Below are 72089 nucleotides of genomic sequence, written 5' to 3' on the forward strand. Positions count from 1 at the left end.
ACCACAGAAAACTCAAGAACAGTCGGTCGACGTGGCCATGAACATCGACTTATTATGTTTTTTGGGGTCTTAACCAAATCAACAATCAACTTTATAACTATTGTTCTACAACATTACTGTAAGTGGTCTTAGCAAACAAGTGAACTAAGCTATAATTCTGAACAAAAACGTCTCTATTAAGAGGCAAAATGGCGAATTGCATAAGTGGTAAAATGAACAACGAAGACAAATATTTGGATATTCAAATGCTGAAGCATGGTAATGAATGTGCATCATACAAATTTCTAGTTGAGAAACAGGTTGATGGTAGACTGGTAGGATAAAAAAGGCACTTTATGTCATATACAAGAAGGACGATGCCAATACAATTGTTATTTTCTCTTCTTCCGACTTATTATATAGATGTAATCTTAACCCCAAAAGAAATTAATTATTATCAAGCTTAATCAGATAATAAAAAAATTCTAATGGAGGCATTCAAGCGACCAAAGAAAGTTACATTTTCTAAAATGGGATTGGTTTTTTTTTTTTTTGCTAGAAAAATTAACTTCACTAAGACAGAAAGAATTACAATTGTTCAGTGCGAAAGTTTTGCTTAAGACCAAACCATTCACCATTGATCCTAGAAGTTCTATAGTATTTGACTGCCACATCTGCCAGCTGTGTAAAACTTCTATTTAGAAATTCAAATATGATAGAACTAAAGGAATCCATAAGTGACTTACAATTATCTAAAATAGAATTGTTAAACCAACTTAATTGGTTATTATATAAATTCAAATAATCTAAAACTACTTTTTCGTCACTAATTATGCAGACGTCGATCTTTCCTTGCTCTTTTTCCCACAGTACTGCTTCTAATACAACAAGGCTTTCAGCTTCTACGGCGCTTCTATTTAGACCTGAGATGATCTTGCACCCGAGGTAGTTCACTGCAACATTATTCATGATCAATACAATTCCAGAAAGATTGATATATTTATCAAAAGAAGCACCACAATAAACTATAGTACAGTTATCGAATAAATTACTAGTGACAACATTATAGTCCAAACTGACTGGTTGTATAGGAAGAGAATCTATTTCAGTAATAGGATTTTTGAGATATTGCATAATGTCATTCACTAATTTAAGCGCCATTCTAGCAGTAGAATGATGATTGAGAGGTTTATTCTGAAAAACGAAGGAGCACCTATCTCTTCAGATACACCATGCAATAGTAAAGACATCCACAACTTTATCTTTCATAGAAAAATTAGAAAGCCACTTGGAAACCCAATCAGACATAGATAAATTCAAATTAACATAATAAGCAATTTGGTCTTTGTAAGGAGTAAGTGACCACACTTCCCTGGAAAATGGACAATGTAAGATGATGTATTCAGCAGTCTCAAGAGTGTCAGAGTTGCAACTACTACAGTTCTTGTCAAGACCATTGCTAAACTTAAAGAGATTAGTCTTAGAAGGTAAAATACCCTCATGACACTTCCAAATGAATATTTGAACCTTTAGGAGGATTTATACGTTTCCAAAGTGACTTATATATGAGATTAACTAAGCTAGGATTTTGGATGTACTGGATTTACCCTGAGATGACCTTGTAAGCAGATTAGACTGAGAACTGGCCATTCTTAGTATAGGATGATTAGACGAGCCCGTCGTGTCCTACAAAATGAATTCTAGTATTAAGGATGGACTGAGCATTAGGTGGGGTAAAATAAGCATTTACTAGATCAGGTTTTCAGCTCCTAGTATTTTGGTCTATGAATTCAGACACTAGAAAATTAGGATTAGGAGCACACACATACAAAGGTTCAACTGGGTTTGGAAACCAGTTGTCCCTGAAAGCAAGCATATCAAGACCATTTCTTACTTCTCCAAAATAGTGTTGATCAATGAAATCTAGACCATAACATATACTCTTCCAAACCCATGTTGAGTCTCGTTTTTTATTGTAAAGGAAAGCTCTACCATGTTTGAAATATTTGGATCTAACGATAACAATACATAAATTAGTAGGAGAGTGTAGAATTTTCCATGCAGTCTTACTCAAAAGAGACAGATTCATATGCTCAAAATATTTAAAGCCGAGACCACCTTGAAATTTATGAGAACAAATGGAATTGGTTTATTACAAGCGAAGAAAATTGAGGTTTAGGCTCGAGGTTTTAAGAACGTCTCAACAAAGCCTTAATTGCTAAACTGACATAGTAGTTTTTACATGACTCTCTGAGGTTCACCGTTGAAAGAAGAGTATCATGGATATTTCATTTTAGTAAGCAAAAAAGCTACAAAAATTCTCTAACACTTGAGCTGCCATGTTAGATAGCATAATACAATTAAAAGAGGGTTGTTTTTGTGTTATTCTTACACGTTGTTACATTGCACGGTATACTGGATTTCAATTGATTATCTTCTTGTTGCTAATGTGGCCATTGTAAGTATCGATCTTTTTGTGTTTTTTCCTTAACCCCTGGTAAATTATCCTTTGATTTTTTCTTGGATGTATTTTCTCTTGGTGTGAACAACAATTCAATTTCCTCACCTTATAAATCCATGATTGTTCACATATCCAGCTTGTACAAATATTAAGCCAAATTCTGAAAAATAAGGTCAATAGATCAACGTTTTTCAGATTTTTTTTTCCCTCCAAAAAAATTTGGACCATAACCTCTCTTATCTACTATTTGATTTTTTTCAGCTCTCACAACGCATCGAGATACTTATATGAGCGGTCAGGCAGATCAACGAGCCTGATAGCTTATATGGGATCGTCCAATCATACAAGGTCAATACTTTGAATTCATGTGTGTGTATGTGGATGAAGGGTACAAGATTTTCAATACCCTAGTAGCAAGAGTTTACGGTGATCACTCGTGCTTTCTTTTTTTTCGTGATTATTGTATTTTCAGTCATCACTTACATGAGTTGCTAGTTCTTCCTGAGACTGTCGTTCCTAGAGGGACAATACGTGTTGGCGTATGAGTGGTGCTTGGTCTCTGATGCTGGTTGGCCCCAGTTTCATGCGGCGACAACTAGCCCGACTACCTCTTCAGATTTCTCCTCGACTATCCGAGAGAAAAAATAGTTTGGTCCCATGTGCTTAGTTGTCGAAAAGTTATCGACTATTGTCCCTTACAAAAGTGAACATGTGAAACCATCCTAGCATATGTGAAAGGAGGGACTCTCTCCTGTGGCTATGCAAGGCATAAAGATCGTGAAAGGGGGGGCTCCTCCTTGTAGCCCTGCTTGTTCTGGACATGGATAAAGTGGGCATGCTATTTTAACGGCCGCGAATGCGTAAACCCTACTAAAATGGTGTAACCACCCCTGTTCCACCCGCGGCACGGAAGGTGCCAAGGACTTACTACTGTCTCCGACAGGTTTCCCAGGCAGGTGAACCGGTGTAGAAACTTAACTATATCTTGGAGATAAGATCTTTACGAGAGATTACCTCTGCCAGCCTGGTACGTGCTACTGGAAAATAGGATTTGGATATTGGATATGTTATTGTCTGTGGTCGTTTTGGTCACAGTTGAAGTCTCCAATCATTACCTATGAACATGAGGGTAATTGGAATAAGGATCTTGAGTATTATGACTTGCAAGTGCGATTTGTGCCAGCAAGGCAATTAGAAGGCTCTCAAAACAATTTGTGGTAGGAGCATTCTCACGAGACTCGTCAGCTTCCCTTTCCTAAACCTGAAGTTTATTGTTTGTGCCATGGGTAAAAATGCCACATAATAGCCAAATTGCTACCTGAATTACCTTTTGGCCCTCATCCAAACCTCTCATCCAGCCAACCGACGTAGCTGCCAGCTAGTCCAAGCGTTTCGTAAAGTCAACGACCGGTCGGTGGACAAAGTCAACATCCGGTCAATGGTAAAAGTCAATCGTCGGTCAACTATTGAAGCCAAATTTCCAGTCGCACTTCTAGCCAGTTTTCGTCCATGTTCCCAGCGATGTTGTCAACCATTTCCCGGCCATGTCCCCCGGCCATGTCCATAGGCGGAATCCTCCATCCATACAGCCAGCCTGTTATGCCTGTCAACCAGTCAAGCTAGTCTACCAGCAGGTTACCATTAAAAGCTTGATAGTCGCAGTCACCAACAGAAATGAGGCATGCAGGGCAGATTAATGCCAGGAAGCATGCAGGGCAAGTAAATATGCATGCAAGGAAGATTAATACAATTTATGCCAGGAGGCATGCAGGAAAAGTTAAAACCATTTATGCTTACCTCGCGATTAGGGTAAGAGCTAATTCGCCATTGTATAAATAAAGGGAATTATAACCCTAAAATGGGGGGATAGGCTAGCTAAGACAAACAATCCATTGTAATTCAGACATCAATAAAACATCACTCCCCAAGGAGATTCATCCGTGGACGTAGGCAAAATTTGTCGAACCACGTTAAATTCGCGTGTCTGTCAATCTTGATTATTTCTTGTTATTAATCCTGTTTTCATCAACAACACCAGTTTAATCGTGTTTTGTGCCTGAAAATATTTCTGGGAAAAAACACTGATATATGTCAAAAGAAATCTCCCAAAGGGCTTATAATTGCAGCAAACTGGTTGCACTCATTTACTGGAGTTATATTGTCATGGATTAACTTTTCAAAATAGCCGGGTTGAACATGATTCAAAATTCACCCAATTACCGATTTTTTAATAATACAAATTCTGGCTCAAAGAAGAACGTTACATACTTTTAACGACAAAGATTTTTGATGGATTTCTTATAATACTTGTTCCTGTGTTTGTCTTACGTATATATTTTAGTTTGAAGCTGCCTAGCGTACTGGATAGTGGGATGTTTCCTTGTTTTATGTGGAAGTCAAGCGACAGGATAAACAACAAAATTAGTCGTTTTAATGGAAACCTGCACATGTAAACTTTTTGTATTTCTCCTAGTCTTAAATCAGTAAGTGTTATTTTAGTAAGAACACGAAATTGGGTGATAATTATCAAATCAGAGTCACCCCTTATCTAAGTATTTTTTTAAATCCTAATCTACTCCTCACTAATCAGGTTTAGTGGTTAATAATAATTAGTAAAAATCTTAAGTATTTGTTAAATGATTAGTGTGTATTTGTATTTGGGTGAATGAGATGAGAGTAGAAAGAAGAAAAAAAATTGAGAGGGAACTTTTTTTGGTGAAAGTGGAGGATGATTGTGAAGAGAGAATTGCTGCTAAGAGGTTGAAAATTTGATTTTTTTTCTTTGAATCCACCATTGTTGCAGTAGCTCGGTGCCGGCATTGTATTCAACCGAAAAAACCATGCCGGAATTTGTTGGAAATTTTCTTAAATGTTTGTCACTATCCGGGGTCCGCTTGTAACAAATTTTTTTGGTTTTGATCTTCAAAACCTTTTTTTTTTTGTTATAATCAGTCCGCTGCCGGCACAGTCAGTTAATTTTCGAGCATGCTGGCACTACTTCCGGCATGGTATGTTGCTTAAATTTCTATGCCGGCACATGATGAAAAGTATCCAGGAAACTTCAAATTTTTTTCACTTGACTACCGGCATTGATAGATGTCTATCGAGCATGCCGGCACTCAGTTCCGGCATTGAATGTTAGTTGCCAAGCATGCCGGCACCATTTTCCGCCATGATCTTCATCAATTCCGGAATGGTATTCATCACTTCCGACGATGTAAATTTTTTTATTTCCAACATGGTCTTCATCACTACCGGCATGGTCTTCATCACTTCCGGCATGGTCTTCATCACTACCGGCATGGTCTTCATCTATGCCGGCATGGTCTTCATCACTTCCGACATGGTCTTCATCACTTTCGGCATTGTATTCATCACTACCGGCATGGTCCTCATCGCTTCCGAATGATAAAAAAAATCGTTTTCAAGGGAGTGAGATAAATGGGGGATATTATTATTATTATTATTAAATTTATTATATTGTTGGATAGATATTACAGAAAATGGGTCATTTGTCCAAATATTCTTAAATCACGGTTCAAATGGACGAGTAAAAAATAGTTTGGGTGAAATGGCCAAAAAAAAATAGTAAGGATGAAACTGGCTTAAATTTAAAAAATAGCAAGGATGAAACTGGATACATCCTTTGTAAATAAAAAATAAGAAAAAATATTTGAAAATGGGCACGATGAAACTGGTTACATCATGCCTATTTTTACATTTTTGTCCATTTAAACAGTATCAAAATCTAACTGTCCATTTCACCCAGGAATTGTTGATTTTGGTCTTTTTAACCAATTTTGTGTAGATATTATTACATGAAACTAGTTGGAAGCCTAACAAGCTAAGCTCCAACGACATACTACTACATTAATTGAACAGATTGTTGTGCTAACCTACCAACGAGCCTCATGGGTAACCTAGCCGAGGGAGCCGAAACAGCGGGAGGGGGGCTGAGATTGTGTCACAAGGGGGGCAAACTAATGATACCTTCCATGTTAATTCCTGCAATATTACGCCATTGGGGACTCGAATCTGGGACCTCCTGGAGCGCATTAAACTTTTGTTTTTTCATTTTTATTTTGAGCAAAGGGTATTTTAGTATTTTTATACCCAAAAATCACCCCTTAGCAAACACCATGGGTTGGGGAAAGTAATCTATATCTCCCTATTACTTTTTTTATCCCCCAATCTGGCGTTCCTTAGTAAGCCTTGCCATCAGTGATTGCTATTACATATAGCTGTTAAGTGTTGAGTTACTTTTAGTGTCATATTATTGCAACATCTGGAAGTTTCATATGGAAAAAAGACTCATTTTGTATTTATAACGCGAGCCTTGTCTAAATTATAAGCTTGAAGTAACTCTTATGTGTAGGAGGGTTTGTCACTTTATTGTAGGAACTCAAATTTCCAGCAGGTGTAAAGTTGCTGGGATAACAGTGATTTTTTTTTTTTTTGATTTAACCAAGCAAAAACTTGTCGTAACTTGCAGAACGTGCTTATTTTTCAAAATTTAGTTGTTTAAAGTTATTACAAGAGGGGGACTCAGATGAGTTTTACAAGAAGCTTATAGATTCAAAGCAAGTATATCATTTTGTTTCCTTCTTTTCATCGTGTTAAATTCCCTTGCTCATCAGTCTTTGTTTTTGTGTTAGGGACTTGTTTTGTCGATCCATCATGCAAGCAAAGGGAGTACTAGAGTTTATCTACTCTATACAATAGTTAAACTTCATGTTCAGAATCTTTAAACCAGGGTACAATTTTCCAGCCACTATCTTAGCAAAAAAAAATTATAAACCATCTTGTCATTGCTTTCGAGAAGCAAAAAGTTCTTACTGAAGCTACCGATAGCATCCAAACAAAATATGCAGGCTCTTTTGCCATTTTCTTTTTTTGCTCGTCAACTGCAATCCAAGTATCAGGTTTAGGGGCAGCTGTAACGTGTACCACCTAAGGAAAAGATTTGCAGATTGGGTAGTTAATATTAGAGGCACCTGTTGTAGATGCAACTAGAGCTGGCACAAACCAGCCAAAAACCCGCAAGTTGACCTGGCCCGACCCGTGAAAACCCGCGCCCGTCCCAGCTGGGTCCTAAACAAGCCGGGCGCGGGTTGGAGAAATTGCGGCTTGTGAGAAAACGAGCTAATCTGTCCCGGGCCGTAAAAATGCGGGTTCAACCCGTTAACCCGCAATTCCCTTTACCCACAGATTATTACGCGTGTCCCCAGACTCACCTTCGTACAACCCACAATAGATTATGCGTGTCCCCCTAATTCCCCTTCGTATAAAAACGAGAAAAACCCTAGCAGCTGTCCTTCTTCTTATCTTTCTTTCTTTCTTCTTCTTCGTCCGCCTCTGAATTTGTTGATTTTTAAATTATTCAGCTAATTTGTATTCTCTGATGAAGTTTTGTGTTTCTCAATGATACAACCTTGATTATTTAAGTTCAGTTGAGTGTACTTTTTGTTGGGTTTTGGATTCTTGTTGACTGAGGGTTTCAAGTTTCAACTTCTGATCTTTGTCATAAACTCATAATCTTCATTTTATTTTTCACTTTTGCAGGTTAGTAATAATTGATATAACTTGTACTGGAATTGACGACAATCAGATTCTCAGAAAGTAAGTAAAACCCTAAATTTACTTGAAATGATATGGAGTCTGGACTCTGGATCAGTAGATGTACACAATTTACCCTATTACGAAGTACCCCATCTTTCTGCAACTTAAGGTTCTTCTAGCAGAAAGAACTTCAATACCCAATAATATTTTCTGTAGAGCGAGTCTTTTTTGTGTTTCAACTCTGATTGAGTTATTATAGATTCAATGATGAAGCTATTATTGTTTGTAATGAATGAAAAGCTCTGTGTGTGTTTGGTTGCAGTGGTCGGTGCTACATGGTTTTCAAATGGTGGTGATGTTGGGATGTTGTTTGAATGAAATGGTTTGAGCTGAACTGTAGAAGGTATGGCTTATGCTGTCCTTGATGAATAATGGCAGGTGCTGGATGAAATGAAGTTGGATGAATTGTCCCTGTGCAGCCCCGGCCTGCCCGTTTGCCAACTCTAGATGCAACCCTCTTTCTAGGTCTCTCGTTGAAGTGGAGTAGCGGATCCATGCTTAATGATTTTATTATTTTTTTGTTCGGGTTTAAATTCATTTGGGATTTATCCATTTCCAGCCTGAATGGGATGGTGTGGCATTAGTAAAGGCTGCAGACTGTGTCTATTGACACCAAAGCCCTCGGTCTTCTCTGAGGTTAGCTAATGTTTTCAACGAGCAAATTTTAACTCAAAAGGCGTGGGCAAATTTTATTTTTATATATCATAAAATTTTAAATTCCAACAACGTTTTTACTCAAGTTAATTTAGTTTGAGTGTAATAAAATAATAATCTTAGCAGTTTTAACAACAAGATTTATAATCAAAACTGCAATCATATCGTCGGTACCACTGCAACGGCATCTGAACCCGGTTAATCCTACATTTCATCTTGATTCACCTGTTGTTGCTTATTAATGCTTTACCAATTTCTGGCATATTCTTTGTTCAACCAAATTCCTTATGACTAAATTCTTCTAGACTTGCTTCGAGTCCTTTGAGAAATAGGAGCAGATCGGCGAATGGATCCACGAGTCCCACATGCAACAGGATTAGAAGCAGAAGGGAGTGGAGTAGCGGGAGAAGGTGGAGAACTTACTATCACTGCATTTGGATCAGCTTGTGCAGCATCTTCCTCTCCCACTCTCTTTATCTTCTTCAGCATGCCTTGCAACGGCCATGGCGGTTTCTCCAGCTTTTTTTGTAGTGCACTAGTGTATCTACTGACCACCCACCACAATCGAGCAGTAGAATCACTTTTTTCATCTTCCAACTTTGCTTTGGTTTCTATTTGAGAAATTTGTGCTTGCAGCTCCTCAAGTAATCGAACAGCTTCCTTCTTGTCCATGCTCTCTTGGGCATCCTGCTTTACTTGGGAAGGACGCAATAGATCTATCGTGCGTTTCTGACAGTTAGTGAATAATGTAAAATATTGGGGCACCTCTCTGTGGTAAGGAACCTGTTTACATATAAAAACGAAGAGTTAAGCTTAAATCTGCTGAATGACATAAACGGAGGATTAATCGACTAAATTAGAACTAACTTGTCCTAAGACTTAATAATAATTTGACTGTTCGATGGATCCGACAATAATAATAACAACTATTTGCCAAAAGTAAGATGCTTCAAACCTTTTGTATCAAGTCCACTAAAACACCATGAGCTGACTCATTGAAGTCATTGGCGGCATGGTTGTAACACTTTATCTGATGGCGCAGAGCAGCCTTCAGCTCCTTCATCTTCTCGAACTCTAACTGGAGATCGGCACGGCTTAGTTCTTCTACATCATATGCCGCAGCATCAGAAAATTCGTCGATGGTCTTGTATTTTGAATGCTTTTCTAAAAGAGCATGGACTTCCTCCGGGAATCTCATCATCTTTTCTAAAAAACTACAATAATGGTAACCACGATCTTCTGATAAAACCATCTTCCTCGACTCAACACCCAACAATAATATGTACTAACAGAATAGCTAGATTGGATTTCAATGAGTTCTACGGGTGAGACCGTGAGGTATTTATATAGCTTTAACTATTTCCGAAACTATCAAGAACAAAGCAACAGCTCCGGGCTATTTAAAGAAATATGAAAAACAAAAGGAAACTCGAATCAATCGACAAGGTGCGGTGCTTTCCTCTTGTGGTTGGTTTTTTTTTTGGAAAGTCTCTGTAGGTTACCTATATTTCTTCTTCGGATGATGATGTAAAGGGAGGGCACTTCCCCGTATCGTAAGGCCCCCAACTAGTTTCTATACAAGTCTTTGCCTTTGGTCTAAAGACCAATGTTGACCTGTGTTGACCCAGTTAAGCCTATTTTTATTTCTTGTGTTTTTGATGATCTTCGGTTTACTATTCAAATTGTGCGTTTCTGCTTCAACTTTTGCTTTGGATTCAGATGGAGCGTAGTTCTTGCTCCACCACGATAAAAACATTCTCAAGCTCATGACAGAATTACTCAGATGACATGACCATGGTTCCTTCCAACAAATGCGACAGGAACACAAGAGCAACGTTTGATTTGCACAAGCTGAATTCTCATATACAAGTCCCATCCCATGCTTCAGTTATAGGTGACTTACTCATAGTTGAAATGGTTTGGAACATGCATGGCCCAAACCATGCTAGCATCACTGGGAATTTATGGAAGGAACACTCGCACCTTTGAAGTGAAACAGAAACCAAGTGGTGTAACTCAAATGTCGTTGTAGATAGTGGTGAAAACTGGGTTCTTTTCGAACTTGTGAAGGTAACTTTTTTTTTTTAAGATTTAAACAAATAAATAAATGAAGGAAATTAATAGTAATGTCAAGATTTTAGAAAGATTAAGGCTCAAGATTCACTATTACTTCAAGTTGATTGGTTATAAATAATATTTCAGAAATTATTATTAAGCTCTTTTTCTTATTAAATCACTTTTTAATTTAAAAGGTGTCCAAATATTAAGTTGTAATCCTTAAGCATGATTTATCAAAGAATATATTCTAAGCATAAAACATCAAAATGATTCACAAATAATTAAGAAAACCGTTTTATCCTTTTTTATATTTTTATCCAAGTGAATTAAATAAAATAAATAATTAACGAAATTATAAATAAAAATATTACCAATCAAACATGAGTGAATAGATCCTCCATTGCCTCAATCACCAGGTATTTTAGCCGCTCATCATGTTGGAAAAACCTCTCAAAATATTTCATTGATGCTCAAAGGTGTTTTACAATGAAGAGAAAGACAAGAAAATGATATAAAACAGGACTCTGCGACCCACAGAAGGCGTCCAGAATCAACGATAGAGATGAAGTGTTGTTGTCGTTGGAAAACTATGACCCACGGGCGACAGTCGTTGTCTTGGTTGGTAAGCGACTGCGTTTGGTAGTTTGTTCTTCCTCTTCTTCTTCCTCCTCGAGCAGCAGCAGCAGAACCAGAATCTCTGCAACTTCAATTTTCTTACTCTGTAGTGCTCTAAACCTCTCCCGATTCTCTCTAAACTTCGCTAGCCTTTCCCAAACTGTTTTGCCTTGTATTTATAGTGAATTGGAGCCAAAAAATCCGACCATTGATTGCATATATTCTCCATTTAATCCAAATATTCTCGGCTGCCAATAATAACGAAAATTTCCATTTTTAATCCCATGCACGCGTTAACTTTGATCCTGCACGCTCCCAAATGTCTTCTCCACGCCTCAACACTCTTCCAACGCTAGTAGGACTCTTCCATGTACACAAGAACTCCATTTTTGCTCGTGCTACAGTGCACGTGCTCTGTTTTGGGCTAAAGGATCATCACGCGTTTTCCAGCCACTTCTGATCGAACCCACTGCCCATAATGTGTTCCTCATGCCATATCACATCTTCCTACCAAGTTTGAGCGATTGAATCTCCCTAAAACACCTTCATTTTGTTGATTGAAACTCTAACAATTGAGAACTTCATTTCCCGCCAAAAAAAAAAAGTTTTTGAATTTAAAGAGATGAAGTGCCCCTAATCATATGTGGAGTGTAAATAGCAAATGCCCAACTGAGGTGCCCCTTAGTAATTGGGTTGCCCCTTAACCAAAATGAGAGTCCGAATAACAAATGTCCTCCGGGGATGCCATGCATAATTTTTCGAGCAGATCTTTCCAAAAATATTTATTTCCTAAAAATACATAAAAACACAATATTAGTACAAAAATAGAGGTCCAACAATACGGACATTGAGGACAAACTAGACACAAAAATGTGTCTATCAAATACCCCCAAACTTATTATTTGCTAGTCCTCGAGCAAATTTAATCTAAAATAAAATGACTACACTTAGCACGTGCAGTAAGCCCTTAAACCACTAGGTGGCCCTAGTGGCGGAGTGTTCTCTCCTGAGGGTTTACCAGAGGTGTACCCACAAAACCTTTACTCCAGACCCTAACTATGTACAACGAACCTTGGAAGGCACTAAAGAATCTCCTTGGTTGGCTTACAATCACTGACTACAGGAGGAAGTACCCTGATGCGAAATTCCAATTGTTGTACACGAGTTTACACTCAAGCATACTAAAATTCATATAAAGTGACAGAGCTCTACTCAGATAGTTGCACTATGGACATCATATTCGGAGTCAAACTGATCATACGGATAGAAAAAAGGAGATGGAAATAGAAAAATGTAGATGGTTTTGATGTTAACCAAATGATCGATGTTTCACATATCTGTCTGAAGGACACTTCCAGAATGAACCTATCCTAATGGACTGCGATATCGGTCTGACTAATATCAACACAACTGGCATATACAAGGGAACCAGTGGTCGATAACCTAACTCTAGGTCAACAAACTGGCAAATACAAGGGAACCAGCAGTTGACTACACAGAACAATAACCATTTTTTTTAACTTAACGGCATGAATAGATATTTTTGATCCAAGCGCATGCTTCTTGTCAGCAGATTATACGATAGTTCCCACGGGTCCTGCATTCCACGCTTGCTTAGGCGACGGAAACAAGGAGAACACACGCATATTGCTATCCAAGTGTTAATACTTATTCCGATTGGTCTAACTGGTCCGGTCTTTTTTTTTTAGTAACTCAGTCACTCTAATTCACTCTAGAAGTGGTAACAACTTGAATCGTGTGCCCCACCTAATCACTTAGAGAAACATAGTTTAAGATGAAAAAATAAAATAAAAAAAAAGAAATGAAAAGGACTCAACGAGATATGGTGCAACTATCATGTTATTTCTAACACCTTAGCTCTGTGCTTTTATGAATAGACTCTATAGATGTTTCCATCTAATCAGATTGGTTCCTCAACTCCTACAACCAAGATGCTTCCATCCACTTAGATTAGTTAGTGCCATCCTGAATACGCATAAATTTCTAGGCTCTCGAGTTTATTTATTGCAACTAAAAGCTAACAAAAAGTTTCTTCGCCACCCCCAAACTTAAATCTAACATTGTCCTCGATGTTATAAAGATAAAATTAAAAGCATGAACAAGGATAAACTGTTACCACTTGAAGAAAAAGAGTTAAGGAAAGATATTACCATGTTGCATGAGATTGGGTTACCTCCCAATAAGTGCTAAGTTTAAAGTCTTCAGCCAGACATCAAATACCTCAAAAAGGATATTCACCTTCCAAAGTCATATACCAATAGCCGAAAAAGTTGTGGGTACATAATACCAAATAGAGCTAACACCAATATGAGACAACTGCACTGGTTCAGAAAAATGAACAGAAGGAGCACATCCTCATCTAAGGTTTCTTGCAAGACAACCGGATCTATCCAGAGCCTCCAATTGGGCTTCATAAGAGTGTCTTGAAAAATAGATACATCCGAAAAACGGGTTTCTAATATATGGATTTCCTCCTGAACAGTATCAGGCGGATCAGGTTGTGGAGTCTGAATAGACTCAAGCGATACCTCAGATGCACTAGGCTTGAGTCCCAAGTTAGGGACTTCTACTGGGGATAATTGACAATCTCTACCCCCAAATTTAGGGTAATCACTATTCTCCGTAAGACCTTTAACTATGGCTTGAGTTTCCGGATCCGGAGAGTATTTAAAATACTCTAGAGCTTCTTCTATTTCACTACCCCCAAACTTAGAGTTTTGGGTCTCTCTAGATAAACTAGTCACAATATTCCTAATTTCTAGACCATCCGGTTCCTGAAAAAGGTCAATTGCTTTCTCTGAGTTATAATCAGTTGGTTCATCCTCTAAATTCTTTTGAGGTATACTAGTTATAGGACTTATATGTTTCATATCCTCTATGGTCATCCCTAGAGTTTCCTTATTGTGTTGAAGCACGGTTACTGGCCTAATATCATGATCACTATCCAAATCGGAAGTTATAGGAAAAATCTCAGATGGGCCTACAAATGCATAATTGGGGTCCAACTTAGGAGGATCTTTAGGCTCTTCGAAATAAGGTCTTAAGGTAGATTCGGTAGCTAGTAATGGTTCAAACCTAGATTTCCATCTATAGGTATCTAACATAGGAACAGAATCCAACAGAGCATTTACTTGTTTAATGTTGCTATCATCGTCGAAATCCATGCTAAAACGGGCTAGACAACTCTCTAATGGATCTTCCGATTCGGTGTTTGGTACAGACTTCGGAACTAAGGTTCCTATCATGTTTACCTCTTCAATGCACGTGTCATCTAGCTCAGAATGTAGCTTATTGACATTAAAAATATTCAACTCAATAGTCATATTACCAAAAGATAGATTCATAATACCATTTCGACAGTTTATGATCGTATTAGACGTGGCTAAAAACGGGCGACCTAAAATCACTGGTATTTGGTTCTCTGGGTCAGGGACAGGTTGAGTATCTAGGATAATAAAATCCACTGGATAAATAAACTTGTCAACCTCTATGAGAACATCCTCGATCACACCACGAGGAACTTTAACGGACCTATCAGCTAACTGAAGTGTTATCTGGGTAGGTTTTATCTCACCAAGTCCTAGCTTAAGGTACACATGGTATGGCAGTAAGTTCACACTGGCTCCTAAGTCAAGCAACGCTTTCTCAACACGGTACTTACCTATTGTACAAGCAATGGTAGGGGACCCTGGGTCTTTATACTTAGGAGTAGTGGTATTCTGAATAATAAAACTCACATGACTAGCTATGAAGGCTTTCTTCTGGACACTGAGCTTACGATTTCGCGTACACAAGTCCTTAAGGAACTTGGCATAAGATGCCTAATTGCATCTAATAATGGAAGGTTGATATTAACCTGCTTAAAAACCTCCAATATATCATTAAAGTTGGAATCCCTCTTAGTCGGAACTAGCAGCTGAGGGAACGGGGCTCTGGGAACAAAGTCGGGCTCATCAGTACCCTCATTGGTCTCTTTGGAGACTCTATCAGTCTCCTCATTTTCTGGCTCATAAGGGTGAAGTACAGCATGTTCACTTTCAGGTATGTCGACCTTATTATCAACTTTCCTTCCACTCCTAAGGGTCGTAACAGAGTTAAGATGACTGTACGATTTCTCTCCTCTAGGGTTAGGATCAGTATGACTAGGTAACCTTCCTTCCTCTCTCTCATTAATATACTTAGCTATTTGGCCGACTTGAAGTTCTAATTTATTAAAAGACTGGGCACTATTCTTAAAATTCTGTTTGGTTTCCTCTTGAAAATTACCCTGGCTTTTTACTAACATTTCCTGGATTTGTGATAGCATTTCCTGGCTCTTCCTTAATATACTAAGGGTTTCCTCTAAGCTAGTTATTCTATTCTCAGATGGGTTTTGGGTCTGTCCTGAAGGGTTCTTAGTATAACCAAAACCTGGGGGAGGCTGAGAATTACTAGACTGGCCTTGATTCTGGCCCTTAGTCCAAGAAAAATTAGGATGATTTCTCCAACCAGGGTTGTAGGTCTCTGAGTAGGGGTCAAACTTCTGACGGTTCTCAAACCTAGCATTGTTATAGAGAGCATGAGCTTGCTCTTCACTAACCTGACCTTCCCAAAAATGAGTTATCGGGCTCTATTACACAACTAGAGATTTTAGAGGCTCTATTAGGTTCAACAAGGGACTTATTTTTAGGTTGACCCATTTCTAACGCTTCTAACCTTCTAGATAAAGCAGCAAACTTGGCATCTGACGCAAACTTGTATCTACCATATTGGTGCTACTTCTATTGACCAAGAGTCTTTTAGGGGGTTCCACACAAGACTCCCACTGTTGGGATTTCTCAGCGATAGCTCCTAAGAAGGTAAAAGCATCATCAACATTTTTACTAGTGAATTCACCAGCGCACATAGACTCGACCATGACTTTGGTCGAATAGTCTAAACCATTATAAATAATCTCTACAAGTTTCATCTTACCAAATCCATGGTGAGGACACTGGGATAGGAGATCATTGAATCTCTCTAAAAACCTATAAAGAGACTCTCCCTATTGTTTCACACTAGTACTAATGTTCTTCCTAACAGCTGCAGTTTTATGCTTAGGGTAGAACTTCATATAGAAGGCAGCGATAAGTTACTGTCATGTTTCTATGGATTCAGATGGTAGGTTGTTCAGCCAGGTCTTGGCTTTATCTCTCAAGGAAAAGGAAAACATGTTAATTTTCAAGACTTCATCAGTAAGGTCTTTTATTCTAATTGTCCCACAAATTTCCTCAAAGTCCCTAATATGGAAATAAGGGTTCTCATCATCTTTTCCTAAGAATATAGGGATCATCTGAAGAATACTAGGTTTTATCTCGAAATTAGCCGTAGTGGCTGGCAATTTAATGCACGAAGCTCGGTTGGACCTAGTTGGGAACATGTAATCTTTCAAAGTTGCCATAGGTGGCACAACATAAATACTAGGGGTACTTTCCTCACGAAGAGACAGATTCTCAAAACTGAAGTTTCCAAAAACGGGGATCTCAAAAGAAGAGTCTTCGAGCTCCCCGCTTCCACAAGAAGATCTTTTAGGCTCGTCACTAATCAAACGGCCAAAATTATCTCTTTTCCAAGCACGCTCTGTAAAGGACTCGAGCGCTTTTGGCATACACAAACAAAAATCCTAAAGAAGGGAGGTTCTAAGCAAACACACAGCAGGCCGACTCCACCAAATCAAAGCTAAAAATTTCTAGCAAACAAAAAGCATGATGGCTCCACTTAGATTGTTTCTAGACCAGCTTCTAATCCTTCAAAAAAGAATTCGTTACAATCTGAGCAAATTCTCTGGAATCAGTACGAGTCAAAGTGAGTTGAATAGATGCGAGGGAAGCTCAGTGGAGCTTTGATACCCAAGGCCTCACCGGTATTCAAGGCGGCGCAGTCACGCATTCAACTCACAGAAACCATCCTGAACTTCGAAGTATGCTCAAAAGAGTAACCAATATTTTTCGAATGATTATCCTATTAAGCTCGTTACCCTATAGGTCTCGTTCTAGTCAAAATATTAGGCTTAGGTTCGCGTTAGGTTTCGTTTTCCTAAGGCGGGCAAGAAGGGAACGGTGATGAAATCCGAACCCTTATCTTGTATTGGTCAGGCCTTGCCCTTTACTAGGAATTTAAAAACAGTCCAAATTCGTCCTCAATCAATGAATCACCTTAAGGAATACAATAACTCTCTTACAGGAGATTCGCGAGTGTTTCAATGGACTTACCTCCCGTACCAGACGGGGGATGAACCGTTGAAGTCGACTCGGTCCACGACTCCTATGTCATGTATGAACCCGAGGGGCCGAGACGATATCGTAATCGTCGTCCTTCCCTGCACAAAGTTTGTATTTAAGGTACCCTTCAGTAGGGTAAAAATAACTTAAAAATGTCCAACGTCACAGTCCAAGTCCAAAGTAAAGTGCAAAAATATTACAAAAATTTCCTAATACAATTCTAAAAAAAATTAAAAATTAAAAATTAAAAATAAAATAAAACTAAATCCTAAAAAAATAAATTATTTGTCTTCTTTTTTTCTTTTCTTTTAGCTTTAAGCTTTATTCCAAGTCCTTAGTATCCAACTTCAAACCTGCAAATCAAAGACAGACCCAAAGAAACGTAAAAAGGAACAAATGAAAAAAAAAAAAAAAATCTAAAAATGCTACCTAAACACAAATCCGCGTCGGCGACGCCAAAAATTTGGTGTAACTCAAATGTCGTTGTAGATAGTGGTGAAAACTGGGTTCTTTTCGAACTTGTGAAGGTAACTCTTTTTTTTAAGATTTAAACAAATAAATAAATGAAGGAAATTAATAGTAATGTCAAAATTTTAGAAAGATTAAGGCTCGGGATTCACTATTACTTCAAGTTGATTGGTTATAAATAATATTTCAGAAATTATTATTAAGCTCTTTTTCTTATTAAATCACTTTTTAAGTTGATTGGTTATAAATAATATTTCAGAAATTATTATTAAGCTCTTTTTCTTATTAAATCACTTTTTAATTTAAAAGGTGTCCAAATATTAAGTTGTAATCCTTAAGCATGATTTATCAAAGAATATATTCTAAGCATAAAACATCAAACTGATTCACAAATAATTAAGAAAACCATTTTATCCTTTTTTTATATTGTTATCCAAGTGAATTAAATAAAATAAATAATTAACGAAATTATAAATAAAAATATTACCAATCAAACATGAGTGAATAGATCCTCCATTGCCTCAATCACCAGGTATTTTAGCCGCTCATCATGTTGGAAAACCTCTCAAAATATTTCATTGATGCTCAAAAGTGTTTTACAATGAAGAGAAAGACAAGAAAATGATATAAAACAGGATTCTGCGACCCACAGAAGGCGCCCAGAATCAACGATAGAGATGAAGTGTTGTTGTCGTTGGAAAACTATGACCCACGGACGACAGTCGTTGTCTTTTTTGGTAAACGACTGCGTTTGGTAGTCTGTTCTTCCTCTTTTTCTTCCTCCTCGAGCAGCAGCAACAGCAGAACCAGAATCTCTGCAACTTCAATTTTCTTGCTCTGTAGTGCTCTAAACCTCTCCCAATTCTCTCTAAACTTCGCTAGCCTTTCCCAAACTGTTTTGCCTTGTATTCATAGTGAATTGGAGCCAAAAAATCCGACAATTGATTGCATATATTCTCCATTTAATCCAAATATTCTCGGCTGCCAATAATAACGAAAATTTCCATTTTTAATCCCATGCACGCGTTAACTTTGATCTTGCACGCTCCCAAATGTCTTCTCCACGCCTCAACACTCTTCCAACGCTAGTAGGACTCTTCCATGTACACAAGAACTCCATTTTTGCTCGTGCTACAGTGCACATGCTCTGTTTTGGGCTCAAGGATCATCACGCGTTTTCCAGCCACTTATGATCGAACCCACTGCCCATAATGTGTTCCTCATGCCATATCACATCTTCCTACCAAGTTTGAGCGATTGAATCTCCCTAAAACACCTTCATTTTGTTGATTGAAACTCTAACAGTTGAGAACTTCATTTCCCGCCAAAAAAAAAAGTTTTTGAATTTAAAGAGATTAAGTGCCCCTAATCGTATGTGGAGTGTAAATAGCAAATGCCCAACTGAGGTGCCCCTTAGTAATTGGGTTGCCCCTTAACCAAAATGAGAGTCCGAATAACAAATGTCCTCCGGAGATGCCCCGCATAATTTTTCGAGCAGATCTTTCCAAAAATGTTTATTTCCTAAAAATACATAAAAACACAATTAGTACAAAAATAGAGTTCCAACAATACGGACATTGAGGACAAATTAGACACAAAAATGTGTCTATCACCAAGTGAAGCTATCATATCTGAGATAAAAAAAATCAGACTATTCATCAGGCTTTCATTCATCCGTCTACAGGATGTTGCAATTCATGATGGGATAGTTAACTGGAGTCGCAAGTTTTTTGATCCTTGTTGATTTTCCTGCAATTTTCGCTTCTGTGTTTGTTGGTGGATCTCTTGTTTAGACTCAATGACTTCTCTTTCAATAATTGGAGATCAGGGTTGTATATTCGCTTCTATCGATACAATTTCAATATTACTGTCATTTTCAAACTGCACTTTGTAAAGGTTCAGCTGACGTGTCCAGTTGATTTCCAGTGAAGCTGCACTTCCTCGACATTCTTCGTTGATTTTCCTGAGATTTTTTGGCATTTCATTCCTGTACAATATTTCTTTCGAAAGCCATACCAATGAGTTTCTTAACACCATCATTGTCGACTAGTGTGAGACCAGCCAAGGTTTCTATATTTCATCCCACTACTTAAGATAGGTTATTACATTTCCACTCAACTGAGGACTGTGCTTTTTCCTTGTCTTCCATATTAGATTACCACCGCCATGTACTCAGGCCAAGTGTGGTGGCCTTTTTCCTCCATATGGCTTCTAGTGAACCACTTTTGGAACCAACTCGGGAAATCTACCTGATTGTTTATCACCCTAAAATCTCCTTAAAATGGTATCAAGTTCCACAGAGTTGCAAAGGGTTAAGAAAATAATTAGGATTTTAACTAAGCAAATGGAAATACAATAAAGAGATGCATCTAGCAATAAAGTTACCATGGCGAGATCGTCAATATGGATCCGAACAATAGCCTGAATCACAGCATTACAAACACTTTCCACGTATACTAGAGTTTTAACTAAGAAAATAAGGGAAATACACAGTACACTATGTAATAAATAGTCTGAGATAAAAGAAATCATCGGTGCGCCTGGCATATACCCTCTCATATCGATCAAGAGGAAAAGAAACCTTGACAGGGAAAGCATCGTCACCCTCTCTCCGATCATGAGGCAAAATCCAAGTGGAACTCGAACGATAAGACTACCAAGACAAGATTATTTCGATCCAAAAGCAATGAATCTTCCATACATACCCCATCTGAACACCAGACCCATTACTCCATTAGAAACCCAAAAGTGAACCACTCAGTACATACTCAATCTTTGTTGCTTCTATTTCTTCTTCTCTATACTTCTACCATAAGTGACTTGGGAAGATTAAAAAGTGATCGAACCATTCCGGTTCAACAACACCACTATCTCCCTTAAAAAACTCTTCCACCGCATTGTAACAGTCCATCATAAACTCGGGATTTTGAGCTTTAAACACCTTGTAGTAACCCTCTGGCGTAACTTTAAAAAACGTCTGAAAAGCTCCAGGATCGCTGGCACTGTGTAGGTGGTGATTTCTTCCAAATTTGAGAAATTCTTCAGATGAGTTGAATTCGGTGTAAGGAAGGGTCTTCATAATATAAGCTGGCAAGCCTCGTTTCCAATCAACAGTGTCTATTTGCTGAATGGCATCATATAACATATGATCACTATAACTCATTTTATAATTCACTTTATCAAGAGATTTTGATCTATAACCATCCATCCAATCAGCAAGTCTGATTAAGAAACTCAGACCCTTTTCAGCAATCCAGCAGATTAGATGCCGTTCAACAGATCTTGGATCCTCCTTGAATGCTTGCATCAATTTTGTATTCCTATTTTTTTGGAAAGAAAAAGAATTGGTATAAATAAGAGATCCCTAAAATCACTCAATACAAGTTAAGCATTTATAACTTCAATAGATTCTATAACGTTTTGTATGAGAAAGGTAAAATTTCAAAATTACTCTACAAATATGACATGTTTCCATAAATACCACTACACATGTGGAATCTTTAATTTTTCGTGGACCCTAACACTTGCCGCAAAGTCTAGTTCAACAGAAAAGGAATTCAAACTACTAAATTCGACACTAAAGTCTTCCTTTTCTCTCTTCCTTTCGATCACACTTAGACTGAAACTAAAATCTAAGCGAACCATTTTTAAGATTGTTTTTCCTCATTGTAGAAACTAATTTCAATCGTTCTGCATCTTTAATTTACTTTTATTTTCTTTAATTTTATTTTTTATTTTTTTCTTAAATATAACCTTAAATTATAATTTGTCAAAACAACAGAGTAAAAACAAATAATCTTAAATATAATATAGGTTGGTTTATAGCTTGGCCCTTTATTTATTTAGCAAATTGTTGCGTAATTATCAGTTAAGCATCATTCAATTTGGGAGCTAAATTTAAATGTAGGATTTCATTTTTTACCTGTGCGATCCGTCAAATCTGGCGACAAAATCTAACGCCTCAGGAAAGTTATCATAAGGTCCAAGAAGACTCTTGATCACTATCCCAAAATCATAGAAATCTGAAACACAAATTTTATTAATTATAATACTTAAAAAAATTACTAATTGATTTGGATGATAATAAATCATTTAATATAATAAACTAAGATAATCACCTTGCTTCCACTTTGATTTATGCTGATTGTAAGTAAACCCCATCAACTTCACTGAAGATATTCTATGTGCATGATTAAGTATGAATACAATGTTGCGTTCTTTAACAGAACCATGGGATACACCTCTCTCCCTCAACTCTTCCAAAGCTTCTGCACCTGATCTGTAGTTATAATAAAAAAAGAAATTACTTAAAATAATTGACAAAGATAAAGTATGATTTATAATGGGTGCTTGAAATTGACCTCGATATTTATTCTCATACTAGTCTTCTTCTTATGATCACATATCAGTGCTGAAATGATGTCTCTGATAGAGCTTCTGTAGCCATCTGACTATGTGGCAGCCAGATGGACTAGATCATAAGATGGCTATAGAAGCTCTATCAGAGAAGAAATCGGGAAAATAAAGGGAAGAAACGAGCTGAATAACAGATGAGGTTCCTGGTTGTAAGAATGTTAAGAAGATGAAATGGAAAGAGAGAGACAATCAGATAAAACATTGCAATTCTAAAAGAAAATCGAGTAACCAAAGCCTTTTTTTTTCATACTAGTCTTCCTAGTCTTCCGGTTCTGTTTCCTTTCCGTTTTGCTTATGATCATATTAGTGCTGATGTTGGTTTTCATAATAAATCCCATCAACGATGTCTCTGATAGCATCATTGTCTTCATGTTTGATATGAATGATTATAATACATAAATTTGTTTCAAGAAAGAAATTGATCAAAACTAATTACAACTAATTATATAAAGATAACAAAATTAAGAGAGAAAGGAAAAAAAATTACCTTATAATGAGTTTCATCAAGTCATCTATTTGGTAAGGATAGAGACCACCTTCCAAATTATCCTCATACAGCACCCAATTCTTGAATTTTTCTGGTAAGTTATTTAGAAGATGGTGATAGCCATGAAAAAGGTGATACCATTTGTTACTATATTTTCCCTTCCCAATGTAGTTGGGAATATGATTATATTCAGCACCTTCTAAAAATTCTAGAGGAATATATTTATCAACTAATTCATCAGGAACATCCCATCCAACAACTTTAGTTAATCCTAATAATCCTGGATACTCATAAAAAACACCATCTCTGAGAGATCCCTGATCTAGATGTAATGTGAGTGGTGCCATAAGCAAATTCACAACCTCCTCTTCCATACCTAAAAGAAAAAAGATAGAAAATCAAAGACATGAAATCCACTGATAAATCCTTTCGAAGAGAAAACATGAAATCTTGATTAAAAAAAAACTGAACGAATACCTCTGAATGAAGAAGAAGAATCGAGTCTGAATTATGAAAAGGCTAGGGTTTTTGTTCTTAATCGGGACTGAATTAAGATTTGGGTGATAATGATAATGGAGAAATTAAACAAGGGTTTTGAAATTTCTGGTGAAATTGAAGAATTAAAGGATATTGATGGGTGACTCAGAGTTCATGATGAAGAATAGGGAAGAATTAATGGTTGCTGCAGTTGAAATTAGGGTTGAGTTCGATGTTTTGCTGCTACCGGTGAAGACTTTGTGGGTATTTTGAAAGTTTGAGACAATTTGGTGAAATGGGTTTACCCTAGATGCCTTGAATATCAGGTGGTATGAAGATCCATGGTGCTGAGTGACTTCTGAACTCAATTTGTGGGTTTTTGAGAGAGAGAGACTTTGAGCAGCAAGAACAAGGGTTCGTACCAAGCGATACGTGGGTTCTCTCTATATCACTTTTTTTTCTCCGTATCGCCCAGTTTTACGAACCTCAGCTAAATTGGGGGTTGTTTTACTAATTTGGGTCAAAAAAAAATTAAAATAATAATAATAATTTGGGTCCTCCTAATTAACGTATTAATCCGGTTGATTATTGATATGTTATGTTGTTAACCTAAAAATCCACTAGTGTTAATTGATCACAGAATGAGGAATTTTTTCTTTTTTTATAAAAACATTAACATAGAATCCGTAAATGTTCAAGTCCTCGTAGACCGATCCAGGCTGATGTTCTGCGTTCACGAAAAATATGTGGAGCCGGTACATATTATTTATTAATTACACTATTCAATAGAACCGGTAGTTCTGTATGTACATATAGACTGATTGTTAGACAAGAATAATATTCAACCACCCTATCCAAACTGTGATGGATTTCATAGGCCCGCTTATTCATAATTGGTAGCATGAGTCTTTAAATAATCTCTCACCTAATGATGTTCAGCGCATCATAAACATCCATCTCTCCTAGATAAGCCTCCAGATAGAATCATCTAGCCGTATTCGAAATTTAGAAATTACACCATCGCATCCGGATACAACAAATTAACCCCTTCCCAGTCACCATGTTTCTGCGGACCTTACCATGTCAACTAAAAATACAACTTTTCTTGTGGAAAGCCATCAACGAAGGTCATCCAACCTTGTCCATTTTACATCGCATCACCTTCACAAACTCAACATATGCCCTCAATGCAATGCCAGACCCGAATCAGATGAGCACTTGCTTATCTGTTGCCCAGTTTCAGTAACCACTCGCAACTCCATAACCACATTGCAAAAGCGGGGGTCTAACAACCACACTCAATATTTCGCTTAGCAATCTGTATGGACTAACTCCAATAATACTTTCAAGAGAATCAACTAGACAGTTAGATTCAATCTTAAGAAAGTATATCAAAGAGTTATATCTTAATTTCTCAATTCAATCTGCAATCAAACAAATAGGAATTTGAGAGCCCGATTGGATATAAGAAATAACTTGACGGTCTGAAAAACCAATATCCAAGTGTCAATCAATTTAATCAACAACCAAAGATTAGATTCACAATTTATTGAACTTACGCACAACCTGTAATATTTCAATTATATATAAACAAATATAATGTGGAAAAGAAAATAACACAGACACCAATAGTTTTGTTAACGAGGAAACCGCAAATGCAGAAAAACCACAAGACCTAGTCCTGATTTTAACATCATACTGTACTAAGCCGCTAGAAACACTATCATACTCCAAGTTAACTTCGGACTGGAACGTAGTTGAGCCCTCCTCTGTCCAGGATTTTCTAGGGTAAGAATATATTTTAACATTTATATCTTTTGGTCATCAAGTTCTCTCCAAATTTAGCTCAGGAGATTTTTTGTACCTTTTATGGTAATTTTTCACATTTCTCTTTTTGCATCATGATAATTTTATATTAACTATGGTAAGAATCTGAGATTGTTGAGAAGGTCCTGAGAATATTTTGCTGTAATTTCATAGAAATTGGAATTTAGGTTCATGAGGTGCAATTTATGCAACCTAATTTGTTTGTTCTGATTCGGAATTATGGTACCCTTTTTCTCGTTTTCTTTTTGTTGTGTGTTTTCATTCTTTGGATGTTTGAGTGAGTTTTATGATTTGATATTTTCAGGTTCTGAGCTCGGATTGGAGTCTGCCTAGTTTCGCTCTCTCAATGGCAAACTAGTTAAAGGAAAGGCTTGACGGAAATTGTAATCAGGAGAGATGTCGAAACACGGGTTTAGTAAGTGAATAAAATCCTTCTTCGGGGATCACATTCATCATGAGAAAACCCAAGAACATGAAAGTAATAGAACAGGTAAATTTTCTTTTGCCAATGTGTTTCTCTGTATCTTAAATGATAGTTCAAAGAGGGTTTTGTCAATTTTAGATATCAGATGGACTCAATCCCTGTTTTAATTCACTTATATAGTTATGTTCCAGTAAAGTTAGTCGAACATATTTATTCCTACACTAATGAGTGAAACAACGCTACCTCTGGATAAAACAAGTTGGCATACGTCTGCAATTTGTATAAGTTAACACTCTACACATGACCATTATCCGGCTAGTCGCATATATGTATGATAACATTTGTTGACACAAATCTGTTGTATTCCGTAAACTTTTCTCATTTGGCATTCTTTTGATATTTAAGATGGAGTTTGTTGAATTATCCAGACTCCCTTAAGAGATAAGCTTTCCAATAGTAGTCCTTTGCATTTTACATTCTACTTGTGTTATTTCTTATGTTCATTAGCGTGTAGATTTTCATATTGAGAGCCTTGTTATATGCTTACAGATTTCGAGGATAAAGTAAAGAAATTGTCGAAGCTGACCAAAGAAGTAGATAATGAAGCAGAATCTGACAAAAGTTCAGAAATCGTTCATCTGGTCGAGAATGTCCGCGAACAATATGAATCCCTCCATAATCGTTACAGTCATCTCACTGGACAGCTACGAAGCAAGGGTGATTACAAGGGTAAAACAGATGGAAGCTCTTCATCTTCCTCCAGCTCAGACTCGGAATCTGACCATTCTTCGAAGAAGCAAACCAAGAAAAAAAGCAAAGGAGAGAATGGGTCTAAAAATCTTACAGAAAGCCTGAAACATGAACCTGAAGTTACAAATAAGAAATTGGCTGCTATCAGTGATGAGATAGAAGCTTTAAATTTGAAAATGCAAGAATCAGATAAAATCATTGAAGATCTCAAAAAGATAGAAGCTGAATTGAACCAGAAATTGGAAGACAGAAAGAAAGAAAATGAAGCTTTGATCACGGAGAAGTCAACGGTTGTGGCCAAGATGGAAGAGAGGGAAGATGCATTTTCTGCACTTACAAAGAAATACTCAGACCTCGAAAGTGAAAAATCAGCTGCAGTTCACGGGTTAGAGGCGCAGATAGCTGACCTCAAACTGGAATTGGACGCCCTAAGTACCAGAGAAAAGGACCTTCAAGAACAAATTGGAAGTAAAACCAGTGAAGCTATACAGTTGAGAGAGGAAAACGCCAGTTTGCAGTTACTCAAAACTGAATTGCAAGATCAAGTTTTGGTCGTGGAAAGCAAATTGAGCGAAAAGATAGAAGAGCTCTCCGGTGTTCTGAGCAACCTTCAACCGGAAATAGACACGTTGAGACTTCAGAATGGCGAATTGGAAGAACAGGTGAAGACCAAAACCTCCTATGCTAACCAGTTGAAAGAGGATATTTCTGCGTTGGACATTCTGAAATCCAACTTGGAAGGTCGAATTATTGGTTTAGAAGAAGATTTGAGATCGAAAGAAGGTAGTCTCAATGACCTCCTGAAACAACTCGAGGATGTTAAGATTAAAACATCAGAAGAAGGTGATGCCTTAAGGGAGGATTTAACAGCAAAAATTAAGAGCTTGGAACTGGAGGTAGGCTCGTTGGGTATCCAGAAAAGCGAGCTAGAAGAGCAGTTAAGCATTAAAGTCAGCCAGGCAGAACAGTCGTGGGGAGAGAACTCTGGGCTGCGACTTTTGAAATCTAGCATGGAAGAACAGATCTCTAATCTGAATAATTTGGTAGAGGAAATGAAAGTGAAAGAAGAGAACCTTGGTGACCAGCTAAGAAAAGTTGAAGGTGACAAGAACGAAGCACTAGCAGAAACCGATACGCTAGTGGAAGGGTTAAAGACACAGTTAAGCAGCCTGCAACTTGAAGTAGATTCATTGAGCAGCCAGAAAAATGAGTTAGAGGAGCAGGTAAAAGCTATGTCTTATGAATCTGAACAGTCGAGAGCAGAAAAGTCTGAGTTTCTACTACTAAAATCCAGCATGGAAGAACAGATTGCAGATTTGAATAATTTGTTAGAGGAAATGAAAGTGAAAGAAGAGAACCTTGGTGATCAGCTAAGAAAAGTTGAGGGTGACAAGAACGGAGCACTAGCAGAAACCGATACACTAGTGGAAGGATTAAAGATACAGTTAAGTAGACTGCAAGTTGAAGTAGATTCCTTGAGCAGCCAGAAAAGCGAGTTAGAGGAGCAGGGAAAAACTATGTCCCATGAATCTCAACAGTTGAGAGAAGAAAACTCGGATCTGCTACTATTAAAATCCAGCATGGAAGAACAGATTACAAGTTTGAACAATTTGTTAGAGGAAATGAAAGTGAAAGAAGAAAACCTTTGTGACCAGTTGACAAAACTCGAGGATGGCAACAACGTAGCAGCAGCAGAAATCAGTTCATTAGTGGAGGTAGTCGAAGGATTAAAGATACAAGTAAGCACCCTGCAGCTTGAAGTAGATTCCTTGAGCAGCCAGAAAAGCGATTTGGAAGAGCAGGTAAAGATTAGAACCAATGAATCTGAACAATTAAGCGCAGAAAACTCAGAGCTTCACGCTAAACAAACTACCCTGCAAGAAGAAGTTTCAGCATTGAACCAGGAGTTGAAAGAGAAAGAGGAAAGTTCCTTGGGGAAAGTCGATGCACTAATGGATCAAGTTAGGAATCTGCAAGAAGAGCTGACAACGTGTAAAATTGCGTTGGAAAGAGCAGAAGAGAATCTAAACGAGCTTCAAGCAAGGCTGCAAATATCGGATAAAGAGAAGGCAAATATATCTGAGGTAACGGAGTCAAAAACTGCGATGATTGAGATGCTGCAGAAAAAACAACTAGATTTACTTTCAAATATTTCAAAGTTACAGGAGGAGAAGGGTGACTTTGAAGTGAAGCTCCATCTATCAAACAGGAGGCTGGTTGTAGCAGAGAAAACACTGAGCGAGAAAGAAGCAACTTATGAGAAAGCAGAAAAGGATTATCTTCAAGAACGTAAATCACTTGAAGAACGAGTTGCTTTATTAACAAATGAGATTTCTTCTGCAAGGAGTGATCTAAAGGAGACCAAAGATTGTATCCAGAAAGCAGTTAATGCATTCAATGAACTGGAGGTGTCTGTACAGAGCTCTATGGTAGATCAAGCATCAAATGAGAATCGCATTTCAAAATTCACAGAAGAGCTTCAAGATGCGAAGATATGGGCAACAGGAATGAACAAAGTAAAAGACACATTGCAGAAAAAGATGACTGCTTTATCTGAAGAGCTTAAAGAGAAGAAAGAAAAGGAATCATCGTTAAGACAGAAGGTCGAGAAGTTAGAGCTACTGATAAATGAGGAACACCAAGAGAAGGAGAGCTTATCGACTAAAGTGGAAGTGTTGGAGAAGAATCAGAAAGAGATGAAAGAAATGACGAGTTTTAGAGATGAAGAGAAAAGAGAAGCTATTAGACAACTCTGTTTATGGTGTGATTACCGCAATGAACAGTGCGACCGTCTTAAGGAAATGGCTCCAAAGATTCTCCAGAGGCACCAAAGAACAGCTTAAGTCGGTGTCTATTTCCCTCCCTGTTAGATTCTTACCAGTTGATACAATTTCATCCTTCAATTTTTTGTAATCTGTGTTATTTTTCTGTTCCAAATTTTATTTTTGTATCTTGATTTTAGAACATAAGCAAGTTAGTCATCTTCAATTCATTCAGTTAGTTCAATAAAACATAAAGAGGGTAATTGTTTAATTGCAACAGTATGGTATAGCAAATACAATATGGCAGGGTGTATTTTTGATTTCAGAGAGGTTGAAACGACTTACATTATAGAGCTCTACATTATAAGCCTACTTCCTAACATATCGTAGATGTTTTTAAAATGTAATACATTCCAAGGGAGCGCAAAAAAACAAGCAAAGGGCAACTGAAGTGGCATGCGTCTTGGAGGCGCTGTATCTTTGGATCATTCCTTCTATTGAATTTAGCAGATGTTATGTTTCCCTGCCATTAAATGTACAAAAGTCAGTTGAATGATTATACGTTGTAGTGTTTGATAAGCCCCCTAAGTCGCTGCGGCCGAGTGTTCTACAAGCGAATACTTCAACACCAAATTTCCACTTGGCTTAAATTAACCTAAATACAGACTTGGCATTTGGCAAGTAGGGGACTGAGGTTGTGAAAAACATTGGTCGCATAGACCTCTGCCAAACTACAAATGGTTATGACTAGCTCATCTAGATAGATGACTCATCTGAATCTTAGAAGATGTGTTTGTTTTTTGAGTCAGACCTAATTCAGATGACTGATCTTATTTGGACAGAAAATACCCTTAAATATTGGGTTAACTTTTTAACATTTTTTTGACCATCACTTCATTGATAACAATAAACTAAAAAAGACATACATAAAAAAAAGATTGGGTTTTTTTTTATATTCCTAGACTGGCAAACCAGGTGGCTGACACTCTAGCTAAGGAAGCCAAATTTTATGTAAAATTTACTACTTGGAACAAAAATCCTCCTCCCTGTATTTTGTCTAAATTAGAAGTAGATAAGCCTAATGTACGGGATAATCATCTTATCTCCATATTAGACAACCCTACTATTAATGTTGTAAGGATTTCTAACTCCCTAAGTTAGTCGTTTTTTTATGCATTGCCAATTCACAAAAGAAAATACATAAAAAAATTTGTTGGGAGAAAAAAGAAGTACTTTATCATTGAAAATCAAATACACAGGAGCAAAGTATTCCAGTAACGAACATAAATAGTACATCCCCCTTATATCTTCCCTGAGGGTTCTCATTTACCACGGGACATCATAGCTCAAAGAGTCTACTCAATTACTTATATGGACTACAGAGACATCAATTCGTTTACACCAATGCGGAAACTCAGTAGCTGAATATAAAGTTATATTCAGTTAACTCAGTAGTTATAAATTCAGATATTTCAGCATAACTATCTACCAGAAAGCCATGAAACATGAAGTAACAGTTGTTAGGTCTCTTTCCTGGCTCTACAAACCAATTAAAAAACAATACTCGGTGACGAAGTTATATTTCAGTTATCCTGCATTACTGAAATCTGAACATTGTTGATAACTAAAAAATTGGGAACACAATCTAATTAAGAATGCCCAAGTAGATAATCCAACAACAAACATAGTATTTCACATGAGTCCTACAGAGATTATAAGTAACTACCAAGAAAACTAATTCTTCAGATGGACAGTCATGTCCAAAATGTTGTCGGTATGAAGTTGCAATTCTCTCTAATACACTTCCCGTTGGTGATGGTATCACCAAATTAACCGATAAACATTTTCTAAAATGTTTTTGCTAATTAAGTCACTAGTAAACCATCTCTGTAAAAACTCATCAACAATTCCATCCAGGTTTAAAAAAATTTGAAATCCAGAAGAAAAAAAAAAGAACAAATTTTGATGGATAAGCAGAGGAATAACCATAAAACAAACAGATGATGAATACCACAAACCCATAACCATGTATACTCCAATTGAGTCTCAAATTGCCGAAATCCTTTGAGAAGCAAATAAAAAATTTCAATCCAGTCATTACTAAAACAACAACAAATGGAATTGACAACAGTAACAGGGTTTTTTTTCTTTCTGAAAACCCTAGAAAAAAAAAGGAGAATAGCGCGAATTACTTGTGTTGATCTTCAATCTATGGCTTCTTCATCCTTCGTCCGCATTTTCATAAAAATTCTTAGGTTGCGTTATTCACTCTGAAGCAATTTATAATTCTTAGATTACTTATAAATTAGCATAAGCGATATAGTGTACATTTTGAGTAACCTGACAGCCGCATCAAAATTACCGAGATCATACGGGTTTCTTTGTTTCATGAATCACGAGGTTACTGGCTTTGGTTTCTTGGTCTTCTTGTAGGAACCATAAAAGTAAGAAGTGAATCCCCATAGTGTTAGAGCCTTCTTGTCCTGTGAAGTTCTCATGGAAAGCTATCACTGCTGCAATCTGCGAAAGAGTAGAAAAAATGGCACTCATGACTCCAGCGAGGAGGTACAAAATATAATCCCTGCTCTCCCGATAAACATCATCTGCCAAACAACCATATTTGAAACCAACACCAAGTAATACATTTTCGCTCCTAATCCAAATTCTCTTGCTTCTTTATGCATTGCCTGCAAAATAAGAACAAATTTTTAGGTTTTTGTATTGTGCATGCATAGCATTATATAATAGATTTAAATGTATATACGTTTCTTTACCGTGAAATCCTGATTTATCAGACTTCCAAGTGCGCAAGTTAATGTAGCAAAGAAGGCCACACAAACTTGAAACTGCAGCACAATAGAATAAGTCATAGGCAACTTGGGTGCTCACTATGACAAAGCCGAAAATTGCAGCAGAAGCTATACTTATAAAGAAACCAAACACACACTGAGAATTTGTAACTCCAGGAGGACGATCACTAGATCTACTTAAAGCAATCAGTATATAACCCATTATTATTAGTACAACTGCATTTATCGAATAAGGAGTAAACTTCTGTTTAACCCATATTAATGAAATGAAGGAGGTGAATATGAGCTGGGTTGTAACAAGGAGAGACACTGTTGATACCGGAAGGAATGACAATCCAAAACAAAACATGAAATTCCTTGAATTAGTCCTGTTAAAGCAGCATGAAATAAGAGCTTCCTGGAAGCGAAGAACTCGATATTTTGATTGCGTCGAGAATAATAAAGGATTAAGAGTGGGATGAATAATAATGGAAACCCAGTCATTTGCGCCCAACTTGATAACCATTTCCCACTGCCTCCATGTAAGAAATAGAGTCTAAGCAGCAATGGACCTCCTATCATTCCTACGAAACCACACGTACAGCTTACCAAGAGTAGCACCAGTTTCACTACACTTGGAGATATGATGTCTGAAGAACCAGCGCATTCTTTGTTATGATTGTTCTGTCGGGTTAACCCTCTCTCGATACTCTCAATGTTCATGGCCATCTCCTTTACTAGTAAAGATCTCTGATATCACAAACAATACTCAAAACTACCTGGAATGCAGTATGGTGCTGTGGAAGTATATATATATATATATATATATATATATAAGTAGATATACGGAATACACTGTATCTGCAGGGGTGCCATTGCTAGTGGGATATTTTAAAAATTTGAGCCTAAGGAGCAGGTTAGGATAATTAGATTAAATTTTGAATAGGTTATACTAAGTAAGTATTTAATAGTAAAGATTCTTAGTGTTTACCATAATATCTCATTATACTCATAAATGATAACATCATCAATAGTTATGCTTCAACAAATAAAAATAAATGATCAACTGTTCATTTTCACCAAAATCAATCAATAACTTATTTTCGGGTAGGTATTGTTATTGACACAATAAGAATGAGTGTTCAAACTTGTAAGACCTGCATGTATGTGTGAGGAAATACGTAGGATGGTGCCAATGTGTTGAAGTATTTCAACAATGGCGGCTCTGGCTCTCTCTGCAGTCTGCCCGCCGCATATAAAATGGTAAACCGAATGCGTCAAATTTATGTAAGGACAACTTTGAAAAGAGCCACCCAACTGGAATTAGAAAAAGACTAAATTTCTATTTTTAGCCTAAATAGATTACATGTGAGTTTTGTACTAAAATCCAATAATCACGATTTACTCCTATTTCAAGAAAGATTGCTTATATGGTAGTGGGACTATTTTAAAGACCTTGCTATGAGCCACGCAACTGTAGCTACGTTTTTCCTGCAGTGTCGACGTGCCAAGAAAAACCTGAGTCACAATAATCTAGTAGTTCATCTGAGATTCACAATGAGGCACTCGTCTGACAGACTTTATCCAAGGATAGTGCATGCATGCTGTGATAATTCCAGAGTTTTGAGGACTCCCTGCACTGCAGTGCAATATTAACTGTTTATTAGTCTCATGTTTAGAATTACAAATGAGGCAGATACCAGAACTGCACTTATCGCCAGCTTTCTGAAGAAAATCGAGCACCTTAATTAAAATTTCATACTTGATTATTAAAATTAATCGATAACTTATTTTCGGGTGGGTGTTGTTGACCCAAATTGATCTCGCGTGAGTCGTCACTGTAGATTTGTAAGATCTGCGTGACAAAATATGTCGGAAGGTGCTAAATCTTTTCTCTCGATGCCAATATGCTGAACTATTTCAACAATGACGGGACGGCCCTCTGCGGCTCTGACAATTTTGAAAAGAACAGAGAAAGTTCCCAACTAAAATCAAACAAAAAAAAATTACTTTTAACTTTGACGGAGAAGTACACGTGAATTTCGTATTCTTTATGGTTAAAATAGGCTTCAACTACTCTAATGAGGGAATCACCAAAATTGATCTCATGTCTACTAAAGTCAAAATAATAACTATTTGGTATCCGCTAATATTGTTACCTTTAGCCAGTTGTATGTAAATTCCTGACACGAAAAAAACACAGCATGGCGCATTAGGCACACGAAAACCGCATATTGGTGCAAATTAGCACGCCATATAACTGGACTATAACTTGTATTACAAAATACATTGAACACCAGAATTTTAAAGAGAAAACGGGTCAAATGGACGAGAATCCATCAAGCCTGGTCAAGATGGACGAGAAAGCTTTTGCGGTTTTGCCTGGGTGAAATGGACGAGAGACGCGTTATTTTAAAATAGACAATCATACCCTCCGCCAAAGCTTCATCTTCCTTCAATAGAAAAAGATACTCTCTCCGTCCCACTAATAAGTGACCTAGTTATTTTTAGATTTTGTCCCATCATTAAGTGACCTATATCACTAAATAATGAGATATTTCAAAAATTATCCTTTTAATTGATTATAATAAATTTAAGAAATATGCATAATTTGATAGTCATGTTTATATTCGTTACGTAGGTGTTTTAAAATGCTTTTCAATGGTACGAAGTTTGCGAACATCCTGGTGTAATTTGAGAGATAAATCATTTCAAAATTTCACTATTTATTATCCATAAGGGTATAATTGTAAAAAGTGATTAAAAATACTTTTCCCCTTGGTTGCCTTAAAAATTGTGCAAACTTGAACTAGGTCACTTAATAGTGGGACGGAGGGAGTATAAGCTTCAGAAATTTCACTTTCATTTGTAAAACACCGATCTTCTTCTTCTCCACCAGAGATCGTCTTCCTTCACCGAACAACGTCACCACCACCGGACAACGTCACCACCATCGATATCATAATCTTTTTCCACCTCCATTATCGACACCATCAATAACATCATCACTACGACAAATACCAATACCACCATCGACAACATCCACTTTCTCCACCACCATCTCTACCACCACAAGCACCACCATCATCGACAAGCATCGTGTTTCTCCAAAACCATCATCGACACCATCGACTAAGAAATTCAATTGAAATTTCCCAAATTCATAAATTAAAAATTTTAGGGTTTTGTGTGATTGAAGTTTAGGCTCAAATTGGTGAGTTTCATACAATCATACCCTAGTTGTCTTTTTGATTTTATTCAAAGTGATTTCATCTTACAGTTAGAAAATTTTATGCACTTGCATACATATATTTTTGATTGCTTTAATTATAAGTATGTGTACTTGTCTGGACACATGTTTATATGTTTATTGAACATGGGTTCTTCCTATTCTCAACTGGGTTTAATATGATTTCATCTAGTTTTAAGCTAGGATGAACTTGGTTTCATTCTGTTTTAAGTGTTGTTTATTGGTTCATTTTATTTTATTTTTGGAAATGTGGATATACTCTTCTTTTACGTGAGTTCTTGTTCAATGTAAAAGAAGGATGAAGCTGGTTTCACCCATGTTTAAACTAGGATGAAAGTAGTTTCATTGTTTTTAGATTGTGTTGAATTTGATTTATCAATGTTTAAACTAGGATGAAACCGGTGTCATCTTGTTTTAGATTGGGATGAAACTGTTGATAAACATATGCATGCATGATATGTAAGCGAAGCATATGACTAGTTTGAAGGTGGTTGGCGAAACGGGTGAAGAACTAAGGTTTGGATATCACATCCAAAACATGTAGAAGAGTTAAAGAAGGTACAATAGTGGAATTTGAGAAGCGTGCTCAAAGAAGGAAAAACTACACAAGGATGAACGTAGCAAGGAGCCTAAAGAGTTAGAATACAAACAAGTTATTGTTGTAGCTTGTTTAACTTTTTTATTTGCAAAACTCTATACTTCAATACATTTATGAAAAGAAAATTATAAATCTGGATTTTTCTATGATTGTGTATCTTAGTTGGATTGAAAATTTTACTTTAATTAGCATATTTTTTTATCTTGCAGCTGATTTATAATAATCTTATACCAGATAATGCAGGATGAAACCAGTTCCTCCCTGATAAAAATTGTTTTTATATCAAAATATGCAAGATGAAACCAGTTCCATCCTGATGAAAATAATTTGTTGTTCAAAATATGTAGGATGAAACCTGTTCCGCCCTGAAGAAGAAAAAAATTGGTCAAAATATGTAGGATGAAACCAGATAATCTTGTCGAAAACATATAATTTGTGTCATAAATATGGAGGTGAAACTGGTTTCATCCAGCTTTAGGTTGTGATGTACCTTGAATTATCAAAGTTTAACCATAAAATTGAAAATTATCTTCAACTGAAAAGACAAATAAGATATGTATCATTAAAAATCCCATAAGATATAACGACAATGTGTTAAAAACCATACAAGTTGAAGATCATCTACAATTGAAAAAAGAAAAGGCATTAAGATATATGTCAATGACTATAACATTTAAGTTCCTGCATGATAATTGAGTTTTCTCAACAAGAAAACTAGGCGGTGAGTCCATCCAGCACTTAGTTACATTCTTAGTGAGCATGTATAACTAGTTTATGTACTTTGGAACATATTTACGCTTTGACAAACCTTTTAACATATTTGGTACAATCCATAACGAAACTATGCACTTTTCAAACCAAGGTTTGATACTTCTCCATTCATCATGTGTTTTATTCATTAAGTGTTGTCTTAAGAATGTAACATATCTCCAATAAGGACAAACAAACGACTTTAATTCATCAAGTATTGTCTTCATATCGGTAGGAACACGAATATGTATAGTACATAACCACACAGAAAGGTTTGAAATCGATATCCATCTCCAAGAGGTATATAAAGCTACATTAGAATATTATTCAATTGGATAATACAATACCAACACTGCATAACCAACATACGAACATGATGAGTAATACAGGATGAAACTGGTTTCATCTAGCTATGCTTTAAAAATCTGTGAAAAAACTTGTTCGCATACTTGATTTAGCCGAATACAAAATTGCAGGTTCAATATTATCAATTCATACACAACCTTTAGTTCAATTGAAACAAATTATTACTAAAATAAAACAAATTAAAACTAAAAATAAAATTAGACAACCAAAATTACTAACCAGGAAAAAAAGATTTTCGAGTTGAAAATCATCTATAAGAACTATTCTAACCCAAATTGAAATCAAATTTGTTGAATGAATAATTTAAGTTTGGTATTAAATTCATACAACCCAAATAGAGTCAATAAGAATCATAAACTATCAAAACAAAGGACATCAATAACTAATAATGAAACTTCAGATTATAGTGAATCAAAGAATTAATCTCATAGAATTTAAGTTTAGAATCTCATGAAAAATGAAGCATTACAAAAAACCCATTTGATCGTTCGCATCACCGATTGATAATAAAGATTGATTATTAGGTTAGATGTACCTCTCTGCTGGTGGTCATGGCAGCGGTGGTTGTTCTTCCGAATGATAACTCATAAACGACGGTTTTATCAACGACGATAACAATGATAATGATTAGATCTGGTCTTGTTGGAGGAAAAGAAAGAAAACATGTTTGAGGATGAAGAATCATATCTTCTTTGGATCGAAGGTCGTATTCAACCAATATTAAAGAAGACAAGGACATATTGGTCCGTTCCAGTTAATTAATAAATAAAATTTTGGGTCGATACCCAAAATGGATAATAGAAAAGTATCTTTTTAATTCTTAGGAATTCAAACAGTATCAATTTTTACCTGTCTTTTTTACCCATAATTTATTGTTTTAGGGCTAATTGAAAATTTTTGTGATCTTTAAATAAGTTTCTAACTATACAAAGGACTGAAATCATCTACTAGACAGTAAAAGTATGTAGGGATATACATGCATATTCAAGAAAACCCGGACTGATCAGTACAACATCCTATATCCACAGTTAAGGGTCATCATGTGATACCTATGTATATCCATCATGGTTAACAAATGACAGTTAATAGAAATGTGGTTCCCAGCTCGTGATATGGTTCGGCTAGCTAAGTAGCACATATGTACCAACCAAAATATAAAATTCATGTGATTCTGATAAGTAAAAAAATTTCATTACAAAAAGAGTAGCACCCGATATCGTGGTTCGATTACTTGGTAAAGATATATTTCATCTCAAAAGACAGATAAACAACATTCTCATAACATATGATATTAAAACCATTGTAGTTGCAGAAAATCTTGCATCCTACATCTAATATTCATTTAGATTCTTGCAAGATAAATGAACAAAGAATAACATAAGAACACAAGGATATACGTGGTTCAACATGATTACCTATGGGTTATGTCCACGGGAGTGAAAGATGAATCTTATTACTTTCTCACGATGATACAATGATGGTAACGCTTAAAAAATACACAAGGATAGTTGCACTCAATCTCTCTCCTTTTTCACTCACTTACAAAGTCCGCCTCTATCTCATTACCTCATTGGGTATTTATAGGTAAAGGTTTACATACAACCATATTACAGTGTTGGACTTGTTGGAAACAATATTTTATTAACTTTTATTTTTAAAGTTTTTAACTATTTCCTTCATTTATTTTTTATTAAAAGAGAATCAAATTGCATAGTTTTTAGTTGGCAGCCGAGAAACAAGCTGGGCACCAACCCCTTTCGAATAACAACTCCCAATCTATGAAAAATAAAACTTCCTAAACCACTACTAGCATCATTGCTAACTAAGAAATTCTTCAGACGTTCTAAAAAACAAACTACATCAGCACTAAGCTCCCCTAAAGTAGTAAAAACTAAAACACCCAAACCATAACCATGCGAAACACGTTCATTCAGATATTTAGTACGTTTCGCGAAATTGCTCTCGAAATAGCCTGGCCGGAATTTTATTATTTAGTACGTTTTTAACTAAATAACAAAATTAATTTTTGTTTTCTTTGTGAATGAAAATCTTATTGGTCCCACATCGGGGAATTCCTATTCTTAAGTTGTATTATTCCATTATATAAACAAATTCTCTACTTTTGTAAAATCTATGTGAAAGGGGTTTCTCAATATTTTAGAGAGACCTCCTAAGGAAAAATATTTTTATATTTTTTCTTAAGCGTTCGCAATTTTCCTTAAGGGTTTTTTCGGAGTTGCCAAGCTCAAGTTGAGCATCTACTACATATGCTAGTAGTAGGGTGTTTTATCTTGGATATATCCGTCCTGTGAGGGCTACAACATCACTCTTGAGTGTACCGGGCGCTAATGTCTTAAGGAAAGCGTGTTGAACACGTGACTCACTCTGTTTTTCCAAAGTTTTGCCTTGTTGTTGTTGCGAAGATCTTGGGAGCTCGTCGGTTTTGTCAAATCGTTCACTTATATTACAAAGGATCTAAGTATCAATAACTTTTTCTTATTTGATTTTTTCTTGTTTTTGATTATTGCACCCAACAATCTTAAGACATTACAATTTGTAATAATCATGGATGTTAATTGTGCAGTGAAAAACAAAAAACAATTTTTTTATCAGCTGTAGAATTTCGAATTTTTATCTTAACCCAGAAGGAATTTCGATGAACCCTTTTGACCTAATGTAGTAGACATCTTGATAGTTACCCACATAAAATTTCAGAATTTTTGGAGTTGTAAAAGTATATTTTTATATATTTTACGAGACAGAGAAACGTTCCTGAAAAATTCTGACGAGCAGAAATTTGTTGTTGAAAAAATTAGTTTTTTATGGGGTAACCATGAGTTTTATGAAATGTTGATTCAAAAGAAGTTTGTAGATCTAGATGTTATCTTCAAAACTCATATTTTATTTTCCGATTAGGAACTAAGGTTTGTGAGATGTGGTGTATTAGGTGATTGGGAAATTATTGTGTCCCTAGTCAGAGTATAAACGAAGATTGTGACATGAAATTGGAAAGGGACATGGCTAACATGCACATGTGGATGAACACAAGTCTTCCAAAGGTGAGAACATCGGAAGCAACTCTAAGCGCAGTCTTCATAAGAAAGGTATGTTGCGTAAACCTGAATCTAGCATTACTTTAATTAAGGATGATTTTTATGTTTGTAAATTCCTGGTCATACGGCAGTAAATTGTAGACAACGTAAAAACATTAATAAGTAGAAGTCAATGCTAATTTAGTTGAAACAAACTAGAACGAGTTCAATGGCATGATATCAGATGTTATTTTAATAACCAATGTGAGAGACTGGTGGGTGGACTCTAAAGCCACCAAGCATGTTTGTTAAAACAGTGACCTGTTCACCTCCTATTAGAGGATAGGGGATGTCGATAAAATTTATATGAGTAACTCATATGCGACAGAGGTTGCATAAAATAAAAAGGTCGAGCAGAATCTCATATCTATAAACATTCTCACATTGAATGAAGTTTTCATGTTCCGGACATATGAAAGAATCTTGTATCTTATTCTATTGTAGATGGTAAAAGATTTAAGATATTAATTGAATCTGAAAAACTTTTCGTAACCAAGGGAAGTGATTTCTTAGGCAATGGTTATAAGACTCAGGGTCTATATAAGCTTAACGGGAGAAAAAAAAAGATGAAGTGAACGTTGATTCTTGTGTTTGCTTTTGTGTGATTGAATGTTTTGCATGGTAGACTTGGAACCGTAAACTTATAAGTCAATGCATAAACTGGCTAGTGTAGGCTGTGTACCCAAATTTAGTTTGGATATTGAACACAAAACTTAAATCTTTGCAGAATCAAAATATGTTATAAAACCTTATAGCAAAATTATTCAGAGTGATTCTAGGCCCTTAAAATTAATTCAGTTAGACCTAGTTGACATGAAATCAACCCAAACTAAGTTGGTAAAAGGTGGTTTATAACTTTCATAGATGATTGTACGAGGTACTATTTGTATACTTCCTTAGGGGTAAGGATGATGCCCTAGAAGCCTTAAGAGTATAAACTGCAAATTGAAAGCAAAGTATATGTTACCACTAAAAGGGTTAGGTCCGAACGGGATGTCGATTATGACATCCATATAGGAGAATTTTACTTATTAAATGGCATTATTCATGAGATTGCACCTCCTTATCACCATAGTATATGGTATAGTTGAACATAAGAACAGAACCATTAAGGAGATGATATATGCCATGTTGATTAAAGAATTAATTGCCAACTTGTAGGGGAGGTCGTCCTCTAAATTTGTTATATCCTCAATAGAGTAACCTTTAAAGGATCAGATAGAACCCAATATGAGTACGGAAACATATGCAACCTACTTATGCATACGTCAAAGTGTGAGGGTGTTTGGATAATCTAGTTATTCTTAATCCTAAGAGAACTTACAAAAATCTGCAATCTTCTTTAATAAAAAGCTTCCAAGGACAGTGGGCAATCAATATGCTGAGATACTTCAGATGGAAACTATAGGCTTGGAGGAGAAATATTTGGGTCTGCTTTTACTTATATGTCTCGCTCTTTTTTTTTTGCTTAGTAAAATAAATTTTATTAAACAAAAATGATCTACAATTACAATCAGGGCCCATTAGGCAATGGCCTAGTTTTGGACACAAAATAGATTACATAACTTCTTTAGAGAATAACAGAAGAAGTTATATGAAATATTTAGCTAAATCTATAGTAGGGTGAAATTCCACTTCCATACTGTGTAAAAATGGAGGTTTTCCTGTGAAGAATAAGCTTTCCCCTCTTGCCATATTTGCTCCTTTTTTTGCCATAGCATCTGCAGAGAAGTTTACTTCTCTGTAACTGTGAACAAAGTTCCATCACAGCAAGGCTTCCCTAATTTTATTCCATCTTGTGATTGCAAACCATGGAATGTGACCAGATGAAAAAGCTGTAATAACTGCTCTTGAGTCTATTCTAAAGATAACCTTCAGTTTTCCATTCATGATAGCCCATTCTCCAGCACACAGTAATTCCATGACTTCTGCAAAATAATTTGTAGCTACTCCCAAACCACCTGCCATAGCAATAATACATTCACCATTTGAATCTCTCCCCACAAATCCATACCCTGACATTCCTGATTGTTCACTGGCAGAGAAAACAAGATTTCTTTTATTCTTGTGGAAGAGATTCTTCTACGGCTCATATTGAAAACCTTCAGAATCTGCAAGTCATATTCTGTGTTCCACATTTTACACTTCATTCTTACTTCACTGTCTGTAGTAAGTTTTAGAATTCTAGACTGAATATTTTGGGCATTGAATCTTGCATCTTCAAACACACATTCATTTCTCATGAACCAGAGTTCACTATGAGTAATGAAAGCAGCTATCATCCATATTTCTTTAACTGCAGAGCTCTTATGTTTTGCCATTTCAAATATCTCTTCAAAGGAAATTGGATTTTTAAAACATAACATGTCCCCAAGCCATTTCCACAAAATTTCACTATGGTTGCACTTCCACATAATGTGTTCAACATTTTCTTCTTCATTTCTACAGAAAGGGCATCTAGAAGCAAGACTGAAGTTTCTTTTCTTCATATTTTAATCAGTGGAGCATATGTTTCTCTTCAGTTTCCATACATTACTAGAAATAGAAGGATGAATTGAATGATTCGATACCTTTTTAGTCCACTGCAACTTTGGATATTTACTTCTGATAATCTCCACTGCTGAAGAAACTGTGAAAGTACCAATAATAGTAGGACACCAAATTCTTCTATCTTCTTTATTATCATCCACAAGGAGCTCACTGATATCAAACATCTCCATAACCCATTCACCCTCTAACAAAATGTCTGAAACTTTCATGTATGGAAATTGAATCAAAAAAGGCTTTTCAGGGAATAGTTCTATTAAAGGTTTCTCTTTTATCCATTGTTCTCTCCAGACTGAGATTTTTGTTCCATCCCCCAATAACCATCTTGAATGGTTATGCACTGAAGAAGAAACCCATTTCATACCTGGCCAAATAGAGGATTTTTTATAATATTGGATCCATACACCATTTTTATCTTGATATTTATCTTGGAAGTAGCTTGATAACTCATCAACCCCATTTAAGATTTTTCCAGTATAGTTTCATTAAGAGAGCGTTGTTTAAGATCTCTAATCTTCTCAGCCCAAGGCCTCCCTCCTTTATTGGTGAGCAGACATAATCCCATTTTAGTGTAACAACTTTTCTTGTAGCTGGGTATCCAGACCAAAGAAAATTCCTGATAATGCTTTCACATACCTTGATTATTGTTCTAGCCCATTCATAAACTGATATTGAATATATAGGGTAACTGCATAGAACAAATTTTACTAGAATCAACCTTTCTTGGAAAGATAGTAGTCTTCCCCTCCATCTAGATAAACTTTCTTGCATCATTTCAACTATGCTCCATAAGTGAGAAGTTTTTACTCTACCTGGTTCAAGAATAATTCCCAAGTATTTGTCAGGGAATTGAGAGAGAGGCATATTACACATTTATGCAATTTCATGCTTTCTTGCTTCACTTGTGCCTCCAATAATTTTTTTTCTTTTTTTCTAATCTGATCACTTGGCCAGAAGCAGCTTGATAATCCTGCAATAGCTTCATAAGTTTTTTCACATTTCTCTTGTCAGCATTGCAGAAAATAAAGATATCATCTGCAAAAAAAAAATGTGATGGTTGCACATTATTTCTTGTAATCATTGGAAGGAGTTGATTGTTCTGTACCATTCTTGTTATAATTCTTCTCAAAAGATCTTCACCTATAACAAAGAGGAGTGGAGACAGAGGGTCCCCTTGTCTCAAACCTCTGCTAACTTGGAAATACCCCACCGGTCCTCCATTTAACAGGACAAATATCCTTGCATATTTTAGCAGAGTATGTAACCATTTGGTGACATTATTTGAGAAGCCAAATTTTAGCATTACTTGAAACAAAAATTCCCATCTCAAGGAATCATAGGCTTGAGTTATATCTATTTTCAGACCCATATTCCCACCTCTTCTCTTGTAATCTATTTCATTAATTAATTCAGAGGCCGTAGCTATATTTTCTTTAATATTTCTCCCCTTTTTGAAAGCACCTTGATTTGGAGAAACCACCTTCTTGATAATTTCAGTTAATCTTTGTGTAAGGATTTTTGTGATGACTTTAAAGATGAAGTTCATCAAACCAATAGGTCTAAATTGTTTTGCTCTTTTTGTATTTTTAACCTTTGGAAGAAGAAGTAAAAAATTAGCATTTAAGCCATTAGGAATGAACCCTCTGCTCCACCAAAACTGAGTTGCTCTAATAAAGTCCTTATCAATGATCTCCCATACTTCTCTGTAAAACTATCCTGAAAATCCATCTGGACCAGGTGCACTCTCTGGGTTCAGATCAAATACAACTTCTTTAATTTCCTCTGCTGTTGGAGTAGATTCAAGTAAAGCATTATCTTCCTCACTTACCACAACAGTAATATCCTTAAAAATTTATTATCCATTGTTACTTCCTGATATGAAAATTTATCTTCAAAGTGCTTTATTAAAATTTCTGTTATTTCCTCTTGATTAGCAGTAATGCCACCTTCCATTCTTTCTAATTCCACTATTGTATTTTTGGCTTGTCTTAATTTTAGGTTGACATGAAAAAACCTTGAATTAGCTGCTCCTTCTTTTAACCATTGGACTCTTGACTTTTGCTGAAGTATTTGCTTCTGTTGATCTAAAAGAATTTCCCGTTTCCCTCTTAATGTAACAAGATTATTGAGAAGATGTAAGTCCATTAGATTCTTGTCAGAAATCATGGTAGCTTCCAGAACATCTTTCTCAACTTGTTTTAATTTTTTTTTTCACATCACCAAAGCAATTCCAGTTCCATACTTGTATTTCTTTTTTGAGTCTTTTTAATTTACTCATAAAAATAAAACCAGGATTTCCTTCAATAATTGAGTCCAATGAATATTTTACCACTTGTTGAAAAGAATGATGGGATTTCCATAGCTTAAGAGCTCTGAAAGGTGCATTCTTTGGTTTTGGAATATCAACACGGGCACCATATAAAATTCCATGATCAGAAATACTTCTTGTACTAACTTTTTAACCCCAACTTGGAAAAGCTTCTAACCATTTATCATTAAATACATCCATGTCCAGATTGCATACAATTCTTTTTCTTCCAGCTCTGTTATTGCACCAAGAAAATTCCAGACCTGTTTTTGGAGCTTGAATCAAACCACATTTATTTAAACAATTATTGAACTCTAACATAAAGATTCTTAATGGTTTCAAACCACCTATCTTCTCTTCTTGACAAGAAACCACATTGAAATCTCCAATGACAAGCCATGGTTTATTCAAAGCATTTATTTCCTCCATATCATTCCACAGTACTCTCCTATCTACAGTTAAAGAAGCAACATGAACTCCTGTTATTAATGTATCACCCACTACAATTATTATTTCCTGTCTTGTGCAAGAAATTATTGATGGAGTATTTATTGAAGCACTCCAAAGAATCCAAATATTACCCTTATGTTCTTCAGTAGAATTATGGATGGCCTCAAAATGCATACCAGATAGTTTCAGTTTTTTTATGAACTCAGAAGAATATCTTATTTTTGGTTCAGCAAGAATTAAAATTTTTGGACTAAAAGAATGAACTAAACTTTTTAACTTATCTTTGGCCTTAGCTCTTCTAAGGCCCCTTAAGATGATCTTCATTTAGAATGATGAGATTGAGAAGATGAACCTCTTCTCAGATTCCCATTTTTACTCAGTGTTGTTACTAAACTTGCAGCTTGTTTTCTGGTTGTCACATTTGTACCTGTTTTCTGTTTGGGTTGAGTAGGTGTGCCAATTTTTCCCAGAGGAGGTATTATTGTGATAATTTCATTTGCAGAAGGGGCACTTGAAGAAGCATCCAAAATCTTTGAAGCAGATAATGTAGGAAAAGCATTAGGAGAGTTCAAAATTTCCTCAGGAACATTCTGGAGAATTTCGAATTTGCCTGAGTGAACCACATCATTAGTACTATTCTGAGAAACTTCAGGTAAAGATCCTCCATCTTCCCCTAGTGATATTGGGGGAATAATGGCATCAATAATCTCATATTCACTATCCAGAATATGAGTGTGTGAATTCTGATCTTTTTCTTCTTCACTGAAGAAAATATCAAAACCAAATTTGTTTTTATTCTTCACCTTCCTCCATATTTTCTTAGGTTGTTCAACAGGTACCGAATCCTTCTGTTCTGAAGCAATTTTTTAAATTAAATTCAGTAATTGAATGACCTACTACCTGGCAGTTAATACAAAATTTAGGCACATTTGGAATATGAATTCTTTTCTCAAAGCTACTATACTTGGATTCAACCCATATCTTATTTGGAATATATTTTGACATATCCATTTCAATTAAAACACTAGCATAATAGCCTATCTCTCTCTTGAGAGTTGTTTCATCCACTATAATTGATCTTCCCCAAGAATTACCCATACTGAGGATGATATTTTCTTTCGAATATTCCACACTAAGACCTGGGAATTGAACCCTCACAAAAGACGTATTTGATTTCTGTTCTTCTGGTTTGAAATTAGGTTCCCAGACTCTCAGTTTCAAATTTTGATATTCAACTTTCCAATCACCACACCAAATATGTTGTTTATCCTCTTCATTATCAAGTTTAATAACAAAAAAGCCTTTACGTAATGGAATTAACTGGACAAAACCTTTAGTTTTCCATTGTTTCCTTAAAACAGAATCCCCAGTTTAAATTTTCAATTTAACAAAATACAACGCCCAATCAAACTGTATTTCCATTCATTCAGACTTTTATCAATATCATCATCAAAGATAAAATATTTGGGATTATCTTTATTACCCATTTGACCTCCTGAGTTTAAGCTAGATTTAGATCTAAAAAATTTCGGTTCAGAATATTGACTTTCTGATCGATTTATTGGTGTTTCAGATAAACTATCTATCATCTATAGAGAATTTATTAGCGCCAATCATTTGAATTGTTAAGAAATTTCACCTGAATTAATTGTTTGATTCTCTCAGAAATCGAGAACAACGAAGAAAAATTTGACCTGATTCGATCGCCGATTCAACCGAGTTGCAAAGCCCGATCCCACTACTCCATCACTCAACTTCCTCAACTTCCTACGAGAGGACTTATGTATATATATGTCTCGCTCTAGAACACATAATTGTTCATTTATTCTTGATAAAAAACAAGGTAGGTTACAAGGCTTGGAAGGAAAACTTATCTCCCAAACAAATAGAAGTACTCAATTCAGAGTGTGTTAGGGCCATGCCTCTTTATCCGATACATTGTCTAAAACTTCACCACCATAATATCAATGTTTTGGATAGAATTCAAAGAAATTACCGATAGAATCAAAATGATTCTATACAAACTAGACATTACAAGAATGGCCCAAGCTTACGTTTTCCGAAATGATATGGAGGTTTGAGATTTAAGAATTCTTTTGTCTACAATTTTGCACCATTGACTGAAATGGCATGGAAATTATTACATAATAAAGACTCTCTTTATGCCAAGATGTTCTGGAGCAAATATTTTTCTTATCATGACTTGTTAACATGTACTCTCAAGCCAAGCACATCGTGGATCTGAAAAAGCATCTGTAATGGATTGTAACAATTGCAATGACTATCTATATGGCAAGTGGGTGATGGTAAAGACATTGACGGATTCCCAACTCAAATGGACCAATCTTACAACCATAAGAGCTGAATTTGAGTGATTACTAATATGTGGCTGACTTATAGATAGAGATAGTGAATCTTGGAAAATGGATCTTCTTCTGCAAGTATTTACTCTGTATCAGGTACAACAGATTCTCAATATCCCTCTGAATATGACGATATAAGATAAGCTAGTTTGGCCTCTCACCTCCGCTGGACACTTTACTACAAAATCATCTTACAACTTTTTGGTAACATATTTTCATCCCAATCAGCTATAATAAATGAAAACTCCACTCATAATTTGGTTAGAACTGTGGAAATTAAAAATTCCATATAAACTTGTACATTTTCTTTGGAAGATTCTCCATGAAATTTTTCCGATTCGCACAAGAATTTTCAGGATTCGCTCTCAGCAAGATCAACTTTGTCCACTGTGTCGGCAAGCTCCAGAGATAGCAACTCACATATTTATGCAGTTTTCAGTCACTCTTACTATCTGGGGTAAATTTGCTCCTTACCTGATTAATATAATCAGTGGGTACACTAGGGTTAGCGACTAGATTATCAAGTGGACAGACAAAACAAAGTGTATCCAGTTCCAGAATCATAATATCATACATTATATTACATATATCATGATGTGGGCTTTATGAAAACATAAATGTGATATTGTTTTGCCGGGAAGGACAACTATTTTACCCCATTGGAAACCACCACCAGAGAGTTATTTTAAAATTAATGTTGATGCTTATATGTTTCCTAATCATACTATTGCTGGAATTGCTATTCTAATTCGAGATCGTGCATTGAGATTCGTGGCAGCTATGAGACTCCTCCAACATGCCAGAAACATAACTCAAGTTGAAGCGTGGGATTCCTACATGCTATGCAACGGTAAAATCCACTTAAATACAAGAAGTTAATATTGGAGAATGATAACCTCCACATAGCGAATTTTACAATTGCACTCAATCACGATAGAAACAGCAAGATCAGATCACGCAACTACAAAGAGAATAGTTGGGTCTGGCTTCACAATCCCAATGAATTCTTCAAATGGTTAACCTACATAGTATCGAGAAGAAACCTAAGGTTAAAGGAGAATCGACTCTAGTTATGCAACTAGTAACACACAGGAGGTGTGGGGATTAGGTTTCCCGGTTGCTAGAGTTCTCCATTATATAGTTTTCAAATAAGGGTTTGAAATCCAAGTTACCTTAGTAACAAAGCATTCAATATTCCGTTAGATGAAAAACCTGATTCAACCAAGATAATATCTTTCAACCATTAGATCGAACTTAGCTTGTTACACACAAATGAAATGTACCCTCATTTAGGTTTATGTAACCGTACCCAAACGTATACACCGTGTTGGTTCACAAATAGTAAACCGATGTTAGCCATATGATTCTCTCATATCAACCTTATTCATCTTAACCATAACCAGTTCAAATGACTCAAATGAAACTAGTTAAAGAGTTGTTCAATTGTTATATTCTCGTAGAATTATACAAGAACACAATTGAAGCAAAATCGGGTTGATTCACTCGAATCAATACATGAACATTATAACCAAGGTTTATTGCATTTCTTATTTATAAATGTTTAGGCTCATGTACAACCGATTTTAGAAAGTAGCCTACTTAAGTATGCGTACGGGTATGCGTACTTATAAAACCGGATTTGAGTTTCTTTTAGTTTTCAAACTCAGCAGAAATTCACGGACGTGAACTTTCCGCCAGTATGCGTACGGGTACGCGTACTTTAGGTAACCTGATGAGTTTGGTTCTGGTTCTCAAACTCAGCAGAAATTCACGGACGTGAACTTCCGCCAGTATGCGTACGGGTACGCATACTTAGCCAGTCTCCTACAACCTTTTTGTATACACACAAATATGCATACTTTAGGTTCCCGGTTTTAGACTTATACACTAATGTGCGAACACACTATGCTTATATCCAAAGATGTTTACAAGATTCTAAATTATTTATTTCAATCATTGAAACATTCTTCTATAATGACAATAGCCGTTTTCACACACTATTAGCATCAAAGCAATTTTCAAGATATTGAAATAATCATTATCGAAACATTCCAAGTCTTACACCAAAGGATTGTATCATAGAAACCATGTAATATGTTACTCGGCAATTTTCTCATCATATAAGATGAACTTGGTCGAAGCGAAAGCTTACCAACACATATTTCGAGAAATATGTAAGAGAGATATACTCGGATCGATATCTCAAATGTGTATATAGAAAACTATAGTAATTTATGTCTCAATATAGGAGATAGAGTAGAAATAGACTGTCCAAGTGATAGATGAGTTTAAGTCTCCACATACCTTTTGTCGAAGAAGTTCCACAATCTCTCCTTAGTAGTTCTTTGTCTTCAACTGATAAACGCCGTGAAGTCTAATCTCAACTACACAAACTATGTCCTAGTCCGAGATATCTATAAATAGGCTAGAAATCAAGACTTATAGTTTTGATCACTAACATTGACAAACATGCTTGAGATAGCAACGCATGAGAGTTCGACCTAGCAGTGCTCTAACAATCTCCCCCTTTGTCAATTTTAGTGACAAAACTATCAACACATATGAATTACAAAATAAATAAAAATTGTATTTTCTCATCCAAATGCTTGATCTCCTTGGCATTTTCAACATGACTCGAAATCTTCGTCACTTCCAAGTACTCCAATGATTCCAAAGGTTGTAAGTTTAGCACCATTAATAGTTGTTGAAGATCCGTAGCGATAACAATGAGAAAACAAATGCTCCCAATCATTTTTATACGGTGTCATAGTATTATTACACAACATCAAAGTTCAATTGTATCACAACTTTGACAACAATACTATGGTGATATGTATCACTCCCCCTTAGTCATTACTTCATCTCAACATGAAAACCACTCCCCCTTACATAATAATCCGTAAGCCATATGTATTTGTAGTATCACACTACACATTAATTCTCCCCCTTTTTGTCAATATAAATTGGCAAAAGTACGAAAACTAGTGGGATCCTCATGAAATTTTCATAGAGATACTTCATGACCAAAAGAGAATACCATATCAACTTATTTAGATACCATCATAAATCCGAAGCTAAATGCATTCATCAAGGAGTTTATAAAGATACAAGATAACCCCTATAATATTCCACATCCGCACTCCCCACAAAAAGATTTGGCATTTAAGCACAAGTTCAAAAAGAACTCTCCCCCATAAAATGTCATTACCGAAAGAACAACAAAGGCGACCTTGCTTTTACAAAAAAAGAAGGATTTCTTTGGATAAAACCAAATCACATGAAAACATGAATTTGTATCCAAAATATTCAACTGAATTATCCACGAAAGAATCCATGATTAATCCAATCGAAATGCACAACTAAATTAACCACAAGAAAACCCATGATTAATTCAATTGGAATCACACAACTAACTTAACCACAAGAAAGTGATAAATTCAATTGGTCATGCTCGTCATAAGAGAAATGGAGCAACAACTAAACTGACCACAAGAGAATGATCAATCTAATTGGTCATGCTCAAACATAAGAAAACTTATGGAGCAACACAGTATATGCACAAAAATGTGAATCGGAGATTTACCAATACTGCGGAATAGACAAGGATTCATTCTATTTTTCATCACTATTTGCACAATGACATATAATAGACTTAATCCTTGTAAACAAAAGCTTTATCCTTTCTTCCATCAAAATAATGACATAAAAGGCTTTAACTTTTGTAATGTCAAAAGTTCATTCTATCTTCTATCAATACTTTTATACTGACATAATAGAGATAACTTTTGAACAAGTATGGGACAGTCACAGGTTCACGACATAAACAACAGATCCCATAACAATTTGCAATATATAAAATCATCAAGATTAAAATTGAAAAAATCATCTTCCAAAAAAACTTAGAATTTAAATAAATAAATCTAAAAACATTGAAGATGAAAATCGTTGGACATAGTTATGTGTACTTACAATAATGGCTATTGCAAACCCTATTTATTCTTCTAAAAACATAAGAAATAAATTCTCTATAAGAAGATTTACCAGACATATAAATTCAGACGAGATTAGTAACCATGGAACGGACAAGGGAAAGTTCATCAGTTTCTTTCTTTAGCTCCTCCTTCAAAAACACTAGATTCTTTGATGCAATCTCGAGATGTTCACGCACAAATTCAAAATCTTGAAAAAGATTTCCAACCAATTGAACAAACATCTGGATTGGAAGATCTTTTTCATGATCAATTGCTTTATAGCAAATAACGGTAATGGGATCATCATCAAGTTCAAAGGTTACATCATCAAAGTTGTCTTCCTTTTTGCTTCCTTCCATCGTGCACTTGCTCAATCAATACCAGAAGAGCTCTTGGAATCACCGAACTAGTATATATGTATATTAAAGACTTGATACATATTTAAAGAAAAAATCCCACAAAAGAAACCCAGGGTTTCTTGTAAATGTTTGGTAACAGGACAGTGTGCACAGATACATGGTTAAGACCCAAGGCGAGGTCGAATAACGGGTGAGCAAATAGGTTGAGAAGATGACAGGAATCATTGATACAAGGTGACTCGACTGTCATTCTAGGAAGAAAAACTATTGTATCTTAAGAAGGTAAAAGGTAAACAATTTTAAAATCAAACTGTTTGGAGCAAACTACAGGAAGAGAGAACACTGTCATCACAATACAACACAGACCACTTGTAAAGAAGAAGATCTTCGTTGAGGGTTATGTGTATCTTCTCATTGGTCCATAGAGATGATACACATAAAAGAATAATCAATTTGTATATTGATGAACATGAAGTTCATCAGTGGTGTTGATACACTCCTTTTTACTCTCCTTCCCTATACTAGAATTATTAGGAGAATGACAAGAGTTACCTGGATCAGCTGCTTTCCTTGCCTTCTTGATCTTGCGCTTGAGACCGTTGATACTGGTCTTGAGTTCCGAGACACGGTTATTGATGTGAATGTAATCAGGAATATCAGCAAGATCATTATTGAGGGAAAGAGAGAAGTTTGAAGAATTTTTCTTTCTTCGACACCTTTTTTTTCTTACAGGTATTTCAAAATTATCAGTCATCCACATAACATTTTTCCTTTTACAGTTGTAAGTAGAAGAAATTGTTAGAGCATTTCTCGGTCAACCTCGCATGCGTTGCTATCTCAAGCATGTTTATCAATGTTAGTGATCAAAACTATGAGTCTTGATTTCTAGCCTACATAGCTAAGTCTCGGACTAGGATAGAAAAAGTGTAGTTGAGCTCAAGGACTTCATGGCAATTCATCATACAACGACGAATATCTATAAAAATAACCGTGGAACTTCATCAACAAAAAGGTATGTGGAGACTTGAACTTATCTATCACTCAAAAGTCTATCTATTCTATCTCCTACTTCTTATGAGACAAAAGTCGTATGCTAACTAGATCATACACACTTGACATTTCGATCTGAGCATTCATTGCTTATTTTTTATCTCGAAATTGTGTGTTGGAAAAGCGTTTCGCTTTGATCAAATTTATCTTCACCTAGTGACGAAAGTCATGAAAAGTTTCAATCACTTTGAGAATTGCTCTGACGTGAATCAGTCTGTGAATAACGGCTACATAGCGTCCTCTGAGAATGTCTCAATGATTGAAATGAGAGTTTAGATTACATAACCATGTATTCCTTGAACCGAAGTTTTCGAACTTTGTTGATCAAGAGAAATCGGGAGGATTGTGGAATTGGCTTGCCAAGTCCGCGAACCCAGTCCGCGAACTATCGGAAGTTCTCGATCGAGAATTTCTGCTGGATTTTCTAAAACTCGTTTGTGTGCTAAGTCCGCGAACTCAGTCCAGGAACCTAGTCCGCGAACTGGCGGAATTTCTCTTTCCGAGAATTTCTGCTGAGTTTGGAAAACTCAACCGATTAACTTAAGTCCGCGAACTTGTTTGTGAACTTAAGAGTTTATGATCTAAAGATGTGCTCTGAACAAGAAACATTAAATTACTAAGGAATGCTTTATGCAAACCGTGGCTATAATGTTCATGAGTCGATTCAATCAAATCGAATCATCTTTGTTTCAATTGTGTATTGTGTAGTTACATAAGATCTCAGAGCAATTGAACAACTCTTTAACTAGTTCATTTGAGTCAATTGAACTAGTTATGGTGAAGAAGAACAAGGTTAATATGAAATGCTCATATAGTTAACCTTTTGGGTTACTATGTTGAACCAACATACACGTACACGTTTGGGAATGGTTTTCACGAACCAGTAAACGTATACCCAAGTGTGTATGACAAGCTAAGTTTTTGATCTAACGGTTGAGAAATATTAGCTTGAATCTAAATCAGGTTTTCATCTAACGGTGAATATGGATTGCTTTGTAACTAAGGAAAAACACTGATTTGAAGGCTATATAAAGGAGACATCTAGCATTGAGAAAACCTAATCCCCACACGTCTGTGTGCTACTAGTGCGCTCGCTAAAGTCGATCTCCATTAATCTTTGATTTTCTTCTCTAAAATCAGGTTAACGACTTAAAGACTTCATTGGGATTGTGAATCCAGATCGATACTACTTTATCGTAGTTGTGTGATCCGATCTTGCATCTTATGTCGTACGAGTACAATCGATTGATTGGATTGAGATCATGAGAGTTCTCCGATAGGCAATATAAAGAAGTCACAAATATCTTCGTCTCACTGTTTGTGATTCCTCGACAATCCGCTTGTGTAGTCAGGAAGGATTGTAGAGAGGTGATTGATTAATCTAGGATGTTCTTCGGGAATATAAGACCGGATTGTCAATTGGTTCCTGTTCACCTTGATTTTATATCTTAAGAAGGAACAAAACCTAGGGTTTATCTGTGGGAGAAAAATTTATCCGTTGATAGACTTTTCTGTGTGAGACAAATCTGTTTATTATCAAGTCTATGATTTTGGGTTACAACAACACTTGGTTGTGGGTGAGATCAGCTAAGGGAATCAAGTGCGCAATATCCTGCTGAGATCAGAGGCGTAGGTGTACAACTGTACCTTGTATCAGTGGGAGATTGATATGGGTTCAATTATAGTCCAGTCCGAAGTTAGTTTGCAGTAGGCTAGTGTCTGTAGCGGCTTAATACAGTGTGCATTCAATCTGGAATAGGTCCCGGGGTTTTCTGCATTTGCGTTTCCTCGTTAACAAAATTTCTGGTGTTTGTGTTATTTCTTTTCCGCATTATATTTTATATAATTGAAATAATACAGGTTGGGCGTTCGTGATCATCAATTGGAAATCCAACTTTTGGTTGTTGACTGATATTGATTGATCCTTGGACATTGATCTTTGGTACCGTCCAAGTATTCCTTGTATTTGATAAAGACTCGCTATTGTTTTTAGCTTGAGTAAAAATCAAATCAAGAGAGAGATATTAACTCCCTGAGATACTTTTATCTAAATTGAGTCTGACTGTGTAGTTGATTCTATAGCAAAGTATTTCGGAGTTAGTCCATACAGATTGCTAAGCGAAATATTGGGTGGTGTTGTTAGACCCCCGCTTTACAACATTCTTACTTGGATGTCTAAAGAAGTTGTTAAACCTATATCACAGATTGGAATCATTCCTGTCCATCCTCAAGGGACATACTGTGATAGGGCTTTTCCTAATCATGTATTCAAACGGAAGGATGCCTACAATGATGGAAGAAAAAACAACAAAAATGTAAATCAGTCTGAAAAGAGAAAAAGGAACAGAAGGACGAAAAGGTCAAGTTCCTCTAATTCTCTCAAAAAGGACTGTGAATCCAAGACTTCCAAGTCATATTTCTTACATGTCAACAATCGAGTCTCTGATCTGAAGATTCACATAAACAAACTGAGACGGAATATCAAGAAAACATGGAATAATGTTAACCCAGGTACTTCTAAATCTTCTCTTGATAATGCTTCTTCAACTAAACCAGGTAGTCTGCTAAACACCGATAAAAATGAAAAGGAGAACTGAATAGTAATGAGCAACATTCTCATCTTATTACACCCTGACATGTTCATGTTGCATCTCTTTTTAATGTTCTTGTTAAAAAGGGATGCTCATGATTCTCAGGATTTTCATCTTGGGAAAGCTGTCAGGATTGTACTGTATCTGGTGTTACTTTATTTTGTTTTCTCTTAAACATCTTTTTCTCTTCTTGGGCTTCTTTGGCCTCATAGAGCCTTGTCTCTAGTTCAGGCACAAACCCACACGAACGTCATGTTCCCTAGGGTTTAATGGAATACCTTATATATATATATATATATTGTGTTCCATAAGTGCAAAAAGATTTTCTAAAAGTCTTTTTTGGTGCACAATAAAGGGAAGCAACAAGTTTGATGATGTTGAGTTGTGTCCTATTGATATCTCATGCTTTCATGCTCTTGATCATGAAAACCAAGACAAATTGCCAGTTCATATTTCTTCACAACTGGTAGGATATATTCTTGAAGACTTTAAGGTCGTTTGCGAACAACTTGATATCGCAACTTGGAATCTAGACTACCTAAAATACGAACTAAGGAAGGCATCTGAGGAACTCGTTCTTGTTCAATCCCTGGTAGCAGACAAGATTTAGTTTTTCGTCTGATCGTGGTTCTAGTTTTGTTGTCTAGGATATCTTCTTTTTGGATTAGTTGGAAGAATAGCCAGTGCTTTGAATAACGATGATTGTGACTACACATAACTATTTTTGTCTTCATCTTCTTATGTTATTTTTTTAGGTTTATTGGTATTAAATTCTAAAAATATTGGGAGGATGATGTTGTTGCAGTATTGATCTTTTGCTTTTGTGATATTGCAAAATTTTTATGGGATATGTATTGTTTGCGTCCGTGAACTTGAAGGTCCCATATTGCGGTCAAAAGTAAAGTCGTTCATGAATTGGTATTCGTATTGATGAAATGATGAATGGACTTTTGATAAATACAAAAGTTATGCCTATGCAGTCATGTATTTGATGAAAAATAGGATAAAATCTTTTGTCGACAAGGATAAAGTCTATTATATCGTTATGATGTAAAATAGAATATATCCTTGTATGTTATTTATAAGTGCATAATTCATATGATTTTAGTATCCATTCCATACTTGCTTTAGCTATTATTCTTGCGTATTTTCGTATTATTACTTTGCTATTCTCTTATTTGTCTCAAATAGGTGAATCATCCACAAAGTAGATAAAAATTGATGGAAAGATCTAAGAAGAGAACTATTCCAAGTATCCAAGCGCCAAAGTCCAAGAGAAGTGGAAGATAGTGCGACGAAAAGGAGCAAAACGCTCATAATCAAGACACAGGCCAAAGACCCATTTTAACTCATTAAAATTAAGGATTTATAATCACCATCTTGAATATAATTTAATTATAAAAATAATGCAAAAATAATGAGGTCATTCCGAGTTGGGATGATGAATTTGTGGCCAAAACAGTTTCCATTGAATACCGAAGACAGTGAAGTCCGCGAACTGGGTTTGTGGACGGGGTTCGCAGACTTATTTCCGAAAATATCCGCTGGAATTTAAAGTTTGCATACTGGGTACGCGAACTTATCAAATGGGAAACGTGTATTCACACCTTGGAAGGCGTAAGGGCACGTTTGGAGTCGTTAGATCATATTTTCGGGACGGGTTCCTAAACCTAACTAAATACTTGGATACTAAGTAATGTAAACCTATAAAAAGGTATTAGGTTTTTTAAAAGAAAGGAATCGAATCTCATATCACAAGTTTTAAATCAAAACCTAGGGTTTACCCCTTTAGGGGGAAACCACCATTATCATCTTCTTTGCAATATGAGTAGCTAAATCCTTTGTTGATTAAGGATTAATTCAATGTTCTAAGCGTGAAGCTTTATTATTAATACAAATCTATTGAGAGTTTTTATCATCATCGTTTGTCTTTACCATATCTAGGGTTTATGAGTGATTGTTAGATTGATTTGGGATGCATACTAGATTAGTCTATTGATCGTTCTATTGCTAGTGGAAGTTAGGAGATAAGTAATCGTCGAATAACTCTCTACACAAGTAGAAATCACGAGACCTTACAGAGGGATTTTGTGGAGGAATCGTGTGTGAAGATAACACCAGCAAGTAAACCTTGAGCTAAGAGTTTAACTACTAGGATCAACCTAATTCACAAAGCTTAAAGCGTTCGATTGGATTACACCTTGAGTGAGCTACTACTTGGTGGTTCGTTGAATAAAATCTGATATTGGAGAGCTTCCGTATCCGTAGTAAAAGGAGTTTTGGGGATAACACTGAGCTAGCTGCTATTCTACGGTTGGTGATGAATGGTTCTTAGAAACAATAGATAAGTATTCTAATCTTGTTAACACTTGGTAATGGCGAAGGATTCCTTGATCATCCCTTTTTTATTATTGTATTTATATTTATCTTACAACCAAAATTCCCTTTGTTATTTAGTTTGTTTTGCTAATACAAAAAACATATCAATTACACAGCTCTCTGTGGGAACGATCTCTTACTACCGCTATATTACCAGTGAATTAGTGGGAAATATATTTGTTAATTTGTTTCATTAACGACACGCATCAATTATCCACGGTATTGATCTTCATTGATCCATTTAGCTATGTTTTACCGTGAAGGCTCCATTGTGTGTCTTATGTTGAGCACCTTTCAACTAAGTTGATTATTCTTATTGGCTTTGTTGGTTGTTCCATGAGATGCTATATGTCGAGCATTATGAACTAAATTAATCAACTAGTTTGTTTATTTAGTTTTTACTCCTTAAGTTTTCTTTCTTATGTTGAGTACGTGTACGGTTAAGGTTTTCATACTCTATGATGAACTTAGTCGGGGTTCCATAAGTTCTCTTATGTGGAGCCCAAAATAATTAAATTGATTACTTCGGTGATTAGATTGGTTGTTTGTAATCCAATTAGATTAATTATAGATGCTCTTGTAATTAATCTAGTTGAGTTTTCATATATTCCACAAATTCTTGTGTTGAGTATATGAACGGTTATACTAATCATGTTCTATTGGTTGATGTAGTCGTATATTCCGTAAGATTTTCCTTATGTTGAGTATGTGAACGATTAAGTTATTCATCTCCTTAAGATTACCTTAGTTGTAGCTTCGTGAGTTTACTTATGTTGAGCACCTTCAATTAGATTGATCACTTTTGTGGTTTGATTTAGTTGCGTATTCCAATTGAATTAATCATGGGTTTATTTGTGATTAATTTGGTTGAGTTTTTGGATATAGAAAATCATTCTTGTGGTTTTTGGTGTCCAATTAAAAATCCTTCTTTTCCTTCGAAATTAAGGTCGCTCTTGTTGTTCTTTCGGGAATGACATCAAATGGGGGAGAGTTTTTTTGAACTTGTGCTTAATGGTAATATCTTGCGGGGAGTGCGGCTGTGGAATTTTATAGGGGTTATCTTGTATCTTAAAACTCCTTGATGAATGCATTTAGCTTCGGCTTTATGATTGCATCTAAATTAAGTTGGTATGTATTTTTCTTTTAGTCTATGAAATGTCTCTTGTGGAAATTTCATTATGATCTCGTTCTTGTACCTTTGCCAATTTTATTGACAAAAAGGGGGAGAAATATTGTAGTTCACACTAAAAATACATATGGTTCTCGGATCATTGTGTAAGGGGGAGTGGTTTCCATGATCGAGATGGAGTATTGACTAAGGGGGAGTGACACATATCACCGTAGTATTATTTTTAAAGTCATGATACAATTGGACTTTGATGTTTCATAATAATACTATGACACTATATAATAATGATCGATAATCTCGATTTCTCTTATTGTTATAGCTACGGATCTTCAACAACGGTGATGCTAAACTTACAACCTTTGGGATCATTGGAGTACTTGGAAGGACGAAGATTTCAGGGAACATTGAAGATTAGACTATGGAATAGGAGCCACTAAAGTTTTTCTTTTTTGTATTACATATGTATTAATAGTTTTGTTAGTAAAATTGACAAAGGGGGAGATTGTTAGAGCATTGCTCGGTCAACCTCGCATGCATTGCTATCTCAAGCATGTTTGTCAATGTTAGTGATCAAAACTATGAGTCTTGATTTCTAGCCTACATAGATAACTCTCGTACTAGGATAGAAAGGTGAAGTTGAGATCAAGGACTTCATGACAATTCATCATACAACGACGAAGATCTATACAAGGAACCGTGGAAATTCATCAACAAAAAGGTATGTGGAGACTTGAACTTATCTATCACTCAAAAGTCTATCTATTCTATCTCCTACTTATTATGAGAAAAAATTCGTTTGCTATATAGACTAGATCATACACACTTGACATTTCGAGCTGAGCATTCATTGGTTATCTTTTATCTCGAAACCGTGTGTTGGAAAAGCGTTTCGCTTTGATCAAGTTTATCTTCACCTAGTGACGAAAGTCATGAAAAGCTTCAATCACTTTGAGAATTGCTCTGACGTGAATCGGTATGTGTATAACGGCTACATAGCGTCCTCTGAGAATGTCTCAATGATTGAAATGAGAGTTTGGATTACATAACCATGTATTCCTTGAACCGAAGATTTCGAACTTTGTTGATCAAGAGAAATCAGGAGGATTGTGGAATTGGCTTGCCAAGTCCGCGAACTGTCGGAAGTTTTCGACCGAGAATTTCTGCTGGATTTTCCAAAACTCGTTTGTGTGCTAAGTCCGCAAACTCAGTCCGCGAACCCAGTCCGCGAACTGGCGGAAGTTCTCTTTCCGAGAATTTCTGCTGAGTTTGGAAAACTCAACCGATTAACTTAAGTCCGCGAACTTGTTTGTGAACTTAAGAGGTTATAATATAAAGATGTGCTCTGAACAAGAAACATTAAATTACTAAGGAATGCTTTATGCAAACCCTAGCTATAATATTCATGAGCCGATTCAATCAAATCGAATCATCTTTGTTTCAATTGTGTCTTGTGTAGTTACATAAGATCTCTTAGCAATTGAACAACTCTTTAACTAGTTCATTTGAGTCAACTGAACTAGTTATGGTGAAGATGAACAAGGTTAATATGAAATTCTCATATGGTTAACCTTTTGGGTTACTATGTTGAACCAACATACACGTATACGTTTGGGCAAGCTTTTCACGAACCCAGTAAACGTATACCCAAGTGTGTGTGAGAAGATAATTTTTTGATCTAACGGTTGAGAAATATTATCTTGAATCTAAATCAGGTTTTCATCTAATGGTGAATATGGATTGCTTTGTAACTAAGGAAAAACCTTGATTTGAAGGCTATATAAAGGATACATCTAGCTTTGAGCATACGTAATCCCCACACGTCTGTGTGCTACTAGTGCGCACGTGAGAGTCGATCTTCATTAACCTTTGACTTTCTTCTCTAAAATCAGGTTAACGACTTAAAGACTTCATTGGGATTGTGAAGCCAAACCGATACTACTTTATCGTAGTTGTGTGATCTGATCTTGCATCTTCTATCGTACGAGTAAAATTGATTGATTGGATTGAGATCGTGAGAGTGCTCCGATAGGCAAGATAAAGAAGTCACAAACATCTTTGTCTCACTGTTTGTGATTCCTCGACAATACGCTTGTGTAGTCAGGAAGGATTGTAGAGAGGTGATTGATTAATCTAGGATGTTCTTCGGGAATATAATACCGGATTATCAATTGGTTCCTGTTCACCTTGATTTTATATCTTAAGACGGAACAAACCTAGGGTTTATCCGTGGGAGACAGATTTATCCTTTGATAGACTTTTCTCTGTGAGACAGATCTGTTTATTATAAAGTCTGTGATTTTGGGTTACAACAGCTCTTGGTTGTGGGTGAGATCAGCTAAGGGAATCAAGTGCGCAGTATCCTGTTGGGATCAGAGGCGTAGGAGTACAACTATACCTTGTATCAGTGAGATATTGATAGGGGTTCAACTATAGTCCAGTCCGAAGTTAGTTTGCAGTAGGCTAGTGTCTGTAGTGGCTTAATACAGTGTGTATTCAATCTGGACTAGATCCCGGGGGTTTTCCTGCATTTGTGGTTTCCTCGTTAACAAAATTTCTGGTGTCTGTGTTATTTCTTTTCCGCATTATATTTCAGATAATTGAAATAATACAGGTTGTGCGTTCGTGATCATCAATTGGAAATCCAACCTTTGGTTGTTAATTGATATTGATTGATCCTTGGACATTGGTCTTTGGTACCGTCCAAGTATTCTTGTATTTGATAAAGACTCGCTATTGTTTTTATCTTGAGTAAAAATTAAACCAAGAGAGAGATATTAACTCCTTGAGATACTTTTATCTAGATTGAGTCTGACTGTCTAGTTGATTCTCTAGAAAAGTATTTCGGTTTTAGTCCATACAGATTGCTAAGCGAAATATTGGGTGGTATTGTTAGACCCCCGCTTTTTCAGAGATGTTATGCTCATAATCAGAAAAAGACCCATTGCAGCCTTTTTCATGATTGTGGAATGAGTTTTTAACTGAACCCAGAGGAACAGATTTAATGACTTCTTTAGACATCCGAATAAGAATGTTGTGAAGTTTTTCATTCCGCATACGAAAGTGACATCTTCTTTCAACATGACCTTTCTTTCCGCAATGATAGAAGTTGACAAGAGAGTTTTTATTTGTCCTTAACTGATTCATTCTTGTAGGCTCATGTACTTTATTATGAAATACATCTACGGTAGTAGAATGGTTTTTTGCCTTGAAAAAACTCATCTTACCTGTACTTGGAGCTTCTATACCTTTATTGCCCAGACCACGTGTATCACGATATTCTTTGCAAGCTCCAAGCATAGACGATAGTTTTGTAGATCTAGAATTGAAAATTTTTAAATTCTCTTTTAATGCCGTGATATTTTTAAGAGACGTACTAAGATCAGTCTCCAATTGTTTTTCCCGCGTGAAGAATGCCTTTTCTCTGACGTTGAAACATTCTTGTTGAGAGACATACCCTGCATCGGTTTTTGCAAGCCTTTCTTTTAACACAAGGAGATTTTGACGAAGATCATCACATTCAGAAATTTTTGAACATATATCTTCTTTACGATCTTTAAGATTAGCTTGTAATAAGCTATCATAACCCTAAAAGAGTTTTCTCAATTTTTTGTTTTCAACACATATAAGAGATGGAAATTCAGCCAAGCAGGATGTTGACTTCTTTTTATTTAGAAGACGATCAAAGAGGAGGATGTACTGTGAGACTTCTTCTTCAACATCTTGTCCTTCTTCTAAATCGCTCCCATCAGAGAGTTCATCTAATTGTTCGTCAAGACGAGATTCCCAGTTAAGAGTGGGTTTAGATGATAAAGAAGATGTCACCGATTTCTCAAGCGTATCAGGATTTTTAGCTAAACTTTCCTGAACTGGTGATGCGTTTTTAGAGATAACACCTCTGTCCATATCAGATCACTACAAACACAGACTTGTAAGGTCTTTAACGTGTTTGCCTGCTCTGATACCAATTGAAAATGCGGGGGTCTAACAACCACACCCAACAATTCGTTTGGCAATCTGAGAGGACTTACTCCAATACACTTTCTAGAGAATCAACTAAACAATCAGACTCAATCTAGAATAAAGTATATCAAAGAGTTTAACATCTCTAACTCTTAATTCAATCCGTAATCAGCAAATAAAAATCTGCGAGCCCGATTGAATATAAGAGGGATTACTTGAACAATACCAAAGACCAATGTTCATGTGTCAATCAATGTAAATCAACAACCAAAGGTTGGATATTCTAATTGATTGATCTTAACGTACAACCTGTGATATTTCAATTATATACCAAAATATAATGCGGAAAAGAAATAACACAGACACCAAAATTTTGTTAACGAGGAAACCGCAAATGCAGAAAACCCCCTGGACCTAGTCCAGATTGAACACCACACTGTACTAAGCCGCTACAAACACTAGCCTACTACCAATTAACTTAGGACTGGACTGTAGTTGAACCCTAATCAATCTCACAATGATTCAAGGTCCAGTTGCGCTCCTTACTTCTCTGATCCCAGCAGGATACTACGTACTTGATTCCCTTAGCTGATCTCATCCACAATTAAGAGTTGCTATGACCCAAAGTCGGAGACTTGATAAACAAATCTGTCTCACACAGAAAAGTCTATAGGATTGAATAAATCTGTCTCCCACATAAATACCCAAGAGTTTTTGTTAGGTTTTGTTCTGTCTTTTGATAAATTAAGGTGAACGTGAACCAATTGATAAACCATACTTATATTCCCGAAGAACAGCCTAGTATTATCAATCACCTCACAATAAACTTAATCGGCTAACGAAACAAGTTATTGTGGAATCACAAACGATGAGACGAAGGTGTTTGTGACTACTTTTTTTATCTTTCCTATCGGAGATATAAATCTTAAGAAAATTTTGCAATTGCACTCAATCACGATAGAAACAACAAGATCAGATCACACAACTACAAAGAGAATAGTTGGGTCTGGCTTCACAATTCCAATGAATTCTTCAAGTCGTTAACCTACAGGGTTTCGAGAAGAAACCTAAGGTTAAAGGAGAATCGACTCTAGTTATGTAACTAGTAACACACAGGAGGTGTGGGGATTAGGTTTCCCAGTTACTAGGTTCTTCTTTATAAAGTTTTCAAATCAGGGTTTGCAATCCAAGTTACCTTGGTAACAAAGCATTCAATATTCACTGTTAGATGAAAAAACTGATTTATCCAAGCTAATATCTTTCAACTGTTAGATCGAACTTATCTTGTTACACACAAATGAAATGTATCCTCATTTAGGTTTATGTAACCGTACCCAAATGTGTACACCATGTTGGTTCACAAATAGTTAACCGAGGTTATCCATATGATTACTCTCGTATCAACCTTATTCATCTTAACAATAACTAGTTCAAATGACTCAAATGAAACTAGTTAAAGAGTTATTCAATTGTTATATTCTCATAGAATTATACAAGAACACAATTGAAGCAAACTCGGTTTGATTCACTCGAATCAATACATGAACATTATAGCCACGATTTGTAAAGATTGCATTCCTTATTGATAAATGTTTAGGTTCATGTACAACCGATTTTAAAAAGTAACCTATTTAAGTATGTGTACGGGTATGCGTACTTAAGTAACCGGATTTGATTTTGTTTTAGTTTTCAAACTCAGCAGAAATTCACGGACGTGAACTTTCTACCAGTATGCGTACGGGTACGCGTACTTTATTTAACCGGATGAGTTTGGTTTTGGTTTTCAAACTCATCAGAAATTCACGGACGCGAACTTCTGCCAGTATGCGTACGGGTACGCATATTTACCCAGTCTCCTACAACCTTTTTGTATACATTCAAGTATGCATACTTTAGGTTCCCGGTTTTGTACTTATACACTAATGCGCAAGCACACTATGCTTATATCCAAAGATGGTTACAAGATTCTAAACTTTTTATTTCAATCATTGAAACATTCTTCTATAATGACAATAGTTGTTTTCACACACTATTAGCATCAAAGCAATTTTCAAGATATTGAAATAAGTATTATCAAAACATTCCAAGTCTTACACCAAATGATTGTATCGCACAAACCATGTAATATTTTACCCGACAATTTTCTCATAATATAAGATGAAATTGGTCGAAGCGAAAGCTTACCAACACATATTTCGAGAAATATGTAAGTGATAGCAAGGAAATATGTCCTAAAACTATGGTTATATTTACACCTGCAAGTATACAGGGTCAGATAGTAGATAATGAATAAGCAGGGGAAGTCCACAGGGACAAGGAGGGAGCTGGTGTTGTTTTATAAATCTTTCTAGTGACAGTGACTAAAAGCACTAGGGCATTTGAATCCACCCAATAATCCTAAGCTAAGGCAATGCCTATTCAAATTATGTTCTTGTTCTTTTCCAGATGAAACTACAATAAATAATCTCTCAGTTAGTCTCCCTAACTCACCCCTAGTATAAGCTGTCTTCTTACAACACAACCTATCACAGGCTCATTTGGTTCAATTAGCTAACTGTCATTCCTTTATCAATTAAGCACATTTCTTCTTCCAGAGAGGTCTCAAATGGATGACTTATCAACCAACTTCACTAACTCACCGCTAGTATAAGCTGTCTTCTTACAGCACAACCTATCACAGGCTAATTTGATCCATTAGCTAACTATCATTCCTAAAGCAATGAAGCACAACAAGAAAAACAACATGAACATGAATTATCTTAACATATGATTATGGGTTTCATCAAAACCCTAGTTATTAAATTATAACATGATGAACACAATACTGAAAATAAACTACTACAACTTGGTGCACCGGCTACTCCGGGCATGCCCAAAATCAACACCCATGTCTTCAATTTATACATGCAAGCTTTTTCCCCAAAAAATCCCCAAACAGTAAAATTAGGGTTTACTAAAAAATCTAAAATCGACTCACCTAATCTCTGATGACACTCAAATACGTCGACCCATGCTTCCTTCTTGTCTTCTCCTGCTTTTCCCATGCTCTAATTCTAACTCTATTCCAACCTAATCTACCAATTTCACCTCTAGGGTTTCTGATATTGGTGAGGCGTGAAATTGATAGATTAGAAGGCTATAGAGTAGGTGAAAGTGGTAGTAATGATGGGGTTTAGGGTTGGTAGGAGCCATGATGGCTTTGGTGGTGGATGTGGTGGTGGCAGACGGCATGGAGGAGTTGGTGGTGATGGCGTCGTTGTGCAGAGAAGGGGGGAGAAGAAGATGGGTTCGATATTTTTGGAGTAGGGGATGTTTGGTTGGGATGGTATAGGGTTTGGTGATAGAGTGTTAAGCAGGTACAACAAATCTTGATGTTTCGCGAAGCTGAGCCGTGTGATGCGGAAATGATAGATTGATCTAACGACTGCAAGTGAAGAGGCTGGTAGCGACCGTTGGATTGTATAATACAACGAAATTAACGGCGCAAGATGGAGTTAGGTGCTGTAGTGTGAAGCAGGATCTTCAGATTTTGATGCACTGACGATGTTGCGACCGTAGGATGCTGAGATGATCCAATCTGACGGCTGAAGATGAAGGCGGGTATGGATATTGGAAATGGGTTTGGGTGAGGGTTTTGGGCCTTGGGTATGCCAAACCCATATCTTCTTTAAGAACAATTCTTCCTCTTCAAGCCCAGTTCTAGCCTTCTGGTCTTGCGCACAACATTCTTCGCGGCTTCCTTGTGTGATTCCTCTTGGCTTCCACCACTTTTCTGCTCTTTTCCGCTCCGCTATTCATCCAAACTTTATTTACAACCTAAAAATACAAAATTAATTAATAAAAAATATTTATTCTTGAAAACAATGAAAATACAGAATATGTGATAAAATGTAGAATTAGTGCACAAAAGATGATTTAAATGCCAAGAAAAATATATATAAATATGCACTTTTTAGCACTCATCAAATACCCCCAAACCTGAATTTTACTTGTCCTCAAGTAAAACAAAACTAAGAAAATCCTACCTATACCGCTGTCGCTGGTCTCTCGAATGCATTTAGCGTATGCACTAAGCCTTTTAAACCACTAAGTGTCCCTAGTGGACGAGTTGAAGTTTCGTGAAGGTTTTCTTAGAACGTACCTACAAAGTTCTAGGACAAAATATAAGCTCATATTCCATCAAATGTGACATGTGCAAGACAGTTTAAGCTCACAGCAAAATGGAGATGTCAATCTAGCTATCAAAGGCACAATCCTAGTACTGATAACAAATAAAGACATGTGATAAGAGTGTAAAGTGTATCTACACATGTTTCTAGAATGACCTGAAGTTATGACTACTAATCACCAAGAGATAGTTTTTAGGCTAAGAACCGAATTCTAAGCCAAGCTAGCTGTCCGGCTTTACGAGAATTGTGAATGTTCACCCAATGAGTTAGTGATATTTCAGTTTACCCGCGTTATACATCGATGGCTGCACCTTCCTTGCTTATTACAAGACTATTTACAACAAAAAGACGACTCTTTACATGACTCTTATTTACATTGATTACTCTCTTTTATTTTTGGAACAAGAGAGAACTATTGTCTTTAACATGGCAAAACATGGAATAAATAAATACTTGATTTATTTTTTTTAATTTTTTTCTGATTTTTTTTGATTTTTTTGATTTTTTTTGATTTTTTTTTTTGAAGAAATAACTTTGATCTTTACAACATTGTGACACTTTTGATACATGAACAGAAAGAAAAAAATAATTACATGACTCTTAGCAAGAGGTGGCCCTTATCGAATGCATCCGGTCAAATTCTATGGTTGCTTTTCTTAACGTATCCTCCAACTTCTATCCCAGCCAACCAAAGAACAAGCTAGTCAAGTCTCATTCAGTATTCTAAAGTGATTGGCAATCTAACTTCCTATCAAACACCTTGAAGATCAAGGCTATACATGTATTGGTAGATCGTGCGCGTGCAAGTTTCTTATCACTATGTGAATTGTGCTAGAATCAGGGTGACTAAATATCTAGACTAAGAATCCTTATGTTTACATACATGCACAAGAGTCAACATTTCAGGGTAAATGAGCTCCATTTTTATGATTTTTTTCAATTTTTCAATTTTTTTATTTTTATTTTTTTCATTTTTTCAAAAAGAAGGAGTTCTTGTTTTCAATTATGGCATATTATCATGGTATCTACTCTATACCCCCAAACCTAAACTAAACATTGTCATCAATGTTTCAAAATATGGATAAAATTATATTACAACATATTAAGAGGATCATGCTGAGTAGAGAAAAAGGAAAGAGAATACCCGGATGTCGGCGAAAGCAAGATTAGAACTCCGTTATTCAAGGCAAAAATCCAACATATGTCAGCCGAGATCATATTGGATTAGTAAAATATGTACAAAAGAAACAAAAGATTTATCTAAAATATTATCTACTGGATTCTATACAAGAAAATTTGGTTTTTAATGGGATTGGACTTTTTGGGAAAAATTTGGTTTTTAGGGAAACATTTGGAAAACTTTGGATTTTTAGGAAAAAGGTGGGTTTTCAGTTTGTTTGAGGCCCAGAGTTCAGTTAAAAATATGGCCCAGATTTTGGTTTTCAGAGTTACCATTACAGGCCCACAGAAAATTTTGAACAAGCCCAAAAACAATTTGGATAAGCCCACAGTTTGGGTTCAGGAGTCCAGTTGGGTATTTAACTGTTGGACTCTCAGAAATTCAAAGTACGAGGCCCACTTGGGCTTGGAGTTTGTTTTTCAAATTTTAAATTTGGGTCAAACCCAGAGTTCAGAAACAAGATAGGCCCACAGTTCAGCTTAAATACAGGCCCAAATCAATCTAACACCACAAGCCCACAAGAAATTAAACAAACAAGCCCACAAGTAATTAATTACAAACCCAACAGAAAATATAAGCCCAAATGTTGGGTTTAATATTACAAGCACACAAGAAAAATGGAAGCCCACAGTTTGGGTTCTCTTAATGGGTTTAGGCTTACTTGTGAAGCACATCCCAGCTGTTCAGTTTGGTTGCAAAATCCCAGTTGGGCTTTGGATCATCCTAAGCTTTGGCTTCAGCAGCTCAAGGCCCAGTTGGGCTTGGTTCAATTCAGTTCACTTTACAAGCCCAGTTGGGCTTTATCTTACACCAGCTGCAGCAGCTTCGGTAGCAGCAGGAGCACCAGTTCAGGTTCAAAATGGTGAAGCCCAAATATGACAAAGCAAGCAAGCAAGGGCTTTGCAACAGCAGGTAGCAGCTTCACCAGCAATCAAGGCTCAGCAGCTTCACCAGTTCAGGGCTTTGCACCAGCAGCAGGGGCTTTAAGGCAGCACCAGGGGAAGATTCAGCTAGCTAGCTAGCAAGCAAGGGCTAGCCAGCAGCTAAAATTCAGTGCAAGAGCCTGGTTCAAAGCAACAATTGCACAGCAGCAGCAGGGACTCAGCAGCAGCAGCAGCAGTACAGTTCAACAACAGTAACAGGGGAAAGTAACAGCCTCAGTTCCACCAGTTCACCAGCAACAACAGAGGCAGTGCAAGCAGCAGGAGCAGATTCAACAACAAAGGTGCAAATGGGCTAAGCAGTTCACAGCAGTGCACTAAAGCAACAGGAAAGAAGATGCTCTGATGCTGTGCAAGAACATCAAGCAAACAACTAGATGAAGATGCAAACAGCAAGAATGCAATGTAAACAGCAAATGATGCAAGTGCACCTGCAAGCTAAGAGCAATAACAAGCAAGAGCAAGGAAAGAAAAACAACAGAAGCTGTTAAGAACAGCAAGGGAAAATGATGCAAAGATGAAAAATTATGCAAAGATGAAAATGCAAGTTATGATGAGCTAAATGATTATACTAAATGCAAGATATGCAAGTGAAAGAAAGCAAGGAAAAACATCAACCACACAATGCCAAGTCCCCGGCAGCGGCGCCAAAAACTTGATAGCAAGGAAATATGTCCTAAAACTATGGTTATATTTACACCTGCAAGTATACAGGGTCAGATAGTAGATAATGAATAAGCAGGGGAAGTCCACAGAGACAAGGAGGGAGCTGGTGTTGTTTTCTAAATCTTTCTAGTGACAGTGACTAAAAGCACTAGGGCATTTGAATCCACCCAATAATCCTAAGCTAAGGCAATGCCTATTCAAATTATGTTCTTGTTCTTTTCCAGATGAAACTACAATGAATGATCTCTCAGTTAGTCTCCCTAACTCACCCCTAGTATAAGCTGTCTTCTTACAGTACAACCTATCACAGGCTCATTTGGTTCAATTAGCTAACTGTCATTCCTTTATCAATTAAGCACATTTCTTCTTCCAGAGAGGTCTCAAATGGATGACTTATCAACCAACTTCACTAACTCACCCCTAGTATAAGCTGTCTTCTTACAGCACAACCTATCACAGGCTAATTTGATCCATTAGCTAACTATCATTCCTAAAGCAATGAAGCACAACAAGAACAACAACATGAACATGAATTATCTTAACATATGATTATGGGTTTCATCAAAATCCTAGTTATTAAAATATAACATGATGAACACAATACTGAAAAAATAAACTACTACAACTTGGTGCACCGGCTACTCCGGGCATGCCCAAAATCAACACCCATGTCTTCAATTTATACATGCAAGCTTTTTCCCCAAAAAATCCCCAAACAGTAAAATTAGGGTTTACTAAAAAATCTAAAATCGACTCACCTAATCTCTGATGACACTCAAATACGTCGACCCATGCTTCCTTCTCGTCTTCTCCTGCTTTTCCCATGCTCTAATTGCAACTCTATTCCAACCTAATCTACCAATTTCACCTCTAGGGTTTCTGATATCGGTGAGGCGTGAAATTGATAGATTAGAAGGCTATAGAGTAGGTGAAAGTGGTAGTAATGATGGGGTTTAGGGTTGGTAGGAGCCATGATGGCTTTGGTGGTGGATGTGGTGGTGGCAGACGACATGGAGGAGTTGGTGGTGATGGCGTCGTTGTGCAGAGAAGGGGGGAGAAGAAGATGGGTTCGATATTTTTGGAGTAGGGGGTGTTTGGTTGGGATGGTATAGGGTTTGGTGATAGAGTGTTAAGCAGGTACAACAAATCTTGATGTTTCTTGAAGCTGAGCCGTGTGATGGGGAAATGATAGATTGATCTAACGGCTGCAAGTGAAGAGGCTGGTAGCGACCGTTGGATTTAACGGCGTAAGATTGAGTTAGGTGCTGTAGTGTGAAGCAGGATCTTCAGATTTTGATGCACTGACGATGCTGCGACCGTAGGATGCTGAGATGATCCAATCTGACGGCTGAAGATGAAGGCGGGTATGGATATTGGAAATGGGTTTGGGTGAGGGTTTTGGGCCTTGGGTATGCCAAGCCCATATCTTCTTTAAGAACAATTCTTCCTCTTCAAGCCCAGTTCTAGCCTTCTGGTCTTGCGCACAACATTCTTCGCGGCTTCCTTGTGTGATTCCTCTTGGCTTCCACCACTTTTCTGCTCTTTTCCGCTCCGCTATTCATCCAAACTTTATTTACAACCTAAAAATGCAAAATTAATTAATAAAAAATATTTATTCTTGAAAACAATGAAAATACAGAATATGGGATAAAATGTAGAATTAATGCACAAAAGATGAGTTAAATGCCAAGAAAAATATATATAAATATGCACTTTTTAGCACTCATCAGTAAGCGAGATATACTCAACTCGAAATCTCAAATGTGTATATAGAAAACTATATCGTGATACGACTTATGTCTCAATATAGGATATAGAGTATAAATAAACTTTCCATGTGATATATGAGTTTAAGTCTCCATATACCTTTTGTCGAAGAAGTTCCACAAGCTCTCCTTAGTAGTTCTTCGTCTTCAAGTGATAA

At 36.2% G+C, this 72089-nt stretch overlaps 3 protein-coding genes and 1 long non-coding RNA gene across 4 annotated transcripts; 1 reads left to right on the forward strand and 3 right to left on the reverse strand.

Moving 5' to 3' along the window:
* Positions 1-21412: 21412 nt before the first annotated feature.
* LOC113360909 lies at positions 21413-22267 on the reverse strand. The gene is made up of 3 exons (XR_003364863.1): positions 22233-22267; positions 22037-22136; positions 21413-21434 (listed from the first exon to the last, which is right to left on the reverse strand). It is a non-coding gene; the product is annotated as an uncharacterized LOC113360909 (long non-coding RNA).
* A 4017-nt stretch (positions 22268-26284) lies between these two features.
* On the forward strand, positions 26285-29522 carry LOC113358982 (COP1-interactive protein 1-like). The gene is made up of 2 exons (XM_026602686.1): positions 26285-27572; positions 27858-29522. The coding sequence occupies exons 1-2, from the start codon at positions 26285-26287 to the stop codon at positions 29336-29338; spliced, it is 2769 nt and encodes a 922-aa protein (XP_026458471.1). The 3' UTR covers positions 29339-29522.
* A 2102-nt stretch (positions 29523-31624) lies between these two features.
* LOC113358983 lies at positions 31625-32269 on the reverse strand. The gene is made up of 2 exons (XM_026602687.1): positions 32032-32269; positions 31625-31860 (listed from the first exon to the last, which is right to left on the reverse strand). Exons 1-2 carry the CDS (start codon positions 32267-32269, stop codon positions 31625-31627), a joined length of 474 nt encoding a protein of 157 aa, XP_026458472.1.
* A 9423-nt stretch (positions 32270-41692) lies between these two features.
* Positions 41693-42591, reverse strand: LOC113358985. The gene is made up of 3 exons (XM_026602688.1): positions 42117-42591; positions 41913-42063; positions 41693-41849 (listed from the first exon to the last, which is right to left on the reverse strand). Exons 1-3 carry the CDS (start codon positions 42589-42591, stop codon positions 41693-41695), a joined length of 783 nt encoding a protein of 260 aa, XP_026458473.1.
* Positions 42592-72089: the final 29498 nt, after the last annotated feature.

The sequence above is a fragment of the Papaver somniferum genome, chromosome 3, assembly GCF_003573695.1.
Source record: "Papaver somniferum cultivar HN1 chromosome 3, ASM357369v1, whole genome shotgun sequence".
NCBI lineage: Eukaryota > Viridiplantae > Streptophyta > Magnoliopsida > Ranunculales > Papaveraceae > Papaver > Papaver somniferum.

Coding starts and splice junctions, on each gene's coding strand:
- LOC113358983 (XM_026602687.1), bottom strand. CDS start 32,269: ATGGGTTATATACTGATTGCTTTAAGTAGATCTAGTGATCGTCCTCCT. Junction 31,861..32,031: donor TGATAAATCAGGATTTCACG/GTAAAGAAACGT, acceptor GTTGTTTGGCAG/ATGATGTTTATCGGGAGAGC.
- LOC113358985 (XM_026602688.1), bottom strand. CDS start 42,591: ATGAAGAAAAGAAACTTCAGTCTTGCTTCTAGATGCCCTTTCTGTAGA. Junction 42,064..42,116: donor GAACAATCAGGAATGTCAGG/GTATGGATTTGT, acceptor TTGCTATGGCAG/GTGGTTTGGGAGTAGCTACA. Junction 41,850..41,912: donor TCATCTGGTCACATTCCATG/GTTTGCAATCAC, acceptor CTTTGTTCACAG/TTACAGAGAAGTAAACTTCT.
- LOC113358982 (XM_026602686.1), top strand. CDS start 26,285: ATGCTTACAGATTTCGAGGATAAAGTAAAGAAATTGTCGAAGCTGACC. Junction 27,573..27,857: donor AGTGAAAGAAGAGAACCTTG/GTGACCAGCTAA, acceptor AAGAGAACCTTG/GTGATCAGCTAAGAAAAGTT.